The sequence below is a fragment of the Gracilinanus agilis genome, chromosome 1, assembly GCF_016433145.1.
Source record: "Gracilinanus agilis isolate LMUSP501 chromosome 1, AgileGrace, whole genome shotgun sequence".
NCBI lineage: Eukaryota > Metazoa > Chordata > Mammalia > Didelphimorphia > Didelphidae > Gracilinanus > Gracilinanus agilis.
In genome coordinates, this window is record NC_058130.1 from 211,439,105 (window position 1) to 211,511,193 (window position 72,089).

The following is a 72,089-nucleotide window of genomic DNA, read 5'->3' on the forward strand; positions in this document are numbered from 1 at the left end:
ATCCAGAGGGAAGGGGCAGCTGGGTGACTCAGTGGATTGAGAGCCAGACCTAGAGATGAGAAGTCTTGGATTCAAATATGACTTCAGACACTTCCCAGCTGTGTGATCCTGGGCAAGTCACTTAACCCCATTGCCTAGCCCTTACCACTCTTCTGCCTTGGAGCCAATACACGGATTATAAGACAGAAATTAAAGTTTTATCTAAAAAAAATAAAAGAATCTAAGGGCAGATTTGAATTCAGGTCTTCCTGACTCCAAGCTCTGCACTCTATCTTCTGTGCTGCCTAGAAGCCCATCTAAATGCTCACGATTGTTTTTAGAGCTGCCCAAATCAGACCAGACTGCCTCAAAGACAGAGTGAGCTCCCCATTCCTGAACTAAAGTTCAGAGTCCAGATACCTGCCTCTGAGGGCTTGGTTTACAGAATAGATTTTTTGCTCTTGGGAAGATCAAACAAAATGGTTTTTAACATCCCCTTTTAAAAATATAGAGCCAACATTTATATGACATTTTCGGGTTCGCTAAGCACTTTCTATCTCTTCTTTCTCTTGTTATTCTGGGACGCTTTGAGGTAACATGAAACACGGTGTAAGCTAGAATTGGGGAGCTGGACATCCAGACTCCTCTTTCTGGAAGAAAGTCCATCCCATCGTGACCAGATTAAGCTTCTTAAAACAATGTTTCCCCCCCTTTCACTTCCCTACTCAAGAACTACAAAAAAGGCTGCCTTTGACATCCTCCAGACTCCTCTGCCCGGCCTTCAAGGCTCTTAGAGAGCCCCGTGGGCCCGCTCTACCTCTCTTCACCTTGCTTTTTGTTCCTGCCTGATATAAACCCTTCGTTCTGGGCAAATAGGACGTTTCCTCAACGCCTGTTGGGACCGTGTTTTTCCCACTTCCAGATTTCTGCTTATTCTCTTCCCCCTGCCTGGAATGCCTCCCTCTCCTTTCCCTCTATTGATATTTTCCTCATCCTTCAGATTCAGCTTGGCCATCATCTTCCTCTGGTTCCACTCGGCCTGTAGATCCACTGTGTCTCTGCTGTCAAGGCAGCTGCTAAGAGGGAGACCTTCCTTGGGCTTTATGGCAGGACTTGCCAGAGCTTGCTGCATTCTCTGTCATGGCCTTCCATAATGGCTGATATTTATATACTGCCTACTATGGGCCAGCGAGGGGATGAGGCAGATAGAGGGCCAGGCTTCCTCTTCCTGAGTTCAAATCTAGCCTCAGACGCTTCCTAGCTGTGTGACCCTGGGTGAGTCACTTAACCCTGTCTACCTCAGTTTCCTCATCTGTCCAATGAGCTGGAAAAGGAAATGGCAAACCATTCCAGTATCTTTGCCAAGAAAACCCCAAATGGGGTCACGAAGAGTCAGATGCAATTTTAAACAATTAAACAGCAAAAATTCAGCTTTACAGGATGATTACTCCTATGGGCAAGAATGGGACACATTGGAAAGAGTGTTGGCTCTCTAGTCAGATGACCTGAGTTCAAGTCTTGGTTCTGTCCTTTCATCCCTGTGTGACCTGATTAAAGGGCAGAACCCTGGGCAAGTCGCTTTACCTTTGTCCCCTCAGTTTCCTCAACTATAAAACAGGGATCATAATAGCACCTACCCAACCCAGAGTTGTTGTGAGGACTCAGGGAGATAATATTTATTAAGTGCTTGGCACAGTGCCTGGCCTATAGGAGATGATTAACAAATGTTTATTCTCTTCCCTTTCCCATCTTTGGAATCAGGACCCCAAACAAGTAACCCTCGGGCCTCCTGGAGCTTTGGGGGACCTTGGCCAGTCCAGAGGAGTGTTTTGGGACTATGGAGAGCTGATAGAAGTTCCTGGCCCTCATGGATGCCCTACAAGAGACAATGGAGCACAGAGGCCCAGGACACCCTAACCCCCTTCCTCTGCCTTTTTTTTTTAAAGCTCTTTCCTTAGAATCTTAATGTTGGTGCCAAGACAGTGGAGCTTAGGCAAGGGCTAGGCAATGGGGTTTCGGCTCTCTTCCTCAGTTTCTTTTTCTACAAAGTGGAGATAGAGGCTCATACTTTGCTGAGGATAAAATGGGATAACGAATGTATAGTGCTTTGCAAATCTTAACGTGCCACATATATAAATTAGCTATTCTTATCTCCTCATAAAAGCTGCCTTCCCCACAGCTGTTACGGGGCAATCACTCACTGAGTGTCCTCAAACCCATGCCTTTGACATGGGTGACCATTTTGATTTACAGTAGAGGACTTACTACTAGGGATGGGAAGCACCTCACAGTCACATCAAGATAAATGGTATTAGTTCAATTTCTGCTTTTCTTAAAAAAGCTTTTAATTGTGAATGTTAGCATCAAAGATTCTCAGACATACATAAAATAAGGAATAATTCTCACCTAAAACCTATATTATTTTACAAAGAAGAACCACAGGATGCACAGAAACTAACAAATATTTGATTAGTATTTTTTATCTCAAATTAGACTCAATGCATATATTAGCATTCTACTGATTTTATGATTCCATATATCTTGCTATAGTTTCTTTGATACCTTTCTCTCCCCCTCCCTCTCTTTTTTCCCTTTCTTTCTCTCCCTCTCCTTCTCTCTTTCTCTTCCTCTTTCCCTCTTTCTTTCTCTCTCTCCCCTCCTCTTTTTCCCTCCTTTCTCTCTCCCCCTCCCTCTCTCCCTTTTTCACCCTCCCTTTCTTTCTCTTTCCCTCCCCCTCTCTCCTTCTTTCCCTTTTCTTCCCTCTCTCTCTCCTTCCCCTTCCTCTCTCTCCCCCCTTTCTTTCCTTTCTCTCTCCCCCTCCCTCTCTCTTTCTCCCTCTCTTTCTCTTTCCCTCCTTCCCTTTCCACCTCCTCCCATATATATGTAACATTTATATATATTTACATATTCACACATATTGTACATTTCTATGAATACACACTCATATTTAAATACATATAAATCTGCCTCAGTTAGATGAACGTGTCACTATTAATTTTTATCCTTTGTTATAAATTTTTACATTTTTTTGACACATGTAAAACCCAGTGGAATTGCACATCAGCTATGGGAGGTGGGAGGGGGAGGGGAGGGAGAGAACATGGATCTTGTTAACTATGGGGGAAAAAAAAATCCCAAATTAATTAATTAATTAGAAAAAAAGAAATGTTTACATTTTTTGCCATTATAAATAAACCAGCTATTGATATTTTTGCATTAAAAAAACCCGTCCCCCAGACATTTTCTTCCTCTACTATTTTCTACTTGTACGATATGGGCAAGTTACTTTCTTCCCCTCTGAGTTCTGGCTTCCTGCAGATTACATCGATCTTCAGGGCTCTTCCCAGCTCTAAATTATATGATCCTTTCCCCGTGCCCCCATGTTGCTCATTACCCTTTTGTGATTTTCTTGGTATTTATGGTAAGGAGATTTCAGCTGGATATTTGCTGTAGGGTGTGAAGAAGAGTGAAATAACATTATGAGAAACAGCTCTGGAGTCAGGGGACTTGGGGCCAAAATCCTGCATCTGGTGCTTTCTGTCCAAGTGACCTAAGCCAATTCTAGGTCTCAATTTCCTCATCTGGAAAAAGAAGAGGCTGGACGAGATTGTTTCCGAGGACCCTTCTGGATCTAGGCCTGAGAATCTATGATATATGCCTCATTCCTCTTGACTCGGGCAGAAAGAGGGTTCACATAGGATGGATAAGAGGAAATAATAAGGAGGAAATGGACTGATTAGGATGGTACAGGGTTTTGCTGGAGCCAGCTTGAGCCAGTGGGGCTGATTGTTAAATTTTCAGGATGAACGTTTACACCTCAATCAGCAAACATTATAAATCAGGGCTTGATTTATTATTTTGTTGATTTCTGAACTTAAGAAAGTGATGGGTAAAGTGTTAATAATGTAGATTAAATTTAAAAGCGGGTTGTGGGTACTCCTACCTTCCTACTACCCCCCAGGCCAGTTGTTCAACATTTGGGTGGTCTACTGAGATGGGTGGAAAAGAAGTCCTGGGAAGCAGAGGGAGCAGATTCCTCATCTTTAGGGACATTTTGGGTAGAAAAATTAGACGATGGCTAATTAACCCAGGCACAACCTTGGCCAGTCTGAGGTCCCTCGATGAGTTGGTGAGAGGAGGACAAGGATTTCAGGTGGCTTCTTGGTACATCCCAGAGAATGTCTACACCAGCTGCCCAGGCAACCTGGAGTCCTGGATGTGAAGAAAGAGCTGCCAGGTCAAAGCTTGGGGAAGACAGCAAGGAATGCTCTGCTGTTCCTATTCCCCCCTAAACACAAATATCTCCTGGAGCCTTCTCTCCCAAAGTAAGTTTATTGCTTTTGTCTAGACATGCCTAGATATGGATGTGTGGCCTTCCCTGACAGAATGTAAACTTCTTGAAGGCAGACCGTTTCCCTCATCCTTGTATCCCCAGTGCGTGTCTGGTAGGCACATAGTAGGTGCTTGATATTTGTTTGTTGAATGAGACTGTCCCTCTCCCCACTCCCCCCATGCCCAGACCAGCTTCTGCTTGTTTTCATCTTTTCCCCAATGGATGTGGGGCCACAGGCAGAAGTTTGAGGTTCTTGATATGTGTGGATGTGGAAGAGGGTCATGTTAATGGTAACCCCCAGACCAAGTCAGTTGGGAGATCTTGTTCCTTTTGGGAAGTCCCTTGCGTCAGAACAAATCTTTTTATTCTCTTCTTCCCAATAATAACATGTATTTTTATTATATACATATACACACACACAAAGTGAGCGTATCCTTTGTTTGCCCTCCTCTTCTGAATGGCCAGCCCCTTTCTCACCCCTTTTCTCAGGCCATGATTCAGGAGGGAAGACAGGAGGCTCCCCACCCTCCCCTTCCTCTTCCCCTCGTAGGAAGATGCCACCTGAAAGACTGACCGCCTACTTAGATCCCCTAGAGAAACACCCACGCAGGGGTCTGGTCCTTCAGGGCTCCATCAGGCCAAGCCTGACCAGTGAAGACAGGCCCCAAACCAGGAGTGGGATGGATCCCTTCTACTCTTGTGGTGGGCAGAAGGAGTTGCCAAGGAAGGGCTTCCTTCCATCCTTCCCTTCTCACTTCTTCTTCCTCTGAACCAGGGTCTGTGTATTAGAATAGAAGGAGCTTTGCATTTGGACTGAGGCCGAAGACAGGTTTGTATCCTGTCTCTGATGCGGGCCTGGAAGAGAAAGATTTGTCTTCTCGTCCCCCTCTTTTCTCCTCGGATACCCCCTCTTCCCCTTTCTGTGCAATGTTTCTCCATTAGAATGCTCTCTCTGTGTGTGCGTGCATTTGTATCCCCCGTGCCTGGCAGACAAACGTGGGGCATGGCTCGTGCTGTTTTTGAGTCATTCAGTTGGGTCTGATCTTCATGACCCCTTCTACCATATTGTTCATGGACTTTTCTTGGCAGAGATACTGGAGTGGTTCACCATTTCCCTCTTCAGAGGGTTAAGAAGAGTGACTTGTCATGGGTCACACTGCTAGTGTGGGGGGGTTATCTGCCCTTTCTCTCCCTTCTCACACATCCAATTACACACACTATGATTCCCCCCCCCCCCCACACACACACACTCCTGGGAACATAGACTTAGGCTGTTCGAGTCTTCAATCTAACCCCACTTTACAGATGAGGAGCCTTCAAAGGAAATTTCTTCGGACTGTGAAGAAGTGTGAGTTCAAGAGATGTGAGATGTCCATGCATCTCAGCTCAAAGAATCACAGAGGTGACAGAGGCAAGATTGGAACCCAGATCCTCTGACTCCTTTTGCTATTCACCATGCTGGAACCTGAGTCTGTTCTACTAAGGTGAGCTCTGCAAGGAGCCCCAGAAGGAGCTGGAGCCTTCTTTAATTTGCATTATTTCCACCAAGACTCTTTCTTTTAGCTTTGGCCACCACTTCTGTGGGCCACTCTCCAGTCTCCAGGTAACACTGCTTTGAAGTGCTCTAAAGAGATAGGTAGACATCCTTTTTATGTCTCTCCCATTAGAATGGAAGCTCCTTGATGGCAGGAAATGCCTTTCATTTTTTTTGTGTTTGTAGATCTTTCCAGCAACTCTCCAGAATGTCTCTGGGTACAAGGTTAAGCAGGATCACAGTGTGGGGAGTCAAGAAGATCTGAGTTCAAAACTAATCTCAGACACTTCCTACTTGTGTGACCCTGGGCAAGTCACTTAATCCCAAATGCCTAGTCCTCACTGCTCTTCAGTCTTGGCTAAGACAGAAAGGGTTTTAAAAAAGTGCTATGGGGGGGCAGTTGGGTGGCTTAGTAGATTGAGCCAGGTCTAGAGATGGAAGGTTCTGGGTTCAAATATGACCTCAGATCCTTCCTAGCTGTGTGATCCTAGGCAAGTCACTTAACCCCCATTGCCTAGCCCTTACTGCTCTTTTGCCTTGGAACCAATATATAGTATTGATTCTAAGGCAGAAGATGAGGATTAAAAAAAAATGAGTTGGATGCAGGGTAAGGTACCACGTACTTCTCTCCCCCCTTAACTCCTTCCCCTTCTCTGTCATGAGCCATTACCAGCCTGGTGCATCTGGGGGTACTCTCTCACCGGGAAATGCCTGAGTCTTACTTGGGAGCCCCAGTTCACCCTCTAACCATTTCTAGAATCTCATGAAAACAAAATTTCCCATCAATCACTCCTCTGGTCTGTGCCACCAGCATCCTAGCTAGGTAGGTTGTAGAGGGGAGGAAGCACTGCAGCCTGGGAGGGATACCCAGGCATTTTTAGGGAGTGGTGGTTGGAGAAGGCAGGGCTCAGAGGCGATCGACACTCTTCCCTTCTAGGTTTTGACCTAGCTTGGACTCTTTCAGTCCAGAGGTGAAGGACTTATCGATGGGGGCCATATGGGCCCTTCCTCCTATGGCCCATTCTCTGACACCCCTTCCCCCAACATACTCCATTTTTTCTGGCTTTCACACCCCATTCCTTCTCACGCCCATCCTCTTCCACCCCCAGTCACACTCATGTCTCGTACTTTCCATCTCACATCCTCTCTTGAACTCACACTCACTCCCAGTCTAAAATATATTCTCTCCCAATCACACGGACATTCTCCTGCCTGATTTTTCCTCTTCTTACCCCACCTCATACATTTCCTCACCCACACACAGATTCTCTCACGTTCTCTCGGATGAAAAGGAAGAAAGCGTTGGCTCCTTTCCATTTCCCATCACCAACCTCACCCCCAAAGAAAGAGATTCCCACCCTTCCTCCAAGAAATGGGGAAAAAAAAAAAACCAAGACCTTTTTCTAAAATCCATGATTAAAACCTGGTACAAACAGGTAGGTTTTGTGTCTTTTTTTTTTAGTAGACGTACTTTTTTTTCTCTTTCTTGTTTTACAGCAAACATTGCAAATATAGAAATATTTTTTTCTCTGTACAATATAACGACTACGGATTACAATGTGGGGTAGGGTTGGGCCAAATGGGAGCTCGGGCTGGCTTCTAGCCACAAGCTCTTGGCCCCTGGCCGTGCCCTCCCCCCTCCCCCAAAATGCCAGCAGATGCTCCTTCTCAGCTGACCTCAGAGTCCCACCTGAAAGATTCCCATCCGCCGAGGCCCTCCCCAAACAATTACTGTTCCTTCAGGCTTCTCGGATTCCTTTCGTCTTTGTTTTCCCCATTTTTGGTTGACTCTGGAGGAGGGAGGAGGAGAACGATGGAGACGGACTGGACACAGAGAATCCACAAAAAAACCACAGACTGAGAAATCATGCGATGCAACAGCGGACTGGCCAGATCATGAACCTCTCCCCCTCACACTCACTATTTTTATATCTTTTTTAAAGTACTTTTTTTCTTTAAAAAAAAGGAAAAGGAAAAAAAAGAGAGAGAAAGAAAACTCCCCACCCACCCCCACCCCTGAGCCACAGTTTTCTGAAGTCCCTTGTGTGTTTGTGTATGTATATGTGTATGATGTATATTTGTGTGTGTGTGTGTGTGTGTGTTCAGATTCGGTGCAAACTCACAAAGGTGAGATCATCTCTAGATATAGTATGCCACCATCCATAGTATTTTCCTTATTTTGTTGCAGTTATTGTTCTCAATGATCCCTCCTCTCCCTTTTCTTACCACCTGTTGGGGATCAGGAGGTAAAAGGAAAGGAGGGGTGTGATTCTTTTTGAAAATTGTGTGTGTGTGTGTGTGTGTGTGTGTGTGTGTGTGTATGTGTGTGTGTGTTTTGTTTTTAAAGACAGTCTCTGGGTTAAAAATAGCTGCTGTGGATTTCGGTTCCTTTTGGTCCAATGAGCATCACGAGTTTTAGAAGGCAGAGGGGAGGACAGAGGAGGGGGCAGGGGTTAGAAGAGGAGGACTCAGGACTTGTGCTGTGCAGACACCCCCTTCCAGTAGTCTAAGATGTCGTGGAGATCCTCATCTTTGGCAAACTGGACCTTTTTGCGCAGGGCGTGGCCGGCCGCCATGTATTCCTCCTCATCTTTATGGCGCTTACGGTTCAGTTTGAAGCGCTCCCAGATGCTCTGAGAAGGCTTGCAGGTGTACTCGGGGCTGGAGGAGTAACTCAGGTTGTGGTACTGGGGAGAGAGCTGGGAGTAGGCTAGGTCCCTGGGACGGGGTCTGGTCAGAGGTTCCAGGATGGAAGGCTTGCGGCCGCCCAGGCTGTCGTGGGGAGGCGGCTGCTCTCCCTGGTGAGAGCCCGGGTACGAGTGGCGGTGCTCGCCGTACTGCCGGATCTTCTCGGCTTCCGCCCGGAGAATGGCGACCGCCGGTGTCACAGTGAGGATGGTGTCGGCCGTGGGGGACGTCTTCTCGATGTACTTGGCCTCCGTCTTGTGGGCAGAGGACCCCTCCGAGCGGAAGGAGCGGGGACTTCGGACGGAGCCGCTGGACGAGGTGCTGGCGCGCTTGGGGGGCCCCTCCATGCTGTGGTGTCGCTGCAGCGGGTGGCTGTAGCTGTCCTTGTAGACGGGGGACAGGAAGCCGTGCTTGCTGGGGATCTGTTCGGATAGGAGCACTAGCTGGGGCTCGGCAGTAGACACGGCTCCAGACTTGACTCCCTGGAAGGAGGTAGACTCGGACTTGAGGGCGTCGATGCAGTTGTTGATAATCTGGTTGACCTTGTCCACCTCCTTGGCGATGGTGGAGATCTCGGCCACGGAGCTCTGGGTGTCGGGTGGCAGGGCGAGCTCGCACTCTCTCCTCTCCGGCTGCTCCCCCGTCCGGACCTCCATGTAGTTCCCCTTGGCGGTCTTGGGGGTCTCGCCGCTCTCTATCAGCTTGTACTGCTCCACTTCGCCTGCGGAGGGGAGGTAGGGGATGCGGGTCACGGCCTCCCCGCCGAGCATGGGCCCCTGCGACAGCTGGGCGATGCCCGGCGCCTCCAGCTCGGGCCCGTACTTGAGCTCGATGATGGTCTTCTTCATGCCGCCGGCCGTCTTCTTGTGCTTCTCCTCCTGCTGCCGCCGCTTGCGCAGGCAGTAGTAGACGGCGCCCAGGACGATCACCATCCCGAAGAGGCAGCCCAGGATGGTCATGATGTAGTGGGTGGCGGTGGAGGGGCTGGGCACGGGCCCCGGGGACGGCGGCGGCTTGGTGGGGCAGATGGTGAGGCAGGTGTGGTTGTAGCGCAGCGGGTGGCCCAGGGACACCACGCAGTAGGTGTAGTTGGTGTGGGTGATGAGGTTGGACAGCTCGATCTCCTCGCGCTCCTTGTGCAGGCTCGTGATGTCCGAGGAGAAGCCGTTCTCGAACTGGGCCAGGACGTACATCTTCCGGAAGGGGGTGGGCAGCTGGACGCCGAGCGTGGCCGAGTTGTGGGTCAGGTGCTTCACCCAGATGTTGGGCCGCACCTCGGACTTGGTGGCGGGCGTGTGGAAGGCCACGAGGGTGGTGGTGCCGTCGCCCGAGAAGCAGTCGTCCTCGGCGCCGCAGGGGCCCTCGGGCGGCGGCGTGGTGGGCGGGTAGCGGGCGGGGACGAAGCGCGAGCCGGCCGTGTAGGCGCCGTCCGTGCACAGGCCGGACAGCATGCTCAGGGCGTTGCGGTAGCCGGTCCGGCCCTGGCCCAGCAGGAAGTAGCCCGAGTAGTCGGGCGGCGACTCGCACTGCATGCGGTCGTAGGTGCGCGTCATGTTGGTGAAGTCGGCCAGCCACTTGAGGAAGCCGAGCAGCTCGCACGAGCAGTAGAAGGGGTTGCTGTACAGCTCGCAGATGGACAGCTTGGCCAGGCCCGAGAAGGTGCCGCTGTCCAGCCGCTGGATGCGGTTCATGGACAGGTCGATGTTCATGATGTTGGGGCACTCCCAGAAGGCCGTGGGGGTGACCGTCTCGATGAGGTTGGCCTGCAGGTAGAGGTACTCGAGCTTGCTGAGCCCGCGCAGGACGCCCTCGCTCAGGTTGCGCAGCCGGTTGTAGCCCAGCTGGAGCACCTGCAGGTTGAACTGGCCCGAGAAGGCGCCGTCCTCGATGTAGGCGATCTCGTTCTTGGTCAGGTTGAGGTACGTCAGGTTCCCGAAGCGGCTCAGCGACGCGTACTGCACGCTCTTGATCTTGTTCTCGTTGAGCCGCAGGTCCACGATGGTGTTGTTGATCTGCTGGGGGATGGACTCGTAGGGCGGCTGGTTCTGGCTGCAGATGGCCAGCCACACGAAGCCCTTGTCGCCCTCAATGAGCCAGCAGTCGGCCCGCGCCAGCCCCCCGGCGTACAGCAAGCACGCGGCGGCCACGCACACGCACAGCGCCCCCCACCTGCAGCCTGCCATCTGGAGAGGCGATTCCCGGGGAGCTGCCAGAAAGGGGGGACGAGGGGGCGGGCTGCCAGCTACGGGAGACGCGCTCGGCCTAAAGGGCCGCCTCGCGCATGGTCCGAAGGGCGGCGAGGCGCGGCGGGGTGAGAGAAGGGCGGCTCTCTGTCGGGCCTGGGGGCCTGGGGGGGGGGAGAGGCGGGAAAGGAAATTCAGTGACGTCCTGTCCCGTCAGCCATGGTCTCAGGCTGGGCCGAGGGCTGCGGCGTCCGGCGGGGGGAACCCTCCCTGGGGAAGTCTCCGGTTACTTTCTGCCGCTCCTGGTCTTTCGGCCGAGGTCCATTTCCAACTCAGCTTGAACTTCTTCCTCCATCTGCCTAACGTCCCGGCTCTCCCCCTCCGCTCTTCTTTGCGTCACTCGCTTCTCCTGAAATAGAGAGAGCAGGCAGGATTATATGTCCATTCGTCGGACAACTGACCAATGAGTATTTTATTTTTTTTATATTAATTTTTTTATTTTTTAATTTTTTTTGTTTTTTGAGTATTTTCTTTAAAAAAAATTTCTTTTATTGAGTAACTATGAAAAATTTCCCATGGTTACACGATTCACGTTCTTTCCCTCCCTTCCTCCCACCCTCAATGAGTATTTTCTTTCTTTTTCTTCTTTTTTTTTTTTTTTTTTACATTTTTAAACCCTTAACTTCTGTGTATTGGCTCCTAAGTGGAAGAGTGGTAAGGGTGGGCAATGGGGGTCAAGTGACTTGCCCAGGGTCACACAGCTGGGAAGTGTCTGAGGCTGGATTTGAACCAAAGACTTCCTGTCTCTAGGTCTGGCTCTCCATCCACGGAGCTACCCAGCTGCCCCAATGAGTATTTTTTTAAAAGAAACTTTTACCTTCCATCTTAAGAGTGAATACTGTGTACCAGTTCTAAGGCAGGAGAGCTGTAAGGGCTACACAACGGGGATTAAGTGATTTGCCCAGGATCACACAGTGAATGAGTATTTTTTTAATGTCTACCAAGGACTCGGTTAATTGTTAAGCGCTCGTAGGCACATCTTTAAACAATGGGTCCACTCCCTACCCTCAGAGGGATCCAAGAATCATAAAACTAGAATTAGGAGAGATCTTAGAGACAATCAGGTCCAATTCCCTCCATTTTATAGAAGAGGAAACTGAGGCAGAGAACAGTGAAGTCACTTGCTCGAGCTAATACATATCTGAGTCAGAATTTGATTCTACGTCCTCATGATTGCTAGTCCAATGCCTTATCCATGGGGGATAAAGGATGGATTATCACTGAATTGTTTCCGTTGTCTCAGACTCTTGGTGACCCCGTTAGGGATTTTCTTGGCCAAGATAGTGGAATGCTTTGCCATTTCCTTTTCCAGCTCAGATGAGGACATGGACGGGGATGAGGGATTCACAGAGGAGGACACTGAAGCCATCAAGGTTAAGTGACTTATCCTGAGTCACACAACTAGCATCTGAGGACATATTTGAACTCGGGTCTTTCTGCCTTCAGGTCCGGCACCCTTCCCACTGTACCACCTCACTGCCCATACATAAATAGGTACCAACATATAATTAAAAACCACATAACAATGCAAGAGGTTTTAAAATAAATGTTAAATGGGCATTGGACGAGTTCAGAGGAGAGGGGGATCCTTTTGAGATGAGGCAGTTAAGGAAGCAGACTCAAAAGAGGCAAAGGGTTGAGAGAAGCATAGAGGTGGGCATTCGGGAAAGGGAACTAGCAGGAGCCTTTGGTCCAGGGGACTATAGAAGCTAGGAGCTAGAAGGAAGGGCATGGAAGGCCTATTCTAGTATGTGGGATGCAGAGATCTGGCCTCACCAAGGGTCTGGCGTGGGATATCAGGAGCTTAACTACTAGTTCCAGGACTCAGTGACCTTAGGCGAGTCATTTGGAAAAAAGATATGGGACTGGATGGCCTTTGAAGACCCTTTAAACTCTCAATTTCTCACCTGGTCTGCCTCGGCCACGATAGTGGATAGAGAGAGAGAGACATGCTCTGTGGTGGGGGAGGTTGTTGAGGCATCTGATTCGATTGGATACAGCAAGCATTTCTTAAATGCCCACTATATAGAGGCTGGGGCAGCCAGGTGGCACAGTGGGTAAGGCACTGGGTTTGAAAGGTTCATCTTCCTGAGTTCAAATCTGGCTTTGGTCACTTGGTAGCTTTGGGACCTTAGGCAAGTCATGTAACCCTATTTGCCTCAGTTTCCTCAACTGTAAATTGAGTTGGAGACGGAAATGACAAACCCCTCCAGGATCCTTGCCAAGAAAAACTCCAAATGGGGTCATGGAGAGTCAGGCAAGACTGAATAACAATAATTGAAGATTCTAAGAACTTTTAGCCTAAAGAAAGAAGACTTAAGGGAAACATCATCATTGTCTTCAAGCACTAAAATAATGCTATACGGAAAGATTAGATTTGTTCTGCTTGGCCCAAGAGGGAGGAATAAAGAGCAATGGGAGGAAATTGTAAAGTAATAAGAAAAGAATAATAGGAGCTGGCATTTATATAGTGCTTTAAGGTTTGCTAAGTGCTTTATAAATATTGTCTCATTTGATCCTTTACAACAACCCTGGGAGGACATTATTATCCCCATTTTACACCTGAAGAAACTGAGGCAGACAGAGGTTGTTCAGTGACTTGCCCAGACTCATGTAGCTGGTAAGGTTGGATTTGAATTTCCATCTTCCTGAGCCCAAATCTGAATTTATCCATTGTACTCTTTAGCTGCCTGGCACATAAGAAGGGTTAATAAACATTTGCTGAGCTGAACTAAGCTCTCCATGGAATTCAGAGCAATTGAGGGATATGACGGTTATATATGGCGGGTTAAGCTATGAACCCAAAGGCTAGATGTGGTTCATTGCTTGAATCGATCCCGGGACACTGACAGAAGTTTAGCCTGATAGGGGAGGTGGGAGTGCAGGAAAAAGGCAGACAAAAACGCACAATTGTACCCAAAGAACTACCATCGATTCATTACTTCATTTAGTTATCCTCTGATGCAGGGAAAAACATCCCAATTACACAGACGAGCGACCTCAGAGGCTGTCTGGCTTATATGGTGTACCTTGGAGTGCTGGTAGAGTCAGGAAAGATCTTGGTTCAAATCTTATTCCCAGCATTTGCTCTCTGTTTAACCCTGAGAAAGTCACTTAATTTGTTTTAACCCCTTATCTTCTATCTTAGAGGTGTTACTGAGTCAGTTCCAAAGCAGAAGAATGAGTAAGGGCTAGGACAATGGGGGTGAAGTGACCTACCCAGGGTCACACAGCTAGGAAGTGTTGGAGACCAGGTTTAAACCAAGGTCTCTCAACTCCAGGACTGGCTTTCTATCTGCTGAGCCACCTGGGTGCCCCATAAGTCATTTTAATTTAAAACTGTAAAAGAAGGTAGAATATTGCTTATGTCTCCACATGACTCTTACCAAAGAAGACAGCTACAAGGTAGCAAAGAATAACAACAGAGATAGCCAGAAATTTGAGGTGAAATCCAGGAAAGGGAAACACATTCATCAATCATGAACATTAATTAATTAATGATGGACATTGTTATCCACTACTTGCCAGGCATTGTATGAAGCACTTATAAAAATTATCCTGTTTGAACCTCACAACAACCCAAGGAGGATAGATGCTATTATTGTCATCCTATCTTACAGATGAGGAAACTGAGACAGACAGAGCTTACATGACTTGCCCCTACAGCTGTTAAATGTCTGAATCCAGATTTGAATGCAGATCTTTCTAACTCCAGATCAAGCCCTCTAACCATTGTGCCACCTAGCTGGTTGTAAGGAGCAAGCAAAAAAACCTATAGACTCAGATATCCATACAGAAAGGGTGATTAATAAGACAAAAGAACTAATTATAGGTTCTAATGTAAGGAAACAAATTGGATTGAGTCAACATCTTGGGGGTTGGATGGGATGAAACTTAGGCATAGATTATGGCTCTAGTATGGTAAAAGGCAACGCAAATTAAATAAATAAATAAATTTGAAACAAAACCAAAAAAACCAATTAGGGTCATAAAGGCACAGACCCAACTGAAAAAAAAAACTGAACAATAATAACATGAAACAGAGGGGGACAGATGTATATGAATAGGTAGGAATCAGTGAGCAAATATTTATTGACTTGTGAAATAATGTAATATTCAAGGAAAGGTTTTTAACTTTTGAAAAAAGGAAACTATAATCACATAAAGCTTGCATGGATTTTTCAAGGGAAAGGAAGAAAGAAAGAAAGAAAGAAAGAAAGAAAGAAAGAAAGAAAGAAAGAAAGAAAGAAAGAAAGAAAGAAAGAAGGAAGGAAGGAAGGAAGGAAGGAAGGAAGGAAAAAAGGAAGGAAGGAAGGAAAAAAGGAAGGAAAAAAGGAAGAAAGGAAGAAAGGAAGGAAGGAAGGAAGGAAGGAAATGGATGGGTAAAAGGGATATGGGAGGGAACAGAGCAAAACACTGTATATTAAAAACATAAACTCAGGGCAATGCAAGAGTAGGAGAGGCAGAAAGCATGTGGGTAAAGATCATCAGAGGAATAAAATAGTGATATTGCCATCAGTTATATTATAGACCATATGGGTATAAAAGGAAGGGGAAAATATCTCAGCTTTTTCATCTGTAAAATGTTTCCTAATCAAAAATATAATCGAGTTGTCATGAGAATCAAATGGTATGGTATCTGTAAAGTGCTCTATAAGTTTTAAAAATTTTATATAAATGTCTTATTATCCTTAACAAAACAGGAATTAGAACCTTTGTGTCTGTTTCCCTTGACTGAAGTTGAATATATTGGTTCCTTCTACACATTCAGAGTCAAGTAGGCCATGTGATTTCTACCCTGGACAATATAATTGTGGGATGGAAGCTATTTAGAAAGGAGGATGAAATCTCATTCCATTTCCCCAACAAATTCCAAGTAGCTAAATGATTTAAGTAGAAAAGGCCACATAATTTTTAAAAATTGGAGAAAAATGGAGGGAGAGATCTCAAATCAGAAAAAAAGACCATTTAAGTTATACAAAATGGGTGGCAGCTAAGTGATTCAGTGGATTGAGAGCCAGGCCTAGAGATGGGAAGTTGTGGGTTCAAATCTGGTCTCAGACACTTTCTAGCTGTGTGACCCTGGGCAAGTCGCTTACCCCCCATTCCCTATCCCTTACTTCTCTTCTGCCCTGGAACCAATATACAGTATTGATTCTAAGACAAAATAATGTTGTTTTTTTTTTAATTATATGAAATGGATAAAGTTTTGCATGAACAAAATCAATACAGCTAGTATAAGGAGGATTTTTTTGAGAAAAATCTTTGTATTGAATCTCTCTGATAAGATGCAGTTCTATCTATCTATCTATCTATCTATCTATCTATCTATCTATCTATCTATCTATAACAGAATTTACATAAATACAGAAGACCAAGAGGCAAATATATGAGATCAATAGATAAACGGTCGATTCCCAAAAGAATTACAAGTTATTAATAATCATATGAAAGATAAGTCTCCCAATCACTAATAATAAAAAGAAATGCAAATTAAAACAACTCTGAGGTTTCACTTTATACCCACAAAATTGACAAAGATGATGAAGCCAGTGAAAATGTAGGGGAGCAATACAAAAATGGACATTCTCAAACACTTGTGGAACCGTGAATTGATCCTAATATCCTGAAAAATAAATTAGTAATTATGAAATTATTTGAAAAAACATGCATGCTCGTTGGACACCCTTCTGCCCCTGCTAGGCATTTCCTCCAAAGAATCAACAAATTAAAAAAGCATTTTAACCACTTACTATGTGTAGGAGATTAAAGACATAAAAGTCCCACGTATGCTAAAATATTTATAGCACCATTTTTTTGATGGTAGCAAATAACTAGAAACAAAATAGATGTATATCTTCATCATGTGTGAGGCCTGTCACTATGGTACATGAACTGCAAGGCAGCTAGGTTGTGCAGTGGATAGAGTGCTAAGCCTGGAATCAGGAAGATCTGAATTCAAATCTGACCTCAGAGACACTTTATAGCTGTGTGGCCCTGGACAAGTCACATTACCCTGTTTGCCTCAATTTCTCCATTTATCAAAAAATGAACTGGAGGAGGAAGTGGCACACTACTCCAGTAGCTCTGCCAAGAAAACCCCAAACAGGGATACAGACTCTAAACAATCACTCTAATGCAAATACTAATAATATGGAAATAGGTCTTGATCAATGACACATGTAAAACCCAGTGGAATTGCTCATTGGCTATGGGAGGGTGGTGAGAGGAGGGGAGGGAAAGAACATGAATCATGTAACCATGGAAAAATACTCAAAACTAATTAATTAAATAAATAAACTTAATTTAAAAAAAAAAGAAAAAAGAAAATCAGAAAAAAAATAAAAGAAAACCCCAAACAAGGATATAGACTCTTCAGCAATCACCCTAGTGCAAATACTAACAATATGGAAATAGGTCTTGATCAATGACACATGTAAAACCCAGTGGAATTGCTCATTGGCTATGGGGGGGGGGGAAGGAAAGAACAAGAATCATGTAACCATGGAAAAATACCCCAAACTAATTAAATAAATAAATAAACTTAATTAAAAAAGAAAATAGAAAATCAGAAAAAATAAAAGAAAACCCCCAAAAGGGTAATAACTGAACAACACCAACAAAACATGATTATTTACCATGAGAAATAATGAATATGATGAATTGGGAGAAACTGAATGAAGTGATATGGAATAATATGAATAAATTAACAGATATAGGATGAAGTAAGCAGGAAAAGGGAGGGGAATAAGCATTTATATAGTGCCTTTTATATGCCAGGTTCTGTGCTAAGCTGATAACAGGATACAGCTACAACAACAGACCAGAAGAAACAAGAAAGTGAAACTTAGTGCCCCATAATTCTAATGAGCCAAGTGTGGCCCCTGAGAAGAAACAAGTACCTGGGGCTCCCCGCTTTGGTTGAAGAGGGATGGAATGAGGATGAAATGCTGTCAGACAGAGTGATGTGTTGGTTGGTTTTGTTGAACCTTTAGAAAAACTATTGGTTGTAAGGGGAGGTTTTTTGGTTAGAGGAGGGGGCTTCTAGCCAGTAATAAATGTTATGTAAAGGCAAAAGGCACCAAAAAGATTTAAAAATAAAAAAATAAAGCACATGGATCTGTGTGATGGGCTTCAGATATTCTTTAGCTTTATCACAGTCGGAAACAGGATTCAAGGTCATCTACTCCATCCTTCTGTTCTCAGGAATGAATTGCATTAAGCCATCTCCTTAGAGATGGATACAGGTGTACCCTGCCTAATGTCATTAATTGGAGCCGCAAAAACAGGAAATTTGACAAAATAACATTATAGAGGAAGGTAAATTCTGTGGGAACAAGATCATAAGTTATATAAAAGTTAAGGTCGCAAGGAAGATAATGTAAAAACAAAACATATCCGCTTTCCTCTAAAGCAAATACATAGTGAGGCTTGGCTAATATTAGTACACGACGGCATCGGTAAAGTAATTATTAGAATTTAACCCTGCAAGTATGATATAAATGTGAGTCTTCTTACTATATGCATCTCCCACAGTACCCATCAGATAGTAGGTGTTCAGTGAATATCTAAAGATGGAAAAAGTGGCATTGATCAGGCACATGTTATACGGGATACATATGTAGCCTATGTTTTAGGATTTTGAGAGAAAGATTCAAAACCCTTGAATCTGTTTGACATTTTTAATCAGACTTCGATGAAGGCTCAAATATTCAAAGGGTACTTCTTGATTTGAATGTTCCCTCCAGTGATGTGGATCGTGACCCACTGATGCCTGCCTATCATGGACGACTCTTGTTCCCAATCCCCCATAAGTCTGCAACCTTCATACTCCACTCTTCCCCCATATCTAAGCTGTTGCCAAAGACTATTGTTCAATCTTTGCAAAATCTCTTGAATACGCTTCCTTCCTTTCCTCTGACACTGCCACCATTCTAATGCAAGCCCTTGTTTCCTCCTATCTGGATTATTACAATAGCCTGCTGCTGCCTACCCAACATTTCCCCACTTCCAATCCATCCTCCATCCTCAAAATGATTTTCCTAAAGCACAGATCTGACTAAGTCCTGATCTCCCCCCATTCAATAAATTCCGATGACTCATTCTTGCCTCTGAGATGAAATAAAAAAAATCCTCTGGCATTCAGAGCCCTTATCTTTTCAGTCTTAGACTTTACTTCCCAAAATGTATTCTTCCCTTCAGTGACATAGGCTTCCTGAGTATTCAATGAATAAAACACCTCATCTCGCATGCCTGGAACGTTCTCCCCCCTCAACTCTACCTATAGCTTTCCTTCAGGTCTCAGCTAAAATCTCACCTTCTCCAGAAAGCCTTTCTCGAGCTCTTTCCTTTCCAGAGCCTTGCCTCTCATTTATTTCCTATTTATCCTGTTATATTTTGCACATATTTGTTTGCTTAATGTCTTCTACATTAAATTATGAAGTCCTTGAAGACAGAGACTGTCTTTTGTCCCTATTTTTTGTATCCCCGGTGCTCAGCATAGTGCCTGACACATAATAAATGTGCTTAATAAATATTTACTGACTGCAGGCATTCATGAAGCCCTGAATTCTCTCCAGAGAATCCATTCAGTGTGTTGGAGGCATTTTTCACTTTCTGATGACATTGAAAAGATACCAGCGAAGATCTTTCTCTCGTCATTGAGAGGCTACTGACCCTCTGGCTACTTACCTCTCATCCTTTGCCTTCGTACTGCAACCAGCTCTTCTCTACCTAACATCCATTTCTGGGATGGTGTCATTTGTTCCTGTTCTTATTTTAAATTCCTCATCGATCATCTAATGCAGCCTGTTTGTACCTATCGTGCTACTTTCCATTGCCCTCTCTGAGTAATTTTCATTTTTAGTCCTTTGGAGATTATAATATTCCATGCCTCACAACTGTAGAGTAACGCTAATACAAGGTTGTTATTAAAATCATGTTCCTTTGCCTTCATAGGAGGATTGGGACCATTAAAGGAGCTCTGTATTTTTCCCAGAAGGCAATCTATCCCAGGATCCTACTCTTGTTCAATTCTGGACCCAACTCGGTCATCTATACTATTTGTCCCATATATAAATATCTACAGACAAGCTTCTAAAGGTTGTCCATGAATCATGTAACCATGGGGAAATACTCTAAATCGATTAATTAAATAAATAAATGGAAAAAAGGAAAAAATAAATTTAAATAAATTTAAAAATGCATATTTGTAATCTGGGTATTAGAAATTCTTCATCCTTTTGGTCCTTTCCTGTGTCAAGTCAATTCCTTTGAGTGACTTAACAATCTCTTCCAGGAGGGCTCTCTAATATTCTGGGATTGATGCAAGGTCACCCATAAACACCATTTACAGTGCATCCCTCTTCCACCTGGACTCTGCATGGGATGTCCTGTGTCATAAGTGCTAAATACTTTTGGTGAGTCCAATCTTCCTGTTTTATGTCTCGCTTTACAGTCACGATCATAGGGTTGTTGAATATGGCAGTTTCTATTGTTATAGCTTTCAAGGAATCTTGAATGATTTTGATGTACAGATGGGAGACATCTTGCTGAGAAAAGAGCCTGTAAGGTAGCATTTTCATTTACTAAATCAAATGCTTTTTTAGTTGTCCACAAAAAATAAACACAGAAGGATCTCATATTCCTTGCATATTTTAGTCAATCCATCCTCAATTGTCACTGTAAAAGTCTGCTTGTTCTCTACTAATATCTCCAAACCAAGGATGCCCTAAAGTCACCTATAGCTAACACTCAAAGATTTTATATCAATAGAACAATAGGCATGTAAGTCAATAATTTTCTCTAGGTTTCCTTTTTTATATTAAGAAGGAATAAGATTAGGGGTAGGTAGATGGCTCAGTTGATTGAAAGCCTAGAGATGGGCATTTAATTCTGCATTTAATTCTGGTCTCAGATACTTCCTGACTATGTGATTCTGGGCAAGCCACTTGACCCCCATTCCCTAGCCTTTACAGCTATTCTGTATTGATTCCAAGATGAAAGCTAAGGGTTTTAAAAGGAAAAAAAAGGATAAGATTTCCTCCCCTTGTCTTGGTAACTTTCTCTCTTTCAGATATTTTATATATCTTATCTTTCGATGTCTTTGCAATTATGCTACCTCCAGTATGGATCTCCTGTACATACATATGGCTCGGTCTGATTGATTTTTGTACTCTTCAGTGCCATTTTTACTTCTTACTATAAGCACTAGTTGTTATAGTCCAAGTGTGATAGTTACGTTATGGAGAAAAGTTTGTTATCATCTTTACAGATTTTCTCCATTTTCTGCTATTTGCTGGTCTCTTTCAGTTTTCATTCTGAAATGCCCTTATAATGACTTTGCTTAATGGGATGTCTTTCCAAGTTTTCTTCAACTTTGTTCTACCCTCTACTGCTTTTTGAGATAATAATTCTCAAAATCATCTTTCCTTTTTTAGAAGATTTTATAAAATGAGTTTAGATTAGTTTTGGCAATCATTTCTCTCCCTTTAGTAGGTAAATCAAAGGTTTGCTAACTAAGGTCACTTGGGTTTTTTTGGTCTCTTAATTGTGGTAAATCATTTGCATTAGTTAATCTGTATAAAATTATTATAATTGGGGTTAATGCTATTTTTGTTTTCCATTTCCCATTTTTGATATCCAAATTTTAATAGACATTTTTATATTATGTTACATAATATATAATATTTATAATAATATAATTATCATATATACTATACAACATAATGGATATTTTTATTTATTAAAAAACCCTTATCTTCTGTCTGAAAATCAATACTGTTTATTGGTTCTAAGGCAGAAGAATGGTAAGGGGCAATGAGGGTTAAGTGACTTGCTCAGGGTCACACAGCTAGGAAATGTCTGAAACAGATTTGAACCCAGGACCTTCCATCTCTGGGCCTGACTCTCAATTAACTGAGCCAACTGAGCCTAGCTGCCAACCAATTACTTACATAAATAGTTCAAGATTGAATTGTTTCACTTGTGTACAGTATCTTTTTTTTGTTATCTTTCTTGTGATTTTTTTTTTACTAATTCTGATCTTAGCTCTGACAAATTGATGAACTGACCGACTGTACTGATCTGGGGATANTATAATTATTATACATACTATACAACATAATGGATATTTTTATTTATTAAAAAACCCTTATCTTCTGTCTGAAAATCAATACTGTTTATTGGTTCTAAGGCAGAAGAATGGTAAGGGGCAATGAGGGTTAAGTGACTTGCTCAGGGTCACACAGCTAGGAAATGTCTGAAACAGATTTGAACCCAGGACCTTCCATCTCTGGGCCTGACTCTCAATTAACTGAGCCACCTAGCTGCCAACCAATTACTTACATAAATAGTTCAAGATTGAATTGTTTCACTTGTGTACAGTATCTTTTTTTTGTTATCTTTCTTGTGATTTTTTTTTTACTAATTCTGATCTTAGCTCTGACAAATTGATGAACTGACCGACTGTACTGATCTGGGGATAATTTCCACACAGATAACAACACATTTTTTCCAGTCTCTCAAAATACAGCTTACTTAGTTTTACTTGCTAATATTTGATGCTCACCTACCAATGGTAGGATGATGCCTACCAATTCCTTTTTCAAAGTGTTCCTAATATATAGGGTCAGTGTAATCTGTAAACCTTTGGCACCTCTCAGACCTGCATATTATATAAAGTTGGCAGGAATAGCTGCCATTTTGGATGACAAAGGGCAGGATCTAAAAAGATTTCTGAAATGATGGGCTTAGTCCAATAAGGTGAGATTAAATAGAGATAAATGTAAAGTGTTCAACTTGAGCTAAAAAATCAACTATACAAGAAGACGATGACAACAGAGGTATGTCCGTATAGTGGTTTTTCTGGAAAAGATCTTGGGGTTTTTAGTGGACTTGTAAGCTCACTGTAGTGTGACAGTTAAAAAAGCTAATGTCACCCTAGACCTAATTTTACAAGGCATAGTGTTCAGAACATTATCATTAAGAGAGTGTCTGGAACTCAGTACCTTTCTGCCTGCTCTTCCTGACGTCCCCATTTCTGTCTAGGCACCATCATTATTTTAATGATCCAAGTTCACAGCTTTGGTGTCATATTCTATAGTTTGTTCTTACTCATCCCCTTGGATTCGATGCCAAAGTCTTGTTGATTCCACCTCCTCAATATCTCTCACTCCTGTCCCCTTCTCCTTACTCACATCCTAATCACCGCCCTTCAGACCTCCATCCACTCTTGCTGGACTACTGTGCTAGCCTCCTAATTAGTCTCCCTATAGCCTGCCTGTTCCCCTCTCCAATCCATCCTCCACACAGCTGATGAACTTGTCGTTCTCATCTACAGGTCTGACCAGGCTATTCCCTTGTGAAAGAAGCTCCAAGTGGCTTCCTATTGACTCAAGGATAAAATACAAACTCCTCCATTTGTCATTTAAAGACCTTTGCAATCTGGCTCCAGCCTGCCTTTCCTGATTACACATTACTCCCCCTCATTCCCACTATATTCCAGCCAAACTGGCTTACTTGCAACTCCTGGTTTCATGAAATTACACAGTCTATCTTTATGCCTTTGCACAGGCTGTCCCCCCCTCCACCTTGGAATGAGACATCCAGGTCTCTCCAAAGTTCAGTTCAAGTGCCACCTCCTTCAAAATGCCTTTCCTGAATCACTGCGCATGTATCTTATAAATATTCCAAATTTACAGGATAGCCAGGTGGCTCAAGGGATAGAGGCCATGCCTGAAGTCACAGGGACCTGGGTTCAAATCTGGCCTCAGATAATTCCTAGCTGTGTGCTCCTGGGCAAGTCACTTATTCCCAATTGCCTATCCATTACAGCTCTTTTGCTTTGTAACTGATTCTTCTAGCCATTCTAAGATAGAAGGTAAGGGTTTACAAAAAATTATGTATTTACTTATTTGTAAACATAATGAATTCCCCCTGTCAAATGGAAACTCCTTATAGGTAGAGATTGTCCCATTTTTATATGTGTAGGTCCGGTGTCTACTATAGGACCTGGCACACAGCAGGTACCTAAGAGATGCTTATTGGTTGATTATAACTAATTGAAAATGAGAAGTAGCATGAGTGTATTCTTGTGGGAGTATGTTTTGCATGGGACCAATGTGGGAGTATGTTTTGCATGACAATAAAGAAATTTAAAAAATAAAAATAAATAAGAAAATGAGAAGTAAGAGTAAAACTCTGCCACTGTCAGAACACAAGTGGAGTACCGAGTTTATATCTAGTTGATGTTTTTTTCAACCATCGCTAAGATAATAGAGCATTCAGGAATGGCCGAACATATTATGGTACATGAATATGCTGTAAGAATGTGTAATGAGTACTAAGAGTAAGAAAAGAGATCATTTCAGAGAAACCTACGAAGATTTGTTTAAACTGATGCAGAGTAAAGTGAGCAGAACCAGAACAATTCCTACAATATCCACATTGTAAAGACAAATAATTTCGAAAGCTATAAGAATTCCAATCAGAACCCTGGATTCCGGAGGACTCATGCTAGAGAATGCTACCCACCTTCCAACAGAGGGAGGATAGACTTCAGATGAAACTGAGATTCACATTTTTGCATATGGATATAAGAATTTTTTTTTGCTTATCCATGCATATGTATTACAAGAATTTGTTGGGGATGGGGTTCAGCAAGGGGAACAATGGAAAGGAAAGAAAATAAATGCTTTTAAATTTTTTGTAATTTTAAAAAACATTTACCTTCCACCTTAAAATCAATACTGTGTATCAGTTCCAAGATAGAAGAGCGGTGAGGGCTAGGCAATGGAGGTTAAGTGACTTGCCCAGGGTCACACAGCTGGGAAGTGTCTGAGGCCAGATTTGAAGGTAGGACCTGCTGAGTCAATCCACTGAGCCACCTAGCTGACCCTTCCCAATTACATCTTAATCTGGTTTGAGCTTCATTCAGTGTTGTGGTCATCATGTAGCCTGGTGGCTATGTATCTGACACTTCTGGCCTTGAGCACTAAGGTTAACTTACCCACCCAGAGCCACCCAGATATAATAATAATAATAATAATAATAATAATAATAATAATAATAATATAATAATAATAAAGTAAACTTTGTATAGTACTTACAACGGGTCTGGCACTATGCTAAGCACTTTACATTTATCATTTCATTGATCTTTACCACAGCCTTAGGAATTTTTTATTATCATTATTATCATCACCATTTTACAGATTAGGAAACTGAGATTAAATGTCTCCCTCCAGGTCACACAAGCAGAATGTGTATGAGGCGGGACCTGTACCCAAGTTTTCCTAGTTTGGAGGTTGGCTCTCTATCCACTATAATATGCTGCCATGATTATTATCATCATGGCAGCGGTCATAGCCAGTAAGTGGCATGGTGGACAGAGCACTATGGCTGGAGACGGGAAGATTTGAGTTCAAATCCAGATAATTAGTAACTGTGTGACCCTGGAAAAGTCATTTAACCTCAGTATGCTTCAGTTTCTGTATCTTTAAAATGGGGATAATAATAACACCTACTTCCCAAGGTTGTGGTAAGAGTCAAATGAGATGAAAACAGCAAAGCTCTTAATATAGTACATAAATGTAATAAGCTGTATCTGAGGTCATTTTTGAACCCAAGACCTCCTGTCTCTAGGCCCATGTCTCAATTCACTGAGCCACCCAGCTGTACTCCACTGTGCCACTCTTCTTTCTTAAAATTGATACTGAAACAGAAGGCAAGGGTTTAAAAATATAATTGGGAAGTATTTAACAAAATAAATAAAAATGGATACAATATTGGCTATTATTATTTAAAAAGCAGCTAGGTGGCACAATGGAGAGAGCACTGAGCTTGGAACTAAGAAGACTCACCTTCCTGAATTCAAATCTGATCTCAGACACTTACTAGCTGTGTGACCCTGGGCAAGTCACTTAATCCTATTTGCCTCAGTTTCTTCATCTGTAAAATGAGTTGGAGAAGGAAATAGCAAACCATTCCAGTATCTTTGCCAAGAAAATCCCAAATGGAGTCAGGAAGAGTTGGATATAACTGAAATGACTGAAAAATGACAACAATGAATAATAATAATGATGATAATGGAGTTGGAAGAGAAAGGAAAAGAAGAGGAAAATAACTAAGCCTGTGATTTCTTGAGCATAGGAAACTCCTGGAAAAGGAAACTTCCTCAGCTATAGATGATGAGTGCTTTCTCTAAAACTTGAGAGTCTTACAAAATAATAATAATTTTAAAAATCACTTACTCTCCATTGCAGAATCAATACTAGGTATTGATCTAAAGCAGAAGAGCAGTAAGGGCTAGGCAATGGGAGTTAAGTGACTTGCCCAGGGTCACACAGCTAGAAATTCTCTGGGATCTCTGGACTCCATGTCTAGTAGTCTATCCACTGTGCTACCTAGCTGTCCCCTCCCAATTACCTTTTTTTTTTTTTTTTTTTTTTTTAAACCCTTAACTTCTGTGTATTGACTTTTTATAGGTGGAAGATTGGTAAGGGTAGGCAATGGGGGTCAAGTGACTTGCCCAGGGTCACACAGCTGGGAAGTGGCTGAGGCCGGATTTGAACCTAGGACCTCCCGTCTCTAGGCCTGGCTCTCAATCCACTGAGCTACCCAGCTGCCCCCCCAATTACCTTTTAATTGGATTCAGGCCTCACTCAGGAGTATTGCTTAGTTGGGGGCAGCTGGGTAGCTCAGTGGTTTGAGAGTCAGGCCTAGAGACAGGAGGTCCTAGGTTCAAATCCGACCTCAAACACTTCCCAGCTGTGTGACCCTGGGCAAGTCACTTGACCCCCATTGCCCACCCTTACCAATCTTCCACCTATAATCCAATACACAGAAGTTAAGGGTCCAAAAAAAAAAGGAGTATTGCGTAGTGGATGTTGGGTTTGACACTTCTGGTCCAGAGCTGGGCCATGCAATTAGTCTGTGTCTAAGGTAAGACTTGAACCCAGGTCTTCTTGGATCCAAAACCTCTTCTCCAAATACACTACACCAGTGGTTCCCAAACTTTTTTGGCCTACCGCCCCCTTTCCAGAAAAAAATATTACTTAGCGCCCCTGGAAATTAATTTTTAAAAAATTTTAATAGCAATTAATAGGAAAGATAAATGCACCTGTGGCCATGACCACCTCCCTGGATCGCTGCAGCACCCACCAGGGGGCAGTGGCGCCCACTTTGGGAATCACTGTACTACACCATGCAACCTCTCCAATGATGATGGTGATGATAAAATAATAGCAACGATTATGTTTATTGGGCAAAGAAGCAAAGAATGGGTGCTGAATGGAATTAAACAAGTCTGCTCCCTCCCTTTTTCACACAGTACATTTTTCCTCCACTGCTGCACATGTTGCATATGTTAGTTGATTTCTCTCCAGCAGGCAAAAGTAAAAAAAGGCATCCTATCAAGAACCAGGTTTAATTCCAGCTTATTAAAGCTAGCAATTTGCCAGATATTTGCTTTTGCAAAATATGAAGCTCATGCTTGTGTTAAGGGGACACTGGAGACCAGGGTCAAGGGGCTAATGTCCCTCCTCAGAAGGAGGGAAGAAAAAAGACATTTTATGGGTCTTGATGGGGGAGGAGAGAGGAGAAAGAGAACTAGGTCCTTGACAAGGTCCCCCTCAAGTCCCAAATGCCTTCTGGCACTCCCAGGGACAAAGGTTATCAAAAGGCAGGCAAATAGGACCAAATTCAACAGGAGAGATGCTCCCCTGAGGCTGCTCCCCTGAGGCTGCTGGGAGTGGGTTTGAGAACTGAGAAAAGACCAGAGCAGTGAGACTTGCCCCAGAGAACTCAGTTCTACCTTGTCTGACTCCACTTCCACCATTGCCACTTTTCCCCTTTAACATGCACTATGGTTCCCAAAGGGTCTGTTTACTGCCCTTCCTTTTCCCTCTCTAAAGGTCCTTTTGGAATGATGTCACCCACGCCCAGGGCTTCAATTATCACCTCTATGCAGATGGTTTCCAAATCTATAGATCCAGTGCAATCTCTGTCTTGAATTGACAACTTAGTGCTGGACAGCTCCACTGGGTGCTCCACTCACACCTCAAATGTAACATGTCCTAACCTGAACTCATCAACTTCCCCCTCCTCCTTCCCTTCCCTCTTGGTCCTGATGGCATCATCATCCCTGAGTCACTTAGCTTGTAACCTTGGAGTCACTGACTTTTTTCTCACCCCTCTCGACCAATTACTAAAGCTTGTTAAGTCTACCACCATTATATTTCTCACATCCATTCTCTTCTCTCTACTACTAGGAACAGTCCTAGTTCAGGCTCTCGCCTGACTCATCTTTCACCAGGACAACTGTCATAGAGTCCTTAATGGTCTTCCTGTCTTTCCCAACTTTCCCCCCCCCCAACATAGTTATCAGCATGATTTCCCTAGAATCTTCTGTAGCTCCCCATTGCTTGTAGTTTAAATGATCTCGACTGTAGAGGGCTTTATTTGTCCCGACATTTAATAAGATCCGCTACAATCTTGAAACAACCCATTTTTCAAGACTCATTTTATACTGTTCCTCTTTGAGTACTCTGTGAAAAAATGAAGCCAGGAGGCCTGGGTTAAAGTGCTGGCTCTGATAATTTATAGCTGTGGGATGGTAGCCAAGTCACTTAACTTTCCTGACCCTTATCTATCTTGTCATCTGTCAAATGGGGACAATAATTCTGACACAGCCTTTAAGGAGCTGTTATAATGAAAGTGCTTTGGAATCTTTAAAGTGACCATCCAAGCAAGCAATTCTTTTTCTTTTCTTTTTAAACCCTTATCTTCTGTCTTAGGCAGAAGAGCAGTAAGGGCTAGCCAGTTGGGGTTAAGTGACTTGTCCAGGGTCACACAGGTAGGAAGTTTCTGAGACCAGATTTGAACCCAGGTCCTCCTGACTCCAGACCTAGCACCTCATCCATTATGCACCCTCATTGCCCCTTTAAATTTTATTTAAAAACATTTTTTCATGGTTACACGATTCGTGTTGTCTCTCTACCCTTTTCCCTTCCCATTCCTTGAGCCAACAAGCAATTCCACTGGGTTATACATGCTAGCTGCCCCTTTAAGCAAGCATTACATGCCTACTATGTGCCAGGTATTGTGCTAGATCCTAGTCATTCAAAGCAAAAAATAAAACTCACTGTCATTCACTGTCCCTGTCCTGGAGGAACTTCCATCCAAATGGGGAAGACAGAATTACATAAAAAACAAATATAATATAGGTACAAGGTAACTTGAGGGCTATTAGGTGGTACAGGCCTGGAGTCGGAAAGACCTGAGTTCAAAACCAACGTCAGACACTTACTTAACTATGTGACCCTGGGAAAGTCATTTAGCCTCATTTTGCTTCGGTCTCTTCACCTGTAAAATGGGAGTAATAATAGCATTTACCTCCCAAGATCAAATGAGATATAATAGTAAAGCTCATCTTCCCAAGTTTGAATCTAGCTTTGGACCCTTGCTAGCTATGTGACCTTGGGCAAGTCACTTTACCCTGTCTGTCTCATTTTCCTCATCTGTCAAATGAGCTGGAGCAGGAAATGGCAAACCACTCTAATATTCTTGCCAAGAAAACCCCAAATGGGGCCACAAAGAGTCTGACAGGACTGAAAAATGGTTGAATAACAAACCTGGGAAGGGAGGCACCAGCAGCTGGTGAAACTAGAGAAGGTCTCTTACAAAATGAAGTTCTTGAGTGATAAAAAGAAGTTATTATTATGTTCAAGGCAACCTGAGCTACTCACAGCTTCCTTTATTCATCCTGCTATCTTCTCCAACTCTGTTGGTTTTGAAGGTCATTTCTCCAAGTCTAGAATACACTCTTCTTTATCTCTGCCTATGTAAATCCTTCTCTTCCTTTAAGGTGCTCTCTGGTGCTACCTCCTCCAGGAGGCCTTCCATGATCCTTGACCCACCTCCATCCCCCAGGTGATCTCTCCCTCCTCAGATTTCTGATATGAGCCCACCTATACCTCTTCCTCTGTGGGGATCAGAGTCTGCCTTGTATCATATGCAGTTGTGTACATGTTATCCCTTCCCCAATGAGCTGTAAACTCCTTGAGGGCAGGGACTGTGAAGCTTTCTCATCTTCGCATCCTTTAACATGGCAGGTGCTTAATATATACTAACTTTTGAACTGAATTGGGCATCTGAGCTGGAAAGGACCTCTGAGATCATTTACTCCAATCCCTTCATTTTACACATGAGGCTTCAGAGGAATGAAGCTACTTTTTCAAGGTCTCACAGAGACAGAGTTGGGATTAGAATCCAGGACTCCTAACTAACTTCCAGACTGTGGTCTTTCTGTCATATTCTTCCCTCTGTATTTTAAAAATATTTTTGGAGCTTAAAAAAAAAACAAAAACAACCTTACCTACTGTCTTAGAATCAATACTGTGTATTGATTCCAAGGCAGTAGAACTTTAAGGGGTAGGCAATGGAGGGGTCAAGTGACTTGCCCAGGGTCACACAGCTAAGAAGTGTCTAAAATCATATTTGAACCCAGGACCTTCTGCGTGGCTCTCAATCCACTGAGCCACCTAGCTGCCCTGACCCACAGCTTTTTTACCTGCTTTTTTAGAACAATCTTCATTTTAGAGCCTAAAATTGAGCCTGGTTATAGCCTGGAGGTCCTGGCAATGAGCACTACCTTTCCTTTTGCTCATCTTCCTTTTGGTTCATGTTCCTATAAGATCCCACTCAGGGGGTTTCCTCTCTTTCCCCATTCTCTCCCCCTTCTGTCTCTCCCCACCTCCCCTCCTGTTCCTTGGCTCCATTTCCTTGTTTTGCCTTGGTAAGTGGAGGGATAACAAGACGAGGCCAGCTCCAATCCCTAACTTAGTGAGATAAGCTTAATCAGGCGGAGGAAGAGGCTGGGGGAGAGGAGCGGAATGAGCTAAGAGGCACCCAGTGTGAAAATCCAGCTGGGCTATTTGTTTTCTGTAAATAATCTGAAAAGACAGCACCAAAATGGTCAGTAAATGCTTAGTAATGCTGAAGTCTTCCCTGTGGCTTGGCAACTGGTCTCTCTAATGGATGCAGTTTTCATCTGACAGATATACCCAGCCTTATTTGACAAATAAGGAAACTGAGGCTCACAGAGGCTAAGCCTGCCTCAAGAGCCCTATTTTGGCTAGTAGCTCGAGATCTCTTAATCCAGTCCCATTATTTTCCAGAAGTGGAAACTGAGGTTCAAGCCTCAGACACTTTCTTGGCTCCCAATTCTTTCCACCAGATGTTGCGATGCTGGATATGAAGTTAAGAATTTTGCCTCAGACACAATAGATGTGAGACACTGAGCGAGTCATCTGTCTAGCCTCTTTCAACCTCAGTTTCCTCATCTGTATAATGCAAGCAACAATCACATCTACCTCCTGGAGCTGTTGTGAGGATTGAGTGAGATATTAAGCTAAATGCCTCATAAAGCCTTAAAGGGTTCTATAAACGTTAAATTATGACGATTAGTCAGTGCGGACTGGAGGCTGGACATCTGGCCTCCCAGAAGCCCCGTCTGGGGGCTGCCACATCCAGGAGGAGCCCTCCCCAGGGCTCAGTCACCAGAAGCTTCCCCAGGAGGAGGAATAAGATGCCCCAGGCATCTGGGCTTAAGCCTGGGACATTAACACTAATGCTGATCACTAATTAGAGAGGCAAAGTCAGCTGTGATGATTGGGAATGGGAGGAGATTCCTGATTGACAGAGGAAGCAAAGTCAAGGCTAGAACCTCCCCCCAGAAAAGGCAGACCTGGATAGGAATAATCTTCCCCAGCAGCAATGTCTTCCCCTAGTCTTTCCCTTTTATCTGAACACGTTTTGGGGTTGCTTCAATTTCCTTTATCTGGTCTATATGTAAATAAGCCTGTGAAGCATCTCCAGGCTTCTGGGAGAATTCCTCAGAGGTCCCTCCTCTTCTCCCCCCTCCTTCTTCAGGCCCAGAAATGTGGTGAGTCAGGATTGATCTCTAGGCGGAAGCCTGCCTTACCTCCCTCCAAACCATTAAGGTGGGAGGAGGTCTTGCTGGAAAAACCAAATTCCAGTGTAAAGAATAATAAGCCCTGTGTAAATTAATAGCAATGCTAATAGCAACACACACTTCTAAAGCAATTTAAGGTTTACCAAGGGCTTCCCTCCCAGCAACCCTTGGGGAAGGCCAGAGTAGAATGATTATTGTTGTCATCTTATGGATGAGGAAACTGAGGCTTAGAAGTGGTTTGCTCAAGTTCAGCAGCTAATTCTCTCATAGGAAGGGAACTCCTTTCATTGGTAGAAGATTGCTGTTCTAAACTGCCTCAAAATGAATTGCCTGAGGCGAATTGAATCAATGGCTCCTTGAATATTACAGGTGGGATTCAAATCCAAGTCATGAACAAATCCAGCACTTTCCACTGATACAGGCTGGCAAATTTATCTGTAACTTTTAATCTTAGGAGACTGTCTTGGGATGTCAAGGGATTAAGTGACTTGTCCAGGGTCACACAGCCAGAATTTGAACCAAGGGCTTCCTGATCTTGAAACTAGTTTGTTATATACTAATCAATGATCTTATTAATTAACATTATTTTAACATGGGCAGTGGTAGAGTAACGGAACTGAGAATCAGGAAGGTCTGAGTTTAAATCTTAGCTTTTGTCTGCCTCAGTTTCTTCAATTATAAAATGGGAATAATATTAGCATCTACCTCCCAGGGTTGTTTTAAGGCTAAAAGGAGGTAATATTTGTAAACCACTTGACACAATGCCTGGCATATAGTCAGTGCTTAATAAATGCTTATTTCCTTCCTTCCTTCCTTCCTTCCTTCCTTCAGTTAGTGGTAAACAGAGACATCTCAGCATCAAAAGTGAGGTTAGACAGATGTGCCCTTTCCTGTGTTTGAAAATGATGCCCTCTTTGTATAACCTTGCACTGGAGCCTCTGAAACCATACCATAACTCAGGGAACTTAACAAGTCACATAGTAACGACATGGATTTTCTGACATTTGAAAATCTTGGTCTTTATTTAAAAGAATACATTAAAAGGGATTCCTTATTGTGTCTCTGTGTGTGTTACACCCTAGGTAGCTGCCTACTTTGCCTAACCCCTAGTACCAGCTTTGGTGAGGGGACTGAATTAAAACACTTCACCTAATTTAAGATTTGCTAAACACCACCATTCATTTATTCATTCATTTTCATTCAATTACTGCCCACATCCTCAGCTTTGTAATAACTTAGTATAATAACTAAGTGCAATGGGGGAAGCAAAAGTGCATAGTACCTACCTGTTCCCTAACAGACCACAGGTTTGGTAAGCTCTCTCCCTCCCTCCTGCTCTCTCTCTCTCTCTCTCTCTCTCTCTCTCTCTCTCTCTCTCTCTCTCTCTCTCTCTCCCTGTCTCCTTCTCCCTCTACCTCTTTCCTCCCTCTTCTCTCTCTCCATTTCTCTTCCTCTCTCCTCTCCCTCCCTCTTTCTATTTCTCATTTCTGTTTGTCTGTCTCTCACACTCACACAAACACACTCTTAGGCGCACACGCAATTATAAACATCACTCATTGATATAGCACCTTATGACACACAAATCTCTTACTCCCAAGAACGCTGTGATGTAGGTAGGGCAATGACTATTATCTACATTGAGAAGCTAACTGACTCCTTCAAGGTCAAGCAGCTAGGAACGAATGAAAAAACATGTCCAAGCAAGGTGCTAGTGCTAGGGATACAAATACAAAAAGCACCTTCCCTGACCTCGAGGAGATTGTATATTCTAACAGGAGAAGGCAGGACACATAGAAGAGTGGGGGTCACCAGGGAGGGGTTTGGGCAGAGAAGTATAGAAGGCGGTGACTGGAGTCATTTGGGTAACTGATTGTCCCGTCCTTTCCAGGAAAGGCCATATTGACTTGACTGCTCTTCTCAGAGCTGGAGAGAAAAGGTAGGGAAGGGTAGAACTGAATGACATGAAGATGGCCAGAGATCAGCATCGTGGCTCTGGGCTCTATATGGTAAACCCTCATGAGTGAGAAGCCCAGAGGCAAGGCTAGAACTGGAGTACCCAGCTGGAAGTAGAGGCTAGGACACAGGAGGATGTTGGCATAGAGCTTTCAGGCTCCTAATCCAGTGCGATTTCATCATAGCTATCCTCTAATTTCATTTTTTAAGGCAGTTAAGTAGCACAGTGGCTGGAGAACTGGTCTTGGAGTCAGGAAGACTTGGGTTCAAATCCAGGCTCAGTTATTTACTAGCTGTGCCATCCTGGGTAAGCCATTTAATCTCTGTCTGTCTCGGTTTCCTCATCTGTAAAATGGTATCCCCATAACAATAGTTACCTCCTAGGGTTTTCGTAAGGATCAAATGAGATAATACAGGTATCTCTTCACATTGTGACTTTCCCCATCATGGTCACTGGTCTGTGTAAGGAAAAAAAAAAATGAAACCCTTAACTTCCATCCTAGAATCAATACTATGTATTGGCTCCAAGGCAGAAGAGTGGTAAGGGTAGGCAATGGGGGTTAAGTGACTTGCCCAGGGTCACACAGCTGGGAAGTGTCTAAGGCCAGATTTGAACCTAGGACCTCCCGTCTCTAGGCCTGGTTCTCAATCCACTGAGCTGCCCCCACTCATGAGAAATTAAATGGGAATTTTGGGGGAGTTTTGCGGAAGCCACAGATGACACAGATGACACAGAAAAAGTTTAGAAACTCAGAAATGCATAAAATATATGTGTAGTATTGTATAATATCAACATATTTTATCTTTTAATACCATATACATATGGTATTTTTTAAAACTTAAAATAAGTAAAAAGTTAAAGTTTGTGAAAAGAATGGAAAGCCAGGAGATGACACAGAAAGGCTAGAAATGTAGCTATCTTTAAAAGGTTAGTAACTCATAAATGAATATAAGGCATTATAAACATACCATTAAATAAAAAAGAAAAAATTCAAACTTCTTCTCTGGCATGAAGGGAGGGCCAAAACATTTTATGCAGAGCTTCCAGATTGCAGGGCCGCTGCATCCAGAACCCCACAATGTGGAAGGGGTACCTGTATTTGTAAAGCAATTTGCAAAGTTTAAAGTGTCCTATAGATGCTAATTTTATTATTTTTTTAATCTTTACCTTCCATCTTAGAATCAATACTAAGTATTGGTTTCAAGACAGAAGAATGACAAGGGCTAAGCAATGGGGATGAAGTTACTTGCCTAGGGTCACCCAGCTAGTGTCTGAGATCATATTCGAACCCAAGACATCCCATCTTTAGGCCAGGCTCTCAGTCCACCAAACCACCCAGCTGCCAAACCACCTAGATGCTAATTTTATAGTAACAATCGATTATAGCAGAAGCAATGTATATAGAGAGTCAGGAAGACCTGGTTTCAAATCCTTCCACTGGCTCAAACTTATTATGTGACCCTGAGAAAATACTCAGTGCCCCAAGCAACGAACCAAGGCTAGAAGTTGCAGAGAATGTGCCCACATGGGATGAATGAAAACATGGATCTGGTTTTTAGTGGGGGAATGAAAAGTCCATTTTTTCCCCAACAAGATGACGTGATTAAGCATTACAGTGCCATGGAAATTGAAGAAGATGGCAATCCCTCCTGGATAAAAAGCAAGTAAGGTTTCTTGCATGAAGCCATTTTATGTTGAAGAATTGGGTCTGATTTCAATAGAGAAATATAAGGATAGTGCACTCCAGGCAGAGGGAATGGTATGAACCCAGGTAGAGAGATAATAGATGGTAAGACACAGAGGGAAAACGAGGGAAGATAAGATTGACCAAAGTGCTGGGCTCATCCTGAATGAGATGGGAGATGGTTCTAGTTCATCTGCCAAGTATCTTACAGAAGCAGGATATATATTTGGTCCAGTCATCTTTTCTCCCATATATTTCTCCCTACAGGACCAACGTAACGGATGTGTGTCTGCTTGTTAACATTTGGATTTACTGTTGGTGATCGTAGAGGTCCCAATAATGCTCCCTGATATGGCAGAAGGCCAGCTGAGTTATATCAAGGATATTGATGTTTGCAACTCATTTGCCCTGAGATGGTTTAAATTAGGAGGAAAAAGAAATAATGATTTGGAATGGATTTTTTCCTCTGGAAACTTCATAAAAAAACATTTTGATTCAGGGGCTGAATATGTCTGTCTCAGCTTTAAAGAAACAGTTGAGGAAAGCCAGAGAAAGACTGTGTCCTAGGCTGATCATCTAGGGTCCAGGAATCTCTTGAGAACTCAATCTGGGATTCTAACGCTGACCTTGGTTCTGAACTGCTGAGTGACAAGTTGCTTAATCTCATTTGGGCTCAGAATCAAATGGCCATGATGCCGAAAGGGTCATTGAGATGATGATTATGGACAGGACCAGGAAGGTGTGTCCATGGAGTGCTTGAGGAAACCTACAAGGTCCATGGTGAAGGGCAGGAGGGCTGGGGATTATTCCAATTTGACTTGGAAGCCATGGGTATAAACTCACACCCTGAATGTGGTATCTGGGAAGTGTTTTGAGTGAACATTATAAGCATCATCATGATCATGATGCAGGAATATTTAAGCATCTGCTTTTAATTGACATTAGACACTCTCTGGAAGGCCAAACTGTAAAAGAAGCTCAAGACTGATGGTGGAAAGAGACCAAGAAGTGTCATTACTGGCTGGCTCTCAAGCTGTCTCTTTTTCCTCTTTCTGACTCTGCTTCTGACTTTAACATGAGGCCTCTGCTGCAGTTTTCCTCTGGAACCTCCCTCAGCACCTGGGGCCTCCTCACCCTGAATTTCCTCTTTATTAGGGGTGAAATCCCCCTTTTCATTTTTGATAATGATAATTTGATTCTCTTCTTTCTTTTTAAAGTTAGATTAACCCAATAATTTATCTACTTCATTTGTTTTTTTCAAAGAACCAACTCCCAGTCTTATTTGTTAGATCAATTGTACTTTTATTTTCAATTTTATTAATTTCTCCTTTGATTTTTAGGATTTCCAATTTAGTCTTTATCTGGGGATTTGGAGGCCTCCTCACCCTGGAACATCTATCTATTCCTTTGGACTCCTTATCCTGAAACATTTATCTGTTTCTTCAGTTGATGAGTTCTTCTTAGGGGACCTCATGTTGGAGATGGACCCAGGCCAGTCAACCTTTGTTTCCCCCACCAGGGCTCTGTCTTGTCATATTTCAATATCATGCCCCCACATGCGCACCCCAGACTTTTCAGCTTTCTTTTCACCCCCAATATCTTTTCTTTTCCCCAAAAGAATATAAACTCCTTGAGGGTGATTACAATATTTCTTTTGGCTTGTATTTGTTTCCCTCAACCTCAGCAAGTGATTTTTAAAAATTAAATTAAATATTTTAAATTAAGCATTAAAAATGTTACATGCCTACCTACCTTTCTGTTCTCAATACTTGGAAGTAGTGGCCAGGCTAAAAATTCTAAAATATGGGTTAATTATGGCACTTCTTAGGTCAAAAGATCATAATGGGTCCTCAAGGCATCATCCACACTCCTGAGCTTGTCCTTCAAGGTTCCTCATTGTCTGAATCTGGTCTACCCTTCCTGATGTATCTCCCAAGAATCGTGCTAACCTTTTACTCCCCTGGACATTCCTGATGCTCAGTCTATGCCCTTGGGTTTCTCCCCATCCCATCTCTAGCCAAACCCTAATCCTCTCCTTTCATCAAATCCCAGCTCACCCCAAAAGACAGCCTCTATAAAGATCTTTCCTTTTTCTGAACTCCTATAGCACTTAATTAACAATATTTTAGGAATGTTAGCTCCCTTATATTGCTTCATAATTTGCATCAGATTTAGAGTTGGAAAGGACCTTCAGGATTATCTAGTTCTACTACCTCAGTAAAAATGAGGAAAGAGAAATCTAGAGAAATTAATTGACTTGCCTAAGGTTAGTCAGATAGTCAGTGACAGGCAGGTGCCTTTCTGCTCAAAATTGTCAAGATCTTTTGGAAGAGGATAACACTTTCTGTGTATCCATATCCTCTTGCCTGCTCCCTAGAGATAGCTGGGTAGCTCAGTGGATAGAACACATGGTCTGGAGTCAGGAAGACCTAAGCTCGAATCCACCCTCAGACACTTAACAGTTGTGTGATTCTGGGCAAGCCACGTAACTGGCCTGCCTCAGTTTCCTCAACTGTAAAGTGGGGATAATACCTCCCTCCCGGGGTTATTATAAGGATTGAATGAGGTAAAAGCCATAAAACATAGAACCTAGCATGTGATAGGCACTATATAAATATTAGCTATTATTATTGCTACCTGGCACATAGTAGATGCTTAATAAATGCTGTTTCCTTCCTTCTTTTCTTCCCTTCCTTTCTGCCCATCAAGATCAGATGGACAGATTCCCTGAACATCCATAAACTTTAAGAATGACGGCTGGCTACCTGGAGGCCTGAAGCCTGATAAACCCTTGAACCAAGAATAAAGAAAGATGAATTTCTATTATGAATTTTATATATGCTGTGATAAAATAAAATATTCTATCTTTTGTAAGACCTAAAATGATAGACAGTAACACCAAACCCATCCTAAATTTGGCTATTTGGCAAATAAAATGCTGGCAAGAATTGGGAAAGAACAGAATAGTCCTTTGAGAAGCCAAAACAGACTTCATAAAGCCATGTATATTAAACAAGCGGCAGCTATATGATATAGATAGAGAATCGAGTGCTGGGTCTGAAGTCAGGAAAACGTGAATTTAAATTTGATTTCAAAAATTTACTAGCTGTATGAACCTGGGAAAGATATTTTCTTTCTGTTCACATTAGTTTCCTCATCTGTAAAATGGGGACAGTAATAGTATCTGTCTCCTAGGGTTGTCGTGGGGATTGACTATGCTTAGTACAGAACTTGGCACAGAGTAGATACTTAGTAAACACTTCTTTGTTTTCTTTCTTGATATATCAGCTCTGATCCTGTTTACTCTAACTTTACAAACAATTGTAAGAAGCTTGATTATTTGACTTTTCTAGCTCGTTGACAAATAGATTAAAAGTGGGAATAAAAATTCAGGAGACAGATATGCCAAAAGCACTGTGAAGTTACTGGTGAAAACCTGGCAGAGCAAAGGAAGACACAAGAAGACTATAAAAAGCAGATAAGGAGCTCAAAAAGAATAGCCATTTAGGGCAATTTAGTGTGAGGGCAAATAGCTCCTCACTCAACTCATTCACTGTGGAGATAAACGTACAGTCATTTCAGGTTCCTAATGATGTCCCTAAGACACTTTGTATACTTCAACTTAGTATCATTGGTATACTTTGGAGTTGTTCTTGAATCATTTCAGTCTTGTCTGACTCTTCATGACCCTATTTGAGATTTTCTGGTCACAGATCTGGAGTGGCTTGTCATTTCCTTCTCTGAATCATTTTATAGATGAGGAAACTGAGACAAACAAGGTTAAATGACTTGCCCAAGGTCAACTAGCTGGTGAGGTCAGATTTGAATTTGGGAAGATGAGTCTTCCTGACTCCATCCAGGCTTGCACTCTATCCATGTAGCTTCCTACTAGTATACTTAGTATACTACCATATATTATTATTATTAATCTACTTGAGCATACTAATATTCATATACTTTCATTCTATTAACAATATATTAATTATACTCCCAACACCTGACTTTTTAGGGGAACAGGATTGTATGCCAGGAAAGACATTGAAAAGCAGGATGATTTCAGAAAAACATGGAAGGACTTAGATGAACTGATGCAAAGTGAAGTAAGCAGAACCAGAAGACTATCGTACACAGCAACAGCAATATTGTTAGATAAACAACTGTGAATGGCAGCTATTCTCAGCAATACAAGGATCCAAGACAATCCCAAAGACTGATGATGAAAAATGCCCTCTACTTCCAGAGAAAGAAATGATGAAACCTGAATGAAGACCAAAACCGACTGTATTTCTCTCTTTTTTTCCCTTTTCTTTTGCTTCAAGATATCTTCCACAAAATTATTAATATGGAAAAATATTTTACATGATTGCATATGTAAAAATCTTTATTGTCTCAGGGATGGGGGAAGGGAGAGAATTTGGAGTTCAAAAATTTTTTAATGTTAAAAAAATAAATAAATAAAAATGCCAAAGATCAAGAAGAACATTGGATTTGGGGTCAGAGAACCTGGGGTTGAATAAAGTTCCTTTCCCAATCTGGACCTTCTTTTTTAAAGGCAACTGTACTGTACCCAGCTTAGAGGATGCTGAGTTCTGCCTCACACTTAATTAGCTCTGTGGCCACTTAAACTCTGTTTGCCTCTGTCTCCTCAAATGTAAAATGAGGAGGCTAGAAAGGTCTCTGAAGTCCTGTCTAGCTCTAAACCTATGATCCTATGATTAAGTTACTGATGTCTTTCTTCTATCTCTTCTCCTCATCTAACATGTTATCACATAGTATCTCATGTGATTCTCCCAACAACCCTAATGGATAGATATTCAATCAAATATCTATTTTACAGAGGAGGAAAAGGCTTTTTGGAGATGAAGTGATTGTTTTATAGTAGAGAAAGCACAGAAGTAAAAGTCAGAAGACCTCAGTTCAAATCCTGGCACTGTTACTTACCTATCTCACTTGACAAGTTAGTCCGCCTCTCTAGGGATCAGTTCCCTTGCTTGTAAAATGAAAGGGTTGGTTTTGATCTCCTCTAAATGTTATGAACTCTGGACTTGCCTGCAGCCATCTGGCTAGTAAATGTTGGAAGAGTACTAGAGCCTAGATGTCCAGAATCTTTTGGAAGAGTACTAGAGCCTAGATGTCCAGAATCTTTCCAGGACAGTATGTTTTCTACTCTAGGATACCAGTGGGAAACCTGTGATATATTTCCGTTTATTTTTAATAAGCTTTGAAAAGCAGAATAACATTGTCATGACTCACATAGGGAGTCAGTCTAGTTTCAGGAAGAACTAATTTCAAGTCTTGCCTTTGACCCGCAATGGCTTTATGATCTTGGGCAAATCACTTGAGTCATGAAATCCTGAGTTCAAATCCTGCCTTAGACACTTACTAATTGTGTGACCCTGTATTTAAGACAGCAATCATAGAATCCAAGTAGATCTGCATTGGCAGAGGGAGTTCCTCAAACTGGAACTACTGTAGCAATGAAATCACAGCTCCCTTTTCCCTAGCCTCAATTTCTCAATTTTTTTTCTTTCTAAAACACTTTCCGTCTTGGTAACACCCCTAAGACAGAAGGGCAAGGGCTAGGCAAATAGAATTAAATGACTTGCCCATGGCCACATAACTAGGATGTGTCTGAGGGCAGACTTGAACCCAGGACCTCCAGACTCCAGGCTTGATGCTCTAGCTACTGTGCTATCTACCTAGCTGCCTTCCCCCATTTTCTTGATCCTTGTTGCCTTTATAGCCGAGTGATTCATGAAAATATACTCTCTCCACTCCCCAACTTGACCCTCCCATATAGCCCAAAATATCCAATATGGTGAGTGACTGTGTCTCACAATATTTGTACAACATTCCTTCCAACTGTTCCTCACCTTTATACTGAAAGGAGGGAAGTCATTTTTAAAAATTTGTTTTGCAAGATCATAATTGAATTTGGAACCTGTGATACATTTTAAAATGGTACATTTTTAAGTGTTTGAGTTTAAAAGGGTAATCCTCCTAAAAATTATGACATCTGATATTTATATTAGAGTATTTGACAGGTATTATCTGTTTGAATCTTACAGCAAACCTGTGGAGGAGGTACGGCAACCATCCTCATTTTCTGAATGGTGAAACTGAGGCTTGGCCAGATTAAGTGATTTGCTCCTGGGTACACAGCTAGCTAGATGTCCAAGGGGAAAGATTCTGACCCGGGTCTTGCTGATTCCGTGTCCTGCACCCCATCCCTGACACCATGCAGCCTTATCCAGGCTTTTATCATTTAACAGAAGGGCAGCTTAGAGCACGCTAAGCAAAGGCAGTTAAAAAAAATTCATTGCAGCTCTTTGCTGACAGCCCTGGGGAATTCTGGCTCCTACCTTCTGTTTGGTCGGTCACTTTTGATCAACACTTTTCTGGACACCAGAATTCTGGCTGTAACCTCTACTGATCTAGCACATTCCATCTCTACCATCCAAAGGCTCTCCTTTTCTCCTCAAAGTGGCTTTGTTTCCCTTTCATCTCGCAGAATCAAGAGCAGAAAAGTACGAGTTCAACTCATTTGCTTGACAGATTAGGAAACTGAGGTTAAATTATTTAGGCCAAGGTCATGTAGGCCCCTAATCCCAATGCCAACCACGAACAAACTGATCCAGTGGCTCTTCCGAGTTTGGGGGAAGCCCAGAGGATGAGAAAGCAGTAGGGGAGGCTCCATGAGTCCCGATCCCTTCCTGCTTCCTTGCCGTCCACCTCAGGCCTGAGGTGATTCTACTATTTGGGGAGGGGGAGGCAAAAACCCCTTAAAGTCCAAATGAATAAGAAAGCAGCTAATCTTAATAATCTCTTGTCCACCTCCCCCCCTCTGGAGGAGTCGAGTTTATTGTTAATAATCTGCTGCTAAAAGGGTAACATCTGCTTTGGACAAACAGTAATGAGATTGAAACCCCAGGTGGAGGGAGCCTCTGCAGTAATAAATGACTCGCTGGATGTCTAAATAGTTTTAATTTTTTTGTTGGCAGAAACGGCGAGCTCCCACCTCGGGCAGCCCTTTTGCTGGCTCCCTTTGTTTAATGACCGCTATTCATTTCCAGACTGGCAGATGGACTTGGGGCCAGCAGAGGGAAGTGGGGATGAGCAGCCAATGAAGAAGCAGGGAAGGGGGGGATGCTCAGGATCTGGGCGTGAGAGGAGGCTGCCCCTATGCCTTCTCTATCTTCAGGTAAAGGACTATCTCAGGGGGATGCCAGAGCCCAGGGAGGAGGTACTACTGCCCAGTGTAGGAGCTCCAGGAGCACTGGGGTCCATATTGGGGGTGGTGAAAACTAGGGAAGAGGAAGAATGACTGTGGGGTGCAGATGGGCTCCTCAAATTCAGGATTCAGCACATGCCGTATGTGTGACTCTGGGTGAGGAGAAGCATGGGGGTATCAAAGAAACAACTTAAAAAAATTAAAACCCTTACCTTCCATCTTAGAATCAACACTGTGTATTAGTTCCAAGGCAGTAGACTAGTAAGGGTTAGGGAATGGGAGTTAAGTGACTTGCCCAGGGTCACACAGTTAAGATATTTCTGAGGCCAGATTTGAACCCAGAACCTCCCATCTCTAAGCCTGGCTCTCTATCTACTGAGCAACCTAACTGCCTCTCAAGATTCAGGTATTGCCACTTACTATCTGTCTGATCTTGGGCAAACATCTTGGACTTAATTTCCTCATCTAGGGGAGAAGATTGAATTTTGACCCTAAAGAAGAGGAGAGGACCATCTCCTTTTGAGATAGCTAGATGGTGGTTCAGTGGATAGAGAGATAGACCTCTTACCAGGAAGACCTGTGTTCTAATCCAGCCTCAGACACTTGCTAGCTGTGTGACCCTGGGCAAGTCACTCAGCCCTATTTGCCTCAGTTTTCTCATCTGTACAATGAGCTGAGGAATGAAATGGCAAACCATTTCAGTATCATCTTTACTAAGAAAACCCCAAATAGTGTTACAGAGTCAGACATGACTGAAATGATTGAACACACTCTCCTTTTGTTTGGAAAAGTGAACTAGAGGTATACGGGGCGAGGGATCATGTGTTTGGAACATGGAATGTCAGACGCAGTCACTGCTTTTCTTTGTAACAAAGGCTCCCTTGGAGAAAAAAGGGGTACATTTGAAGATGGTTGTAATGCCAAAAAGAAAGTGTATGAAGCTTGTTTAAAGAATTTTTTAAAGGGGAAAAGAAGAAATGAGGATCTGGAACTAGATGTCCTCTAAGGTTCAGCTCTAGATCTCAGAGATATGAGTTGGGTGGGTGGGAGGTAGAGAAGTGGGATGTTTAGGAAGTCAATCTCCAGGCTGGTTATTGAGTGCATCTCTGCACTGGGACCACAGAGCTCAACAGAACAAGGCCCTCTCAATCCGAGGCAGAGAAATGGACATATATGCAATGGAGGGACTGACTGGTACTTGGTCTTCAGGTCCACAAATCCTTCCCACACCCATGCTTTGTGAACTCCTATGCCTAGGTGACACAATGGCTAGGGCCCTGGGCTTAGAACCAACAAGACATCTTCCTGAGTTCAAATCTGCCCTCAGACACTTACTACTAGCTGTGTGACCATTGGCAAGTCACTTTACCCAGTTTGCCTCAGTTTCCTCATATGTCAATTGAGCTGGAGAAGGAAATGGAGAAGGAAACTCCCATCTCTTTTCCACGAAAACCCCAAATGCAGCAATGAGAAGGGTTGGACATGCCTGAAACAACTGAATAACAAAGCACATCTATGTATTTTGTTTCCCTTTTCTTGTAGGTGGAGAGGAATCAGTGACTCTAATGCCATCAGAACAAAATCTTCCCCCACCTGCCACAGACTCTATACCCAGCTCTGCAAGGCAGAGTCACATCTCCCTTGTTCCCTCTTCTTCACCTTGAAGGGAGGCACCATGCCAGTGCTGCCCTCCCTTCTTCTGGAGAGTCATTTTTAAGAATATGATCTGTAGTCAGAGGACCTGGATTCTAATGTTGATTTTGTTACTGTTTGTGTGATCCTGGGAAAATCCCTTTGTTTCTCACACTTCTCAGTTCCCTCCCATGTAAAAAGAGAGGATGGACAGATAACCTTTCAAGGGGCAGCTTGATAGCACAGAGGAGTCAGAAGGATCTGGGTTCAAATCTGACCTCAGACACTTTGTAGGTGTGTGACCCTGGGCAAATCACCTAACCCCAACTGCCTAGGATTGCTGTATTTCTATCTTCAATTTGATACTAAGGGAGCAGCTAGGTGGCTCAGTGGACAGAGAGCCAGGTCTAGAGATTGGAAGTCCTGGGTTCAAATTTGGCCTCAGGCATTTCCTAGGAGTGTGGCCCCAGGCAAGCCATTTAATCCCAAATGCCTGGTCCTTAGTGCTTTTCTGCCTTCGAACCAATACTTAATATTGATTCTAAGTCAGAAAGTAAGAAATTTTTTAAAGAGCCCTTTCAGTTTTAGATTCTCTCCTGCTGAATGGAGTCAGGGAGGATGCCTCTGAGGTTTATCAGATCCCCTCTTTTTACTACCTAGACATGGGCACTATCTCTGGCCCATCCCAGAGGGATGAGAGGGAATGGACTATTGGGGGAGGAAAGAGAGGAGGCAGGAAATAACTAGAAAGTTGGGAGTCTAGGGTGATACAGATAGTAATCTCTTCTAATCTCCTGCTCAAAATAACCCAAAGTCAAGTAAAGGAGGGATTACAGGGCCTAAAGAACTGTTATCAGAAGCTGCCTCAGACTTGGGCTGTTGGGGAGGGGGGGGAGACAAGAGAGCTCTTTGAAGAATGCCTTGCCTCTAAGCCTAGCATATGCTCCTTCATTCTTCCCTCCCCTCCCCTATCCTTTCTCCTTGGCTAGCTCTCTTAGAGACCCCTTCTTTTCCTTGTTTGTCTCATTGGGAGAGTTGGTATTATTTGCCTGGCACATGATCACAGGATGGCACTGAGAAGCTGGGCAATAATATATTCAAAGTCTGAGCTCACACAAACATGCAGGCAAAGAAATACATATTTGTTTGCCCACAAATCTATATGTAGTAGGTGGCAGCTATCCAGTCTCAGTGGATTGAGAGCCAGGTCTAGACATGGGATATTCTGAGTTCAAATCTGGCCTCAGACACTTCCTAGCTGTGTGACCCTGGGCAAGTCACTTAACCCCCATTGCCTAGCCCTTACCACTCTTTTGCCTCGGAACTGACACTTAGTTTTCTCGACAAGTTTCTTTGTCAAGAAAACTCCAGTGAGGGGGCAGTTAGGTGGCTCAGTGGATTGGGAGCCAGGCCCAGAGATGGAAGTTCCTGGGTTCAAATCTAGCCTTAGAAACTTCCTAAATATGTGATCCTGGGCAAATCACTTAATCCCCATTGCCTAGCCCTTACAGCTCTTCTTTGAACCCAAGACACAGTATCAATACCAAGATAGAAAGTAAGGGTTAAAAAAAATCTGTATGTAGTTTTGAGAGTAAGTGTACACGCTTATGTATGTAGGTCTGAATGTAGAAGTACACAAAGTTGTGAGAGTACGAATTGGCCCATAATTATATGTTTGTGGGTGCCAGGCTAAGCACACATAGGTGTATACACTGTTGTTGTCTCCCTGAGATTCTAGAAAAAAACTTCAGCTCTCACTTAAAGGGCTCCATTTATTCTCCATTCTGCTCTCCTTCCCATTCTTCCTACCTCTCCCTCGTGCCAATCTTGTGGCTGTGAGGCCCTCAGCCTTGTGCCAGGTAGACCCATCAACCTGGATCCTTCAGGAGGACAGGCAGGAGAGGAAGGGGGCTCTGGGGACCAGGGAGGAGACAGGAGAAGGGACAGGGATGGGAGCAGACTCATTCACTTTAACACACTGGCACCTGATTCCACTGCTGAGGGAGACCTTGCCAGTTTAATAAGCTCTGGCTTGTGGGCCCTATCAAAAGCCTGGCAGCTTCCCCATCCCCTAAATGAAGCCACTAAAGAGGATACCAACTCTTCACCTTTGTTTTCATTTATCTTCAATAACCCAAGGTGACTTGGCAATTGCACTGAGGAGGAGGATCCAAAAGACCAGGATGGGAGGAAAGGAAAAGGAGATGTTTCCCAATTTTCCAGTGGGCTACCCTGCCCTCTCCAGAGGTGGGGTCCAGCGAGGAAGGGAGTGACCCTCTAACTTGTCCCGGGGACAGACAATTTTCACTGGCCATTCACCCAGCACTATTAGAGGCCTGGAATGGCAGTTTCCATCTAGTAGAAGGTTGAATTTGCTGAGAATCTGGGCATGTGGCCATAGCAATCACGAGTGTTGTCCTGATTCTGACACCCTAATGTGGACCTGTCTAGGGGAAGGAGAACAGGCTGTGCTTATAGTAAAGGGAGACATGTCCATGCTCCTCATCCAGGTGAGTTCTCCTCCTCCTTATTGAGCCATAGCAGGTTTGCACGAGAAGGGACCTTAGCAGTCAGCTTGTTCAAATCCCTCATTTTATTGAGGAGGAAACAAGGACCCGGAGAGGGGAAATAACTTTTCCAAGGTCACACAGAGAGTTAGTGGCAGAACCAGGACCATAACTTGTATTTCTTGACTCTTAGGTTGGCAATGTTTCCATTCTGATATTTCTGGAACACTGTGAAGGCAACCTCAGAGATGGCTTGGGTGAAGGCACTGCAGCAAGTTGGAGTGAATGAGCTTTGGATTCCAGCTTCCTTCCTTCTAAGTCAATTAGGACTGGTCTCATCAGTTGCCACAGTAAGTTTTCAAAGCTCAGATCAAACAGTACATCCTGAAGGAATCCTTCTCTGACCACTCCAGCCAGAGCTCATACCTACTTGGAGCTCTCCTTGCACTCTCTGTGGAGTAGGGAGTGGCCCAGTAGAAATAGAACTGATTCTGTAGCCAATGGGCATGGGTTAATATCTAATTTCTGATGTTTTCTAGCACCAGATAGCATCTGAGACTCCCTGGGCTCCTTCTTGATTTGTAAAATGAGGTCAGACTAGATCATAGACTTTTTTTTTAAACCCTTACCTTCTGTCTTAAAATCAATACCGTGTATGTATTGGTTCCAAGGCAGAAGAGCAGTAAGGGCTAGGCAATGAGAGTTAAGTGACTCGCCCAGGGTCACCCAGCTAGGAAGTGTCTAAAGCCAGATTTGAACCCAGGACATCCCATCCCTGGGCCTGGCTCTCAATCCACTGAGCCACCCAACTGCTCCCTAGATCATAGGCTCTTTTTTTTTTTACATTTTTTAAACCCTTAACTTCTGTGTATTGGCTCCTAGGTGGAAGAGTGGTAAGGGTGGGCAATGGGGATCAAGTGACTTGCCCAGGGTCACACAGCTGGGAAGTGTCTGAGGCCAGATTTGAATCTAGGACTTCCCGTCTCTAGGCCTGACTCTCAATCCACTGAACTACCCAGCTGCCCCCTAGATCATACTCTTAACTCCAGTGGGGTCCACAGATTGATTTTAGGAAGTGTGTGGACTTTTATAAGCAAAAAAACCCCACATCTTAATTTCAATATAATTGGTTTCCTTCATAATACATGTGTTTTATGTATTTATAAACATTATTTCCAGAAGAAGTCTATAGATTTCTGGCCTACATGACTATTAGAAGCATCAATGACACAAAAAAGGTTTTCTTTCTCATAAATATATAAACCAATGAATTAATGACTAACTGAGCTGAGCTGGCTGCTTGGTGCTGAACGGGCAGCTCCCACATCATTAGGTATTCCTCATGGGAGCCTGAACTTCCTCACCTATACAATGGGGGAAATCATACTTGTACTAACTATCTACTTTATAGGATTGCTATGAGGAAAGTGCTTCCTAAGTCCTAAAGTCCCATTCGAATGTCAGTTACTGTTCACCATACTCCAATATTAGGATGCCCCTTATATAGTATCTTGCATAGACGTGGCATGTCCCACTTTGTTTTGTGCCTTATCAGGTATTCACTGGATATTATAGTTTTTTGTATAAGCACTTTATCACTTACGAGACTGGAGTTACAGAAGAACCAGGGTTGTCTCATGTAAACTGGATCTCTCCTTCATTGCCTAAATGAGTGCTTTGCACACAGCAGGAAATAAATATTTGCTGAAAGAGCTGAAGTAATGTATAAATGGCTCTTTTATTAATGGAAAAAATTCTACCTTTTCACTCTTTGTGTCTCTCACCTTTATTCCCTCCTTCATTTCCTTGCTAATACCGGTCCTCTTTCATGAAATACCCTCGCTACACTCACTCTCACCTTCTTAATCTTGCCTATCCTTGAAGACCAAGATCTAGTCCCACATCCTACAGGAAGTCGCCTCCTTCTTCTCTTTTTAAATAATAAACCTTTACATTCTGTCTTAGAATTGTTATTACTTATCAGTTCCAAGGCAAAAAACCACTAAGAGGAGCAATTTGGGTTAAGTGATTTGCTCAGGGTCTCACAGCTAGAAAGTTTCTGAGGCTAAATTTAAACCCAGTTCCTCCCATCTCTAGGCTTCGCCGTCTAAACACTGAGCCACCTAACTGCCCCTCAAGAAGTCTTCTTGATTGTTTCCAGAACACTGTTGAGTTTCTATGGCTTTGGCCAGTTGTGCCATTCAAGTTATTACATTATTCATCTACTGCCTGGCATTTTAATTTAATGGTTTATGTTTGCTCATTTCCCCTTTCCAACTGGATTGTGGGGTCTTCAGAATCCTCCAAAGGAGGGAGCCTATTATACTTTCTCTGCATATCCTTGAAGTATATTTCCTTTCTGAACTCGCAGAGGTGGGGGACTATGAATGTGTAATGTTGCTTATGCTGTCAGACTTGCCTGGTGTGTTGGTTCATTTTGTTGAATTAATTTTTTTGATGTTGCTCTCTAATTTTTCTTCTTTTTTTTTTAAGGGATAACTCTGGGGAGGAGAGAGAGGAGGTATATGTTTTAAAGTAATGATGATATAAAAACAAAAGAGGCCAGTAAATTTATTTTTATGATCCCTGAAATGCCAGGCACAGAATTTAGCACACAGTAGGTGCTCAGTACTTGATGAAATAGGTGAAACAGTAGGTGTTCATCACTTAGTGAAATATATTGAATCTGGAAGTTTGCTATCATTTCTTAAGATTCTAAATTCACTTTCATTTAGTCCTAGAAAGTGAAAGGACTTCAAAGTTTGCATAGTCTAGGAGAACAGGCAGCATGAGCTAATAAAGGTTTTTACATTTTAAAAGAGAATTGAAATTTATTTTAAAATGTAAAATTCATTCTTAGTACATGGGCTGAGGCCGATTTGACCTTGAATACAGTCCTGCCCCTGATCTAATCTAATCCCTCATTTTACAGGAAAGGAAACTAAAGTTCAGAGTCAGTCATAGGATCATAGATTTAGCATTGGCAAGGACCTTCCAGGTTATGTAGCTCAATCCTATAAGATGTTCATTTAATAGATTAGGCCTAGAGAGGTTAAGTAAGTTGTCATAGGTCACATGGCTAGGAAATAGGAGATACAGGATGTGAATGTAGTTCCTTTTGATTCGAAATCCAGCATTCTTCCCCACTCCTTCCTTTCTTTCATATTTATTTCTTCCTCTCCTCTCCTCTCCTCTCCTCTCCTCTCCTCTCCTTTCTCTCTCCCCTTACCATCTGCCTTAGAATTGAAACTAAGCATCAGTTAGGTTCTAAGGCAGAAGAGTGGTAAGGGCTCTGCAATTGGGGTCAAATGTCTTTCTCAGGGTCACGCAGCTAGGAAGTTTATGAATCCAGATTTGAACCCAGGACCTCCAATCTCCAGGTCTGACTCTCTATCCATTGTGCTACCTCTATGCCCCTAAATCCCCTATTCTTATGGTAAGAGGTTGTCCCAAAGTATATGACTACTTAATGGAAGACTTCTGTTCATTTAAAAAAGTTTTAACATATATACTGTTTTTACTACTCATGTGGCCACTACCCAAGTTCAGGTCCTAATCATTTTTCACTTGAATTATTACAGTAGTCTCCTCATTGGTCTCCTGGTTCCAATCTCTTTTCTCTCAAATCCATCCTCCAAAAAGCTATCAAAATAATCCTTGGTTTACTCAACTGTAAGCTAAGTGAGTTGGATTCAATGGAATCTAAAGTCCTTTCTAGTTCTAAGTCAATGACTAGATTATAACCCCACCTTGAGAGAGTGAAGAGAAGTGTCTTGTAGCCTTTTTTGGTGGGGCAGGCCATTGGGGTACATCATGCTCTCTGAACCTTAGTCATGGCCAATGTGCCATGCCTAGTCCTTTCTGCTTCCCACAGAGCCAGGGCCAGGTCTCTCAGGAGGCAGAGATAGTGGACATCTCCTGGGTGTGATATTAGAGGAATTGCCACTATCTTGATCCCACCATCTCTCTCTCTCTCTCTCTCCCCCATCATTCTGTCAGTCCCCCACTTTCCACTTGTCATTTTTTTGTGTTGAGGCATTGTTTTCAGAGGAATGACAGGGTCATATGATCATATATTTAAGGATGGAAAGGACCTTGGAGCCACCTAGTTCAACCCCTTCATTTTACAGGTAAAGAATTGAGAATCAGAAGTGACTTGCTCAAGGTCTTACAGGTAGTAACTACTAGAGCTGGGTTTGAAACCCAAATCCTCTGTCTCCAGAGCAGCTTGTCTTCTACTATATCATGTTGGCTTTCATACTTTCCCCTTGGTAATATATTTGCTTCCTAATAAAGAAAAAACATGGTATAGTAGAAGACAAGCTGCTCTGGAGACAAAGGATGCGGCTCAGGAACTTCTTACCTTTGACTCGGGGTGGTGACCAATAGTAAGGAGGAAGGGTAACTGAAGGCAGGGTTGGGGTCCTCAAGTTCAGGGTCCAGTACATGCTGTGTGACTTTGGGTGAGGAGAAGCTAGATGATACAAAGATAATGGCATCAAAGGAACAACCTTAAAAAAAAAACTAAAATCCTTACCTTCTGTCTTAGAATCAATACTGTGTATTGGTTCCAGAGCCGTAGGAGCTAGGCAATGAAGGTTAAGTGACTTGCCCAGAGTCACACCTCTGGAAAGTGCCTGAGGCCACATTTGAATCCAGGACTCTCCTGTCTCTAGACCTGGCTCTTGAGCTCCCTGACCCTTGATTTTCATTTAGAAAGATTAACTCCCCGGATTGGCTGAGAATATCACACAGGACATGATTTTTGCTGGGGACTAGGTGGAGAGGAAGAGAGGTGAGTCAGAAAGAGCCAGAGCTGGTCTGGGGAGAAAGGTTCTGTGGTTGAGGATAGAGAGGAGAAATGTATCAGAAGTGTTGATTCTACTATTGTGCTCAAAGGAATAATAAACTGGAGGAATTCCATGTGAACTGGAAAGACCTCCAGGAATTGATGCAGAGTGAAAGGAGCAGAGCCAGAAGAACATTGTACACAGAGACGGATACACTGTGGTAAAATAGAATGTAATGGACTTCTGTACTAGCAGCAATGCAATGACCCAGGACAATTCTGAGGGATTTATGGAAAAGAACGCTACCCACATTCAGAGGAAGAACTACAGGAGTGGAAACACAGAAGAAAAACAACTACTTGAACACTTGGGTTGAGGCGGACATGATTGGGGATGTACACTCGAAACTACCACACCAATGCAACTATCAATAATATGTAAATAGATCTTGATCAATGACACATGTTAAAACCAGTGGAAATACGCATCAGCCATGCGGGGTGGGGGAGTAGCTGGGGGGGGTGAAGGGGAAAGAGCATGAATTATGTAACCATGTTAACTTTTCTAAAAAATAAATATTAATGTTTAAAAAAAAGAAGTGTTGATTCTATGGTCACTCTCTTTGAGTCTATTTTCTACGTTCCTGTCTGTCTTTGAGAGACAGATTTCAATAAGGCAAAATTTCCTAATAATCAGGGCTGTCCAGGCTGCTTTTGGAGACAGGGAAGTACTCAAGCAGAGGTTGGGTGCTCATCCGCCAGAGATGCTATAGATGGGATTTTTGCATTAAAATGAGATGTTGGTTTAGATGCCCTCTAAGGTCCCTTCCAATTCTGAGTCTGATTCTATGAAAAGAACCTTTTTGCAAATTAATAATTCAATGCATCTCCACAAATCATCTTTTGAATGAAATCTATTTTCATAGATTTAATTTTCTTAGAAAAGGGGACGCCTCTATAGGTAGGCTGGTGCCAAAATGGTCTCTCTGTCTGTGGTTAGGAAGATCCTGACTAAGAGCAGTGGTGGCGGGGGAGGGATGCTAAAAACTGGAAAAGGATGCTGGTAGGTAGAGGGGAATCAGGGTTTCTGTTCCCAGAGAGACAGCCATATTATTAATATTGCTATTGTTATCAATGTTATAGAGATGAAAGAACAGACCTGGGATTTCATTAGTATAGGAAACTCCTGCTGCATAGGATGAGATACCTGCTCTGCAATTTCTAGGTTTACAGAATTGCCTAGAACACTGAAGTGATTTACCCAAGGTTACACAGTCAGTATATGTCAGAGGCAGGAATTTAATCTGGTTCTTCAAGGCAACCACTGTGATTTCATGTGTTTTTTTCATTGTTATTATGAACAACAATAATATTTTTGATCAGCTAAAGTCTTCCTTAGATGTTTCTCAGTGGTGAGAGTGGCTACCTACTGTGGCTTCTCAAAAAGTCCTTAAAAGTCCTTGGAATGGAAATTCTTTTCCATGCTACCTAGTTGGAACCATTTTGAACAAAGGCTCAAAGTTGTCCCATGATTGGCCTAGCTAGTTGGAGAAGTTCATCAAATTCATCTTATATAAGATCATAGATTTAGAGCTAGAGAACATGAGAGTTCATCTAATTGAACACCTTCCCTTGACAGATGAGAAAACTGAGGCTCAAATAGGTGGTTGCCCAAGCTGACATATGCTATAAGTGGAAAAATTGGTATTCAAACCAACATCTTCTAAACCCAAATCCAATTCTCTTTCCATGATATCATACTGCTTCAACACGCATTTATCTAGTGTTTCTTTTGTGCAAGGTATTGTGCTTGGAATACAAAACAAAAAATAGTACCTGGCCTCTGAGGGTGGAGGGTTGGTGGTGATGAGTTTTTTGGCAACAGCAACTCTCAAAGCCTGTCTGCCAGATCAGGGAGGGGTTACGATCTATGTCAGTAGTAAAAGGACCCACACTGATAATAAAACACTGGCTCTTGGAAGTACTGAAATCCTAAGAAGACCTTATATTTGCCTAACACTCTTAGCTTTTGTAGATGTTCCTGCTTCTCTGATCTCATTTGATATTGCAGAGAATCCTAAGAAAAATTTACAACCACTAAAGATTCTTCAGCCCAACAATCTGCACAGAAAAAACACCCGAATAAATGGATAGAGAATGCCAGCTGTACAGACTCTGATATTACAGTTGGTTGGGCAGCCCATTGGGTTGGTCCATCAGTTCTTATATCTTGGACAGGCACTGCAGATGCATAAGGAGAGGAATCCAGAATTGAATGGGAGGAAAAGAAAAGGATGGATTTCACTGGTGAGATTATGCTGGGTTTTCAGCCTCACTCATCTGCCTAAAACAAAAGCCCATCCCTCTTTTTAAATCACCAATGTTTTTCCAGCAGCATTTTATGATTATTAATCATGGAATAGTATATTCTCAGAAGAATAAAAGCAGCAGGTCACTCAAAGGGTAATGGAGAGATGCATGAAGAGTATAAATAGGATGTAATATATTAACAATGATGAACTCACACAAGAAATGAGTGTAAATATATGTGCATATATGTATATTCAAATATATATGTATATATGGAGAGAGAAAGAGAGAGACAGACAGAGACAGAGAGAGACAGACAGAGAGAGACAGAGAGACAGAGAGACAGAGACAGAGAGAGAGAAACAGAGACAGAGACAGACAGCTGGCTGTATACCAAGAGTGAAGAATGATAGATGGACAGACTGACCTTCTCCTACAGGGGAACCTAAATTATGTTTTATGTGACTTAAAAAAATCCATATAATATGAAAAGACATAAAGCAGCATTTTCTTTTTTAAATCCTTAACTTCTATCTTAGAATCAATACTAAATATCAGTTCCAAAGTAGAAGAGTGCTAAGGGCTAGTCATTTGGGAACAAGTAATTTGCCCAGCATTACACAGCTAAGGAAGTATTGGAGGCCATATCTGAACCCAGGACCTCTTGTCTCTAGGCCTGGCTCTCAAACTACTGAAAAAAACCTAGTTGCCCCCAAAGCAGGGGTTCTTAACCTGGCGTCCATGAATTTAAACAAATATATATTTTGATAATTGTGGATTAGTCATTTTCAGTTACATCCAACTTCCATTTCCTTCTCCAACTCATTTTAGGGATAAGGAAACTGAGGCCAATTGAATTAAATGACTTGTCCAGGGTCACATAGCTAGTAAGTGGCTGCGGCTGGATTTGAACTCGGGAATTTCAGTTTTCCTTTCGGCAGGTCAGGCACTTGATCCACTGTGCTACCTAGATGCTCCTTTGATAACTATATTTTACTGCAACTGGTTTCCCTTATAACCCTATGTATTTTATTTTATGCATTTGAAAATCCTTCTGAGAATGAGTTCATCCATAGGTTTTACCAGACTGCCCAAAGGGTCTATGGTATGGGAAAAAAAGTTTAAGAACTAATGACCTAGAGGAAAGCTCTCAGGAGACTGGCTGGAACAGCGGACCCCCTCAAAAGGCTTTATTGGAGGACATGGACAAGAGTCACCCAAGATGAGGGGACAGAGATGGCTTTCGAGTTGCACTGTTGCAGGAGGTACACAAATGAAAGTGTACAAGGAATGGTTGTCTTCTCTATTTCTGTCTCCCACACCTAACACAAGGTCTGCCACCTGCTAGGTGCTTGGTTGACCGACTGCTTCATCGGCTTCATTGATGAAACCATTGATTCACTAAAGTGTTGAAATGAGATCTCATTTGCCCCTCATAGCAGCACTACAATGTAGGTTTGATCGCCATCATATAGATAAGGAAGCTGAAGCCCTAGAGAATGCTCAAGGTCATGGAGTACTCACTCCCAGAGCTAGGACTAGAGCCCAATTCACTTCATTCCTAGGCTGAGGACCATTCTGACCCCCTCCTCACTCCTTCTAGATTCTTCTCAGACCCAGTTCTTCTCATGCCCCAACACCAGGCTCTCCTTGTTGCTGTTCAATTGTTTGAGAAGTGTCCAGCTCTTTGGACCCTATCTGGGGTTTTCTTGTCAAGGACACTGGAGCGGTGCGCCATTTTCTTCTGCCATTTATTTTACAGATGAGGAAGCTGAGGCAAACAGGTTTAAGTGACTTGTCCAGGGTCGCACAACTAGTAAGTGTTTGAGGCTAGATTTGAACACAGGAAGAAGAAACCTCCTGACACTAGGCACTCTATCCATTGCACCACCTTGCTGCTGGTCTCTCCTTGACTTTCCTCTAATATGCATTCTTCTTTGGATTTTAGATGCCTCAGCTGAAAAAAAAAATAATGGGATTGGACTACATGACCTCTAAGGTCCTTTTTCAGTTTTAAAAATTTTGTGGTGCCAAGACCTACAAGATCTCTGCCCAAGTTTACTTTCTCATAGGTCAATTATTAATTCTTCTTTTTCTTTTTTAAGCCCTCCATTCCATTTTAGAATCAATACTGTGTATTGGTTCCAAGGCAGAAGAGCAAAAAGAGCTAGACAAACAGGGGTAAAGTGACTTGCCCAGGGTCACATAGCTAGGAAGTGTCCAAGGTCATATTTGAATCCAGGACCTGCACTTTCTAGGTCTGGTTCTCTATCCACTGAGTCACTTCTTGAACAGATATCATTCATGTTCCCTCAGTCTTGTCTCTCCCCATTCCCCACAACCCAGGATCACTGAACTTCCCCAGGACGATGAAGGCGTCAGTGTTGTGTCCTGAAACTGGCTTCATTCTGTCACATTAACTTTCCAGCTTGCATCGCTCTTAATGAAATAAAGAAATATGACGGTTCCAGACTTTTAAACTTCTTATGACCTGATTTGCATAATAGGCATTGCTGCTCTGAGGTGGAGGAGGATCTGTCTAAAAATATTGTTTCTCTCCTCAATCACTCAGCCCTAACGGGAGGCACTGATTGGCCCCGAGGCCAGGGGCCGGGCTGGGCTTTTTGCTGATGGAATGAACTTTACCAAGCATCACCGCACAGCCAGGGTGAGAGAATTAGGCTGTGGGCCAATATTGCTCGGGAAGGGGAATTGGTTAAAAGTTCTAGATCAATAACTTTTTTTTTGCCGTTTCAATGTTTTGCCAATAGATCATGTTTACTGCTAATGTTTCTGTGTTTTCTCTAGGGGGTTGCCCTCACCACTACGGCAAACGCAGCAGGGGACCCTGAAATGGAGACATTTCAGAGAGGGAACCACCAAGGTAGATTGGGGGTCCAGCCCCGGAACCCCTGACAACACAACAACTGGGGCAAGGGAAGGCTGGCAGGGGAAGACAGACCTAATGGTTCTCAGCACCATCCCTGTATGAGAGGCAAAGCAATGGACAAAAAGACAGAAAATGTCGAGTTCAGTCCCAAACTTGAGCACCTGTTCTGCCAGGAACTCACTGAATGGCCTTTGGCTAGTCTCGTAATCTCTGGAGGAATCAGTTTACTCATTTGTCAGAAGAGTATAAAAGCATAAAGGGACCGTTGGATTTAGAGTCAGAAGAACTAGGTTTGAATTCTGGCCACTGATTAAGAGTTGTGCAACCTTGGATAAAATTATTGCCCTCTCGCAGTCTCTTTTCTCATGCATCAAATAAAGTAGTTGGACTAAATGATTTCTAAGGTCCCTTCTAAATTAAAAACTCTATGATCCTATCTTGCTTATCACATAGATTGTATTTGAAAGTATCATATAGGGGCAGCTAGGTGGCACAGAGAATAGAACACCAGGACTGGGAGTCAGGGTTCAAAATCTGGACTCAGATACTTCCTAGCTGTATGACCCTGGGCAAGTCATTAACTCCCATTGCCTAGCCCTTACCGTTCTTCTGTCTTGGAACCAATATCTACTATTGATACTAAGGCAAAAGGTAAGGGTTAAAAAAAAAGAAAGCACTATATAAATAAAAAGTGGAAAAACAATAATGCAGCCCTTCCATGAAGCTTTTCCAAGCCACAAGTCTGTCTCCTTAATCTTTCTAAAGTATTTATCATCTAATACATGCTTAGCCCAGTGGAATTGCTTGTCGATGCCTGGAGGGGGGAAGGAAGAGGTAGGGGAGACAACATGAATCTTAAAACTTTGAAAAAACTTATATGTGAATTTGTCATTGGAATATAATAAAGACAAAATTTCTTCAAAATTTTTAAATAATAAAGTATCTATCATCTATAATATTGCTTGCTTTTTCAGTAGTAGAAGAAAAAATGAGAAGAAGGGAAAGAATTGGGAACAGAATTTTAAAAGAAAGGAATGCTAACAATAAGTAATAATTTTAAAATTAAATTAAAAATTAAAAAATTAAGTATCTATCATAAGTTAGGAAGATAGTATGGTGATGTGTAGAGAATGCTTGATTTGGCCTCAGAAGACCTTTGTTCAAATCTTACCATCAATACTTAAAAAGTGGCAGGCCATAGGCAAGTTACCTCTATGGGAACAAGGTTGGATTTAGCATAAGAGGGGCTCTGTTCAAATCCTGGCTCAGCCATTTATTTGCTATGTAATCTTAGGCAAGTTACTTAACCTCTCTCGATCTCAGTTCCCTCATCTGTAAAGTGGAGCTGGTATCTAAAGTGCCAACTTCCCAGGATTAAATGAGCTGATGTATAGAGAGCATTTTGAGCATTTTAAAGCTTTCTATAAATGTTGTTATCTCTGACTATTATTTCTACGAGCCACCCAGGAAATTTATCATTAGAAAAGGAGGCAAGCCCCATGGTGAAAAGTTCCCAAGAGACAAATAATCCTCATGGCATAAGGGTCCACAGCAAAATAAGCAGAAGAAGGAAACTGGGCAGATACTCTTGTGGAGATGAGGCAAGAACTGCATAGGAGAAAAACAATGGGAAGGGTCGTAATCAGCACTGGTGGAATGAGTCCCCATACCCAAGATATCCTATTTTCTAAGTGAATCTCCTCTCCCGTACAAGACTGTAAACTCGTAGTGGAGAGAGGCTATATCTTATTTATCTTGGTTTCCCCAAGGCCGAGCTCAGAATCATTATATGGAGTAGATGGTTAGTAAATGCTTAAATAGCGTCAGTAAGTGCTTTCTGAATGAACTGTTCCCAGATTCTGGCTCTTGGATTCAAGACTTCTTTGGATGTAGCCCAACTATAAATGTGGCCCAAACACTGCTTCAACAGCCCTTCTTTCAGGCCCTAATGGGAAGATGCTCCCCAGACGGTTAGCCCTCTTCCCAAAAAGGTGCAGAGGGATGGAGGCATTTTGTGGCACAGGGAATAAAGAGAACTCTGAGTCTGGTGGAGTCAGGAAGCCCTGGGTTCAGACTTAGCCCAGGAATTCACTTAAAAACCATTGTGGGTCTCAGTTTCTGCAACTGGAAAATGGAGCGATAAATAGCATCTACCTCACAGGATTGCTGTGAAGATAAAATGACATATTTGTAAAGTGCTTAGCTAGCACAGAGCCTGGCATGTAGTCTGTGCTATTTAAATATTTCTTTTTTTCCCCTAGTAAAAAGAGGATTGGACTTGGAGTCTTGAATCTTGTCCCCAACACTGTGACTATGAATGAGCAAGTCATTTGGCTCCCATTTCCTCATCTGGAAAATGGGTATAATACTTACATTTCTTAGGGCTGTTGAGGAAAAATCTTTTTAAACTTTAAAAGGGATAATATTGTTATTGTCAAGTGTGAGTTGTTATCAGCCAGACAGTTGGGACTACTGGAAGTTCTTTCATCAAAGTTTTTTCTCCTTCCCAAGTTCTGAGCCCCCAGAAACACTCCATCTCCCAGAGGAGCTCTTTCTAAGGATCATGAGCACTCTTTGAAATGCTTGATCCCATATCCCCTGGGTTTGAAACTGGGACTCAGGGGAGATTGTCCCCTGGGCTCTGGAACTGCTTTCAGCTTAAGGAGAAGGGAAGGGAGAAGCAGGAGGGGCTCAGGGCTGCGAGATCCCTGCTGCCAGCCTCCCAAAGCAATCCATCACCCTCCCGGTTGCCTTTCCCGATTCATATTTATCCATAAAACCTTGGCTCAATGCTCTGGGCCAGCCAGAGGGGTTGGCATGCTGGGCAGTGCTGACTAGGCAGAAAGGGCTTTGATGAAAGGGCTGCCTGGGTGCATCTCTGTGATTCCAGGCGCCAGGGGGCTGGAGTAGGCCAGGAACACTGACCTCGGCTGGCCCTGAACTTGCCCTCTGGGTCTGGCAGAAGAAGGGGGGACGCTGAAGGTGGCCAGATGGAAGAGGGATGAGGGGAGAGCTTGGCAGATGGAGGATCCCCAGGGGGAGAGTGACCTTATGGGGGGTGGGTGTCTTATCTCAACTGCCATCTCCCCCCACCAAGTCCAAGTGATTAGAGGCTCCCCTGCCTCTCCATCAGGCACTGTGGAGATGAAAGCCTGAGAAGAAGGGACTTATGGTCTGCCAGAGCTGATACTCGAAGGAGGGAGGTGTTGTGTACAGTGGAAATGAGATGGGGATTAGATCTGGATCCCAACTCTGCTAGTACTGGCTGTCTGACCTTTCCCAAGTCATTTCCTCACAGTTTTTTTTGGAGGAAGAAAATTGAAGCTCTGTCCAAAGTCACCTAGGGAGAGGTGTCACTAGACTCCAAACATCTTCACTCCTAGAGTTATGGCTCTTTCCTCTCCATCCTGCCAAATTTCCTTTCCCTGACCCCCAACCCCACAACTACTCCTTAGCTGGATTCTGGGAAGGGTGAAAGGATTTCTGGGTGTGGGTGGTTGGGGCTTCTAAGATTTATAAAGTTTTATAAAAGAGTGGACTAAAGGTGAAACTTTGCTGATTCCAGGATACTAATCTGACCTCCCACTCCTCTTGTCTTTTCCTTCCCAACATGCCACTGGGTGAATGAACTAAGGTGCATCCTTTCCATTGTGGCAACACAGAAGGAGCCGTGGACTAGCAATCCCTAGGTTCTAGGATAGGCTCCTCTACCAACCTGTGTGGTCTTGGGCAAGTCATCTCTCCTCTCTGGACCTCCATTTGTTCATCTGTGAAATGGGGCTGATAGCAATTGTCCTGCTCACCTCAGAAAGTTTTTTTTGAAGGATGCGATGAGATAATAGATAATGAAGGCAACATGTAGATGGCTTCCTTGAAACCTGACTCTGGGTAACTTTGCTAGTGTTATGTTGTGATTATCTCAGGCCCTGGGAGATATGCTGGTGAGAGCTGGCTTGGTGTGGCTGAGAGAGGCTTGGTGGTGCCTCCATTTGTGTGAACTCAGTGCCTGGTGTTGGAGAATGAGAAAGCTGTGTAACCCAGGGACTATGCTCTGAGGGGTGGAGGCAGGTCTGCTATGATTTCTAAAGTCTCTTTTTGTTTTGGGTGGATTTTATTGGTGGATATTTATTGGGGGATTGAATTTTATTTATCAAAGAAAGTAAGAAATCTTCCAGGCCCAGGGCCAAAGTTCCTTCTATCCACAGAGCTCTGGGGCCCAGCTTTGCTGTTAATTATGGACCAAAATATTTAATAGCCTGTTCTACTTCCACGGGGCATCTTTTTTAAATTAAAAAATATGATCTATGTCATCTGTTAGAGAGAGAAATCATTTTGCAATGGCTTCCGGCCCAGGCGTTGGCAGGGGGATGTGGCAGGGCCAGCGAAGAGTGTAACTTTGGGTTGCCATGGGGGAAAGAAGGAAGTGAGAGAGGCTTTTGGGAAGCTTTGAGCATAGCTCATCCATTCCCAAGTGCCTAAGCAGGAGAGCACACTTTAATACACAGGGCTTTAAGAAGAAGGAAGGGGCTAAAAAAATTCCCAGGGCTCTTATCATGCTGTAAAAATTCAGGGAGTAAATCTGGACTCCAGAGGATTGATGAGGCAATGGCTAGGTGGCACATTGTACGGAGGACTTGACCAAGAAAACTTGAGTTCAAATCCAATCTCAGACATTTAGGAGCAGCTGGACCCCAAAGTAAAGTCACTTAACTTCTGTCTGTGATTTGTAAAGCATTTTACAAATCTTAGGGCATTCTATAAATGCAAGTGATGTTGACATCAAATAAGGCAAAAGATATGATCGGTGTATTTGGTTGGCTCGTTTTCCTTTGATAAAAGAAAAGATTTTTTTGAGAGGGAGGTACTGGGAAATGAAGATAAATTTAAAAGGCAAGAATAGAAAACATTTCTTTCAAAGGAAAACATTTTAAGAAATGAGAGTGCTGAACTAATGATCTCCAAAGTCCTTTCCATCTCTCAGACTGATGACTGTGTCTCGTATCTTAGGACCTTGATGATTGGGAAGTTCTCCCTTTGGTGCAGCCACGTGCCTTCTGCTTCTTTCTGAGAAGCTGCTGCTTTGAGGCCCTGAAGGGTAATAATGAAAACGACTATTGATACATACATGGCAGAATTCAAGGTTGGTGAATAGCTTTAATATGACCTCAGTGGAGCCTTGCAATGACCCTGTGAGCTCATTATCAGAGGCATTATCATTCCCATTCACAGATGAAGAAACTGAGGCACAGAGATGCAATTTAACTTGTTCAAATGAATATATCTGGGAAGCAGTAGGACCAGATTTGAACCTAGGTCTCCAGGGCCAACCCTTTTCCCACTATACTTAGTGTGATATCGTTCAATGCTCAGGTTATGTTGACTCAATGTCACTGCAGATAAAATACAAGGCAAAATTATGAAGCAGGGGCATTTCTTCAGACTCCATTCAGCCCCTTCCCTTTCCTTCTCTGTCCCTTTAACCCAGGATATTGGCTCAAGGTCCTTCCTTTAATAGAAGAAAGAGGTTCAAGGAACTCATTTGTATCGGAAAGATGGGAATTAATGTAGGATTATCAGAATGTAAACACAGACCTTAGAGGCCAACTAGTTCAACCCTACTTATTTTTATAGGTGTAGAAAACCAAAGTCCAGAAGTTAGGTGACTTGCCCCAAATCATTCAGCAAATGAGTAGAAAAGTTGGGATTTGAACAAAGGTTCCATCCACTACCACATTGTCTGTTTCCCCTTCTGGGTTCCTTCCTTTTTTAACCCTTATATTCTGTCTTAGAATTGATAATAAGTGTTGGTTCCAAAGAAGATGAGAAGAAAGGGCAAGGCAACTGGGGTTAAGTGACTTGCCCAGGGTCACATAATTAGGAAGTGTCTAAGGCTACATGTGAACCCAGGTTGTCCTGTCTTCTGGTCTGGTGCTCCATCCACCAAACCACCTAGCTGCCCCTGGTCCTTTGCATTTTAAACTAGGATACAGAAAAAGGTTTAACCCAATAGAATGAATATCAGGAATCAGAGGAGGGGTATTTTTTCTTATTTTGGAGTCTTCCTATCAAATAAGATGATGCCAGTGCCCCTGGGTAAAGCTGGTCTAGACTGCTGACATCCTATTCTCAACACCCCATTTGCCTCTATGAGGCTGAAATGTGGAGTCTGAGAGTCAAACACCATTTTGGAAATGAAAGATTTATTTTTTTCTGGGAAGTCTCAGGCTTGGGTCCGTCAAGGTCCTACCCTCCACCACATAGACTGAAAAAAAGACCAAAGTGGATGGATGGTAATAGTCAGTCCATTTCCAAGGCAGCTCCCATTCTTACAGTTTCCATCAGGTAGTAGGAATTCCTTTATTATGCTCTCTTGATCACCTCTGCATATGTCAGTTCTACCCCTTCTTAAACTCATCTTCTCTGGGGAGCTTTTCCCTTACCACTTGAACCCACAATAAGTTCTGCTCCTCTAGAGCACTTACTGTCTGTGCCAGCTAGATAGTGTGATGGATAGAATACTAGACTTGGAATCAAGAAGACCCAAGTTCAAATCCAGCCCCAGACATTACTAGGTCCACAATGGAGGAAGAGTTGCTTAACCTTTGCCTGCCTCAATTTTCAACAGTAAAATGGGATTTAATAATAACATCTACTTTTCAGGGTTGTAAAGATCAAATGAGATATTTGTAAATTGCTTAGTACATGTGCCTAGGATGTAGTAGACACTTAGCAAATGCTTATCTCTTTCCTTCCTTCCCTTCTCTCCCTCTTTCCTTCATTCTTTAGTGCCTCCCTTCCTTCTTTTCATCTTTTCCTTCCTTTCATCTTTTCCTTCCTTCCTTCTTTCCTTCCTTCCCTCCTTCCTTCTTTCCTTCTTTCCTTCCTTCCTTCCTTCCTCCCCTTCTTTCTCTTTCCTTCATTTAGCTTCTTCCTTCCTTCCTTCCTTCCTTCCTTCCTTCCTTCCTTCCTTCCTTCCTTCCTTCCTTCCACTTTCCCGTGACTCATAACATGAATACTACTTGGCCTAGCTAATTACCATGCCATGCATCTAATATCCTCAACTCAACTGTGAGCAATTTGAGGATAGGAACTATCTATATTTCTTCCAAAGCCCATGGCATAGCGTTTAGCACATAGTAAATATATGTTGGCAGGAGAGAAGTAGGGAGTACCGGTTGCTTCTGGCTACCCTTTGTGACCTCATCAGATGCCCTGCCCCTTTATAAGAGGCTCAAGGTCTTCTAGGCATTAAGTAGTAAAAAGGCCAGGACAGGAAGTAATATTGAGAAATGTGGAAGAAGGAAGGGATGAAGAGTTCTCAACATGGGAAGTATATTCCTTCCCAGAAGTCCTAAGTCCTATCCTAACTCTTCTCTGCACTCTCCACTCACAGGCCTTGGGGAGATTTCCACTTTGGGCAACCTAAATAGAAGGACCCCTGGGCTTATAGTCAGAAAACTATAACTGAGTTTTGACTCAGGCAACTTTGTTACCTTGGGGGAAAAAAAATCACACAATCTCTTTAGGCTTCAGCTTCTCTGTAAATGAGGCATATATTGGCTGGTTTATAGTAGACAGCCTCTAAGATATCTCCTACTTCTAAGTATATGAGGATATGAGACAGAGGGATTCTTAAAATAGGTCTGACCTTTTGGATTTTGACTTTAACTGTATTTCAATATAATTGGTTTTCTTTGTTATTTGATGTATTTTATTTTGTGCATTTAGCAACATTCTGAAAGGGGTCCATAGCTTTTACCAGACTGCAAAAGAAGTTGATCACGTCAAAAAAAGCTTATGAACCTCTTGGTCTAGGAGTAGCCAAAATTTCCCCTCACTACCCAGTAATTAATCCTTATCTTGGGTCTGGGCTTTGAGTCTTGGCCTCAGTCACGGTCTCTTCCAGCTGGGGTGAGCAGGGCTTTATGTGGCCACCCAGCCACCCAGCCCTCCTGCACCTGGACACTCCATCCAGTGCTCTCTGGCTGCCCATTCTTGGATTTAGGGTGATCATTACAAGCCAGGGGGCCTTTGAAAGCCGAGAGGGTGTCATTCCCTCTTTCTCTACTCCATGTTTTTTGCCTGCGGCAGGCATGGAATTAAATGCTCATCAGCTCACAATGAAGTTGATGATTTAAGGTCAGGTTTGAATGGGTTGCCTGGATGTGCATTGGGGGTTCTGGCCTCCAAGCCCCAATGATGAGTAATGGTCCTAACCTTTGCACAAGGTCTCTGAATCCCGGACATACGTTCGGGCCAGATTTATCGCGCTGACATTTACAGAGATATTTTGGCTGTGAGCTTTTTAGGATGGGGACTCTGTTTTTTCCAGTGTTTGCCAAGCACCTGAAGCTTGAAAGGGAGAAGAGAGGGACAACTAGATGGCTCAGTGGATACAGCATAAGGCTTGGAGTTGGGAAGACCTGGGTTCAAATCTGACCTCAGACACTTCCTAGTTGTATGACCCTGGGAAAGTCATATAACCCCAATTGCCTAGCCTTTGTCCTGTCTTAGAATTAATACTAAGACAGAAGATAAAGGCTTTAAAAAAAATAAAAGGGAGAAGGGGCACTGTGATGGGGACTAATGGATGAACCTAGAGGGCAAATAAAAAGGGGGAATCCATAATGTATTAGAAAGTCAGAAGACCTGGGTTCTAATCCTGATTCTCCCACTAACCTTGCTATGTGATTTTGGGCAAATCATTTTATTCCTCTGGGATTAGATTTCATCATCTGTCCCATGATGGAGGTTGTGTTAGGTGATCTTTAAAGTTCTTCTTATACCAAGATTCTAAGATTCCATGAGAACAGAGTTGGAAAGAACATAATCATATAAAAATGACACAGATGGAGATAGGGACCAGACCTGTAATATCACTGATAGAGGGGTCTTTCAAGTAAGAAAAAAGATGCATCTTCCTTAGTTCAAATCTGGCCTCAGACACTTACTAGCTGTGTGACCCTGGGCAAGTCACTTAACCTTGTTTGTCTCAGTTTTCTCATCTATTATAAAATGAGCTGCAGAAGGAAATGGCAAAGCACTCCAGTATCTTTGCCAAGAAAATCCCAAAAGAATTGGCCCCAAATGAAAATGATTGAACAACAACTAAAGCAACTGGGGCCTCAGAAACGTCTTATGGTAGCCCTTGAGGTTGAGTTTTGAAGAGAATGAAAACCTGTGAGAGGCCAAAGTAAAGAGGGAAAGCATACAGGGACAAACCCCTAAATGGTGTGAAGATGGAAAATAGGATATTATATAGGACAGTCTGGTTAGAATATCCAGTCTAAGAAGGAGAATATCGTGTAACTGTGTCAAATATTAAAGAGAAATTTGTATATTATCTCATAAAAACCTTACTTTCCATCTTAGAATCAATACTAAAAATTGGTTCCAAGGCAAAAGAGTGGTAAGAGGTAAGCAATGGGAGTCAAGTGACTTACTCAGGGTCATACTGTTAGGAAGTGTCTAAGGCCAGATTTGAACATAGGACTTCCAGTCCCTGAACTTGGCTCTCTATCCACTGAGCATCATGGCTGTATATTACCTTGGAGACAATGGAACCACTGGAACTTTTTGAGCATTGGAGTGATATGGTCAGACTTTCTGCAAATATCACTTTGTAGCTTTGTGGAGGAAGACTTGGAGAAAGGAGAAACTTAGAGAAGGGAGAAACTGGAAGCTGGAAAACCAGTTAGGGGTAGCCCAGGTGAGAGGTGATGAAATGTGTGCCTGAGCTAGAGTGGTAGCTTTATGAGGGGAGAGAAGGGGATAGATGCTTGAGATTCTATGGAAGGAAGACCAACAAGACGTGGCAAGCAATTAGATTCAGAGTATGAGGGAAAGTGAAGATGACTCTAAGGCCATTGAATCCAACCCCCTCATTTTACAGATGAGCAAATGAAGGAACAGAGTAATTAAGTGACTTACTTACCCAAGAAAATATAGCTAGTAAATATCTGAGTCACGATTCAAGACATTCTGACTTCTAGTTACACTATCAGGAGATTTCTAGCCCATTAAAAGATTTCCCAATAGGCCCTAAATAGTTATGAGTTTCTCTGTGCTGTGAAGGTGAGATAACATCAACAGAGGTATTCTAACTTCATAAGATATTTTTTTCTAGGCCTCAAAGAGTTCAGAGATTTTCATGTCTGTGAATCATTGTTTCTTCCTCCAACCTCCTCCTCCACAAAGGAAATTAGGTTTTCCAAAGGAGGGAAAACGTCCTGCAAGAATCTGTGGCTCGGAGATAGCTGGGTGGCTCAGTAGATTGAAAGCCAGGTCTAGAGATGGGAGGTCCTGGGTTCAAATCTAGTCTCTGACACTTTCCAGCTGTGTGACCCTGGACAAGTCACTTAACTCTCATTGCCTAGCCCTTACCGCTCTTCTGTTTTGGAACCAATACACAGTATTGATGCTAAGATGGAAGGAAGGGTTTTAAAAAAAAAGAGTGTCTGTGGCTCATAGAGAGCCAATGCTGCAGCTAAATCCAGAACCCAGGTCTGCAGGTCAGAGTTCTCTTTGTTGGCCCAGTGATTCCCAACAATGCCTGATGGTGAAATTTCCTTCATCCCTTAAAGTGCTATATAACTGTAAGTTATTGTAATAATAAAGATTATTGTTATTTTTGGGTTTTGATGATAGTCTTTTTGTTTTGTTGTTATTGTTATTCCTGCTCCCCACGGAAATCCTGGTCAGGCTCTAGATTACCTTATGAGATGTGTTCAAACTGGGTATAGATGATTGTAGTGAATTGCTTCATAAAACGAAAGATGCTTTTGTAAATCCCAAGTTAACCTTTATGTGAATCCAGATTTTCAACATATTGCGTCTTCTTTAAGTGGATTGGGACCACAACCTACAGTTTGCAATAAAGAACCACTGAAGAAGAAAGATTATAGTGAATTGGACAATATTTTCTTCTGTGAATTCTCGGCTGGCCTCTGTCATGACCAGGGACGTCAGAGACGGGGACAGGAGCTGGGAAGGTAGCCGGGGCCGGGGTCTCTGGCCTTAGTCCTTTGGACAACATGGCCGCCATTAGCTTCCAGATGGAATCCAGTTATAGTGGGTTTATCCCAGCTCCTTATACTTGAGTCCCAAAGACCCTTGGTCTCCTACCCCAAACCAGCTCTCTTCTCTCTCTTCCTATGCTTGGAATTCTCTCCCTCCTTCTCTCCATCTTCTAGTTTCCTTGAAGTCACAGCCAAAGTCTCAACTTCTGAAGTCTTTCCCAGGCCTCCTTAAGCTTGTTGCCCTCCTCTGAGACTCCCCTCAAGTTATCCTGTCTCTAGTTTGTACAGTGTCGTTTGTGTGTTGTCCCACCCAGTAGACCGTGAGCTCCTTGAGGTCAGAGACTGTGTTTTGGCTGTCTTTGTATCCCCCAGAGCTTAGCAGAGTGCCTGGCACATGAAGGTGTTCAACAAACGTTAACTTGACTATCACTCACACCACCCCTCTTAGTCTTAATCTGATATCTACTTTTCAAACAGTAATTACCTACTGAGCACCAACTGTATACAGGAAGCCATAATAGTAAGAGGGCCAATCAGTCAACCTGGCCCTCTTGCTATTCCTCACCAATGACATTTCATCCTCATCTCCATACCTAGGCACTTCCAATCTTAGAATATATTCCCTCAGGGCAGCTAGGTGACTTAGTGGATAGAGCCCCAGGCCCAGAGACAGGAGGTTCTGGGTTCAAATGTGACCTCAGATACTTCCTAGCTGTGTGATCTTGGGCAAGTCTCTTAACCCCAATTGCTTAGTCCTTACTACTCTTCTGCCTTGGAACCAATACTCGGTATTGATCCCAAGTCTGAAGGTAAGGGCTAAAAAAAGAAAATACTTCCTTCTCATCTCCTCCTCTTCAAATGATTGCTTTCCTTCAAGGTCTCAGGTTTTGGCCTCACCTTCTACATGAAGTCATTTCTGGTTCTCCCAGCTGTTAGCATTCCCCCTACAAAAAGTGATTTTCTATTTATTTTGTTTATTTTCTCTACATGGTGTCTCCTCTAATAAACTATGAACTCCTTGAGGAAAGGTCTTTGTAACCGCTTAGCACAGTTCCTGGCACATGGTGGGCACTCAATCAATGCTTACTGATTGTTTCAGATACAAACTAGAAACAAAAGGCAACATTGAAAAAACTGTAAGGTTTACAAAGTGCTTTGCATCCATTGTTGCATTTGAGACTCAGTGAAGTGAGTGGTTCGGTGACTAGCACCCCAATTTTATAGAATCACTAGAAGGGATTTTAGAGATCCTCTCCTCTGTACTTCCACTAATTTTTTGTTGTTTATTTCTTTTGCTTGTGTCTGACTCTTTGTGACCTCATGTGGGGTTTTCTTGGCAAAGATTCTGGAGAGATTTGTTATGTCCTTCTCCAGCTCATTTGACAGATAAGAAAACTAAAGAAACAGAATTAATAGACTTGCCCCATCACATAGCCAGAAAGTATCTGAGGCTGGATTTAAACTCAGATCTTCTCAACTCCAGGCCCCGTGTTCAATCCATCGTGCCACTTGGCTCTACCAATTTATAAAGGAGAAAATCAAGGTCTGAAGAATGGAAGATCTCAAACTTGGAGGCAGATCTGGGACTTAAAGTCAGGTTTTCTGACTGCTGAGGCTTGGAGAGGGTAGGGGACTTGCTTAGGGTCCCAGAGAAGTGCTTGGAACTTATCTCTAATACCAAGTTGGTGGCTCAGTTGATAAGAGCACCAGGCTTGTAGTCAAGAAGACCTGAGTTCTAATCCAGCCACAGTTACCTCCTAATTGGGTGATCTTGAGCAAGTCACTTAACCATATTTGCCTCGGTTTCTCCATCTGTCAAATGAGCTTGAGAAGGAAATGACAAACCACTTCAGTATCTTTCTTTACCAAGAAAATTCAAATGGGGCCACAAAAAGTCAGACATGACTCAAGCAATTGAACAAGATCCAAACCCAAGTTTCTGACTCCAAGTGCTGCTCTTTTTCTACTATACCACATTCCATATGAAGAAGAGAGCCATTGTCCGTGGGGAGCTCTTTATATGTGGCTATGGGGTTGAGACATATGCTCACAACTGCCATGAAAGGATGGATATGCCAAATGGACCATATAGACAATCAATGCTGTAGAAATTCAGAGGCATGAAAGGGGCCAGTGTGGATGAGGGGCATTCTGAGAAGGCTTTGGGTAGGAGGTGGCATTTGGTCTGGGTCTTAAACGATAAATAGGAGTTGCCCAGAAAAGGGAGGGTATTCTGATACTGGGTCACGGTTTAGGCAAAGGCAGTGATTACAGGAACATAGATTTAAAGCTGAAAGAGATCTTAAAAACCATTGAGTCTAACTCCTTCATTTTGTAAACGAAGAAACTGAGGCACAGAGAAGAAAAGTCACATTCGTAGTCACGTAGCTAGCATCTGCAGTGAGATTTGAACCCAGATCTTCCTTACTCTAAACCAAGAATACTCTCCACTATGCCATACTACCTCCCATGATGGAGCGTGGAAGTGTACAAGGCATATTTGTTGGACAGAATGTATATAACTTTGATTGGAGCCATGGGTGCTCTTAGGAGAATAGCGGGAGATTCAGTTGGAAAGGTAGGCTGAGGCCAGATTGGATGAGTCTTTGAATGTCAGGCTTTTCCGCATCTTACAGTCTCAGCAGCTGTTAGTGCCCTTCTCTCCTCCCTACCCCCCCAACTCTATAAATTCTCTTCATCTTTCAGAGTACATAAAAAAATCAATCTAATTACACAGCAAACATTAATTATAGCTGAAAGACCATTGAATGGGATTGATCTGGAAGAGAGTGCTACTCCCTAGTTAGTCACTGAGACTGGTTGAATACCATGGGGCCAGGGAGGGAAAAGCAGCAGGGAAGGGAAGAGAGCTTTCTCAATTCGAATTGCAGGCCCAGGCACCTTAGCCTGGGAGCTGTGGGTGACTGCCTGAAAAGCGTAGGAGGCAGGCCATGAGGCAGATGGGGATGAGGTAGGGTTGGGGCGAGAGGAAAGATGAATAGGGGGTGGAAATAGAGGCTGCCTTTTGTCCTAAGCCTAACTGAATTTTTCTAGGGTCAGAACCATTTTGCTGACATAAAGCTCATTCTTGGCAATACTAGGAAGTCAGAGAAGTAATTCTTTGATCCTACTGGTCCCTCCCATTTTAGAGTCCTTATCGCTGGCTTTACAGTCTCTATATCCCTGATGTTTCCCTCTGGTACCCCGGGACACCCCTTGAATCTCCATTTCTGTCTTCTGAACTTGTCATCCTATACATTCTAAACCAGGGGATTTTAACCTTTTATTGTGTTATAGACTCCTTTGACACTTTCTCAGAATGATTTTTTTAAAAATCATAATTGAAGGAAACACTAAATTTGAGTTAGAGGCAAGTGAAAATAAGAACTAGATTTTTCCAAGTTCACAGATCTCTGAAGTCTATCCACAGACACCCTTAATCAATGGACCTCAGATTAAGAACCTCTATGTTTTTTTAAAGGGGGTTATCTAGATGGCTCAGAGGATAGAGAGTCAGGCCTGGAGATGAATGGTCCTAGAGTCAAATCTGGTCTCAAATACTTCCTAGCAGTGTCACCCTGGGCAAGTCACTTAACCTCAATTGATGCACCCAATTCACATGGAGGAGCTGAGCTTCTGTCTCAGCCCTTCTTGGGCAGATTTCAGTGGAAAATGAATTTTTTATTTTAAAAGAATGAAGTGGGTACAGCTAGGTGGCTCACTGGATTGACAGCCAAATCTAGAGATGGGAAGTCCTGAATTCAAATTTTGCCTCAGACACTTCATAGCTGTATAGCCCTGAGCAAGTCACTTGATCCCCAATGCCTAGCCCTTATTGCTCTTCTGCCGTGGTACATAACATAGTATTGATTCTAAGATGGAAGGTAAGAGGGGATTTTTTCCAAATGAAGCTCTAATAATAGAAATTTCAAGATTTAGTGCAGGCTGGTGGGGAGATATTTAGAGACTTACTCAAAGCCTCTCAAATTGTGTCCTCTTTTACAGGATACATGGACTCAATTCAGCCAGTCCTTTTAACCTGTCTTTTCCTGCCAAAGCTATATATTTACCATCTTATGTGGACTCTGTGTTCTTAGGATCATTGATCTGGAGTTGGAAGGGACAATAGAAATTGTGCCATCCAACCACCTAATCTTACAAATGAGGAAATTGAGATCTAAAGGAGTCAATTGATTTGCCTAAGGTTATAAAGGCGGTAAGTATCAGAGGCAATGGAGAAGAAGCCAACAGAGGCTAAGGGACATAGATGAGATTACACAGCAGAGAGACTGGATATCAGTCATTTGCATTGAAGTGTGAAGT

General features: G+C 42.9%; 1 protein-coding gene across 1 annotated transcript; it reads right to left on the reverse strand.

Moving 5' to 3' along the window:
* Window positions 1–8,314: 8,314 nt before the first annotated feature.
* On the reverse strand, window positions 8,315–10,717 carry ELFN1 (extracellular leucine rich repeat and fibronectin type III domain containing 1). The gene has a single exon (XM_044657430.1). The coding sequence runs from the start codon at window positions 10,715–10,717 to the stop codon at window positions 8,315–8,317; it is 2,403 nt and encodes an 800-aa protein (XP_044513365.1).
* Window positions 10,718–72,089: the final 61,372 nt, after the last annotated feature.

What these genes read in the sequence shown, in the direction of transcription:
- ELFN1 (XM_044657430.1), bottom strand. Translation starts at nt 10,717, where the DNA reads ATGGCAGGCTGCAGGTGGGGGGCGCTGTGCGTGTGCGTGGCCGCCGCG.